Source organism: Bidens hawaiensis, unplaced genomic scaffold (genome assembly GCF_021521415.1).
Source record: "Bidens hawaiensis isolate Kalapana, Puna unplaced genomic scaffold, B.hawaiensis_p1.1 tig00028991_1, whole genome shotgun sequence".
NCBI classification, from domain to species: Eukaryota; Viridiplantae; Streptophyta; class Magnoliopsida; order Asterales; family Asteraceae; genus Bidens; species Bidens hawaiensis.
The window spans coordinates 28,746-94,193 of NW_027494762.1; the positions used below are offsets into that span (position 1 = coordinate 28,746).

The 65,448-nt window shown below is 36.4% G+C and overlaps 2 protein-coding genes and 2 pseudogenes across 3 annotated transcripts; 1 reads left to right on the forward strand and 3 right to left on the reverse strand.

Annotated features, from left to right (window-relative positions):
- Positions 1-14,943: 14,943 nt before the first annotated feature.
- LOC143577994 (conserved oligomeric Golgi complex subunit 4-like) lies at positions 14,944-19,018 on the reverse strand. The gene is made up of 3 exons (XM_077061686.1): positions 18,362-19,018; positions 16,676-17,593; positions 14,944-15,649 (listed from the first exon to the last, which is right to left on the reverse strand). Exons 1-3 carry the CDS (start codon positions 19,016-19,018, stop codon positions 15,020-15,022), a joined length of 2,205 nt encoding a protein of 734 aa, XP_076917801.1. The 3' UTR covers positions 14,944-15,019.
- Positions 19,019-23,817: 4,799 nt separating this feature from the next.
- On the reverse strand, positions 23,818-25,385 carry LOC143577995 (transcription termination factor MTERF4, chloroplastic-like). Its single transcript, XM_077061687.1, has one exon. It carries the CDS (start codon positions 25,368-25,370, stop codon positions 23,847-23,849), a length of 1,524 nt encoding a protein of 507 aa, XP_076917802.1. The 5' UTR covers positions 25,371-25,385; the 3' UTR covers positions 23,818-23,846.
- Positions 25,386-28,046: 2,661 nt separating this feature from the next.
- LOC143577996 (ent-kaurenoic acid oxidase 2-like) lies at positions 28,047-31,748 on the reverse strand (annotated as a pseudogene).
- Positions 31,749-34,881: 3,133 nt separating this feature from the next.
- LOC143577997 (serine/threonine-protein kinase BSK2-like) lies at positions 34,882-57,296 on the forward strand (annotated as a pseudogene). Its single transcript, XR_013143198.1, has 11 exons — positions 34,882-34,998; positions 35,115-35,477; positions 52,757-52,814; positions 52,905-53,140; positions 54,031-54,166; positions 54,258-54,391; positions 54,485-54,766; positions 54,953-55,141; positions 55,694-55,852; positions 56,740-56,853; positions 56,928-57,296. The product of XR_013143198.1 is annotated as a serine/threonine-protein kinase BSK2-like (transcript).
- Positions 57,297-65,448: the final 8,152 nt, after the last annotated feature.

Genomic DNA, 65,448 nt, shown 5'->3' on the forward strand with positions numbered 1-65,448 from the left:
CAAAAGACAATTACCCTTGCGTAGCATCGTCTCTCCATTCATCGTCTCTCCATTAAAAAGTAATCAGGTTTAACAGTAGTCAGTAGACACTAAATGCTCAACTCTCTCACAAATCTTTGGACAAAATTTGAAATTTTTATAAAACATAAAAACCAAACTTGCAAAACGAGCAAACCACATGGACCATTTTTGCAATATTCTCTTTTATTAATTAAAGCATCTCTATATGAAGAATCTTTAGTTTTATTTCATTATAGCAATTGTTTTATTAACCAACACATCAACATAGTTTGTCTGTCATAACTTCAACTAGAGACACTCACGTATTGGTTTTCAGCATAATCAAACCACCCATCCCTACTTATGAGATAAGTTTATTGGCATTCTTCTGGTTTGTTTTTCGTATCGATACCAGTACTAAGTTAAGCACTAATATTTGCTTATAGTTTTTTAATGTTTCTTATTCCATTTTGTCCGGAAGTTGTCATTGTATCCTCCCGTGGGTCGGAAGGCGTCAGGAGAAGGACATGAAGACTAGACGAGATGAATTCTCCGTACAAATAGAGGCGCCTATCAAAAAGATACTCTGAAGACTTTAGGGTCAATGTCTCAAAACTTTTTCTGGCATGATTCTAGCTTTTAGTTTGTGTTTGACATATTTTATTTTATTGTAAAGTGTATTTTCCGAAAGAAGTAAGATAGGTTGATTTAAGAAAATAAAATGTAAAGTATAACAGGATGAGAAAAATAAAGTAAAGAACTATAGTGGGTTAAATGTAGAAAAAAGAAGTATAATGGAATTGTTTATAAAAAAATTAAAAAATGAGTTGATTGAAAAACATAAAATAAAAAATATCCATCATTCTTCATTATATATTTTTTGATTAATAGAATTTATATTTAAAATATATAATAAATTAAAATGCATGAATTAAAAAGTGGAAACGACTACATTAATTAAAAATATATACAAATCATAAACTAGATATTAGAAAAAAAAAACTAATAAAAAGTAAAACATAAATAACTAAAAAAAATCTAAAAAACTAGATAGTTATGCTATATTTTTGAGCGATTTTTCGTTTCAACACCAACGCCAAATTGAGCTCTTCTCCTTGTAGATGGCTAAGATCTCGCATTAAGAGATCGAAATCTTTCCGCTCGGCCCCCAATAAACGAATTTTTTCCCGTTCGATCTCAGCCACGTCTTCACTTGTTTTTTTGCCTCATTTTCATAATTTCAATTTGCAACTTCTTAAAACTTGCAAATTCATCCTTTATAAAACCAAGTTCGAGTTATCGGTTGAAGACGATCACATTCCCTTTCCCTTTGCCTTCGCCTTCGCCTTGTCCCTCCCAATTGGACATTCTGGTTCAACCGGATCCTCATTGCTAAACTCAAAATTAAGATCTTGGTTACAACGGGCATCTGAACCACCTGTGTTAAACTCTTCACTTTCAGAATTTTTTTCCGCTTCACCGACTCAACCTCATTCGGTACCGAATGCCACTTCGGACATAACCGAACAATTTCCCAAACTTGTGCGTAGAGAAACACATTCTTATGTTTGGCAGCATATCGTTTGTTTGCCAACTTGTAATGATCGACATCAATAGTACCACTCTTTGGATTACTCTTGACGTTGAGGTAAATAGTCTTATACCAACCTACCTTTCTGTTCATCTCCCTCCACTTTTCGTTTAACGAACCATGTGTTCGATACACCTGGACTTGTAAAATTTCATGATATTTTCGTGACGGCATTTCAAAAACTCGTTCCCGTTTGTGCGTTACCTAATAATATATTAATAAAATGTAAAATGTAAGCAAAATGTAAACTATTGAGATTGTTAAAAAGAATTATAAAAAGACAAATTGTAACATCTGCCCCGATCCGACCCGACCCAGGTACCCGTTTCTCTGACCCGATCTCTTTCTTTTATGATTTAGTATTTATTTATACTTATATTTTACTTTTAATAATAATAATATATTTTCCTTCCCGCCTCTTTCTCTCTCTTTCTTTCCGCCGTCCCGTCCCTCTTCTTCTCTCTTTCCGCCTTCTTTTCCCTCTTGTCGTCGTCCCGCCCTTACGCCTTGTTTCCCTCTTTTTCTTCTAACTCTTTGCTTGTCCTTTGTTCCTTCCCGCCTAAGGTTGTCTGCGCAGCTCCACGCGCCAGACTCCTTACACGGAAGCCTGCGTGAAGACCAGTTGTTCCTGCGATACGCGAGACGAACTGTCCCCGCAGCGCGCTAAGGATTTTAGTTCTTCCCGCGGCGCGTTATGGATATCGTTCTTCCCGCGACGCGCTAAGGAATATAGTTCTTCTCGCGACGCGCTTAGAATTGAAGTTCTTCCCGCGGCGCGCTTAGAATTGTAGTTCTTTCCGCGGCGCGCAAAGGTTGATTCTGTCTGCCTTCGCGCTCGCGCACTCTTGACCTTCTGTGTCTGCCTTCGCGCTCAAGCTTTCTCGCGCTATGTCTTGAGTCTTTTCTTCTGTTTAATCTAGCCGTTTGCTTTTGTGATGTCTTATCTTTTGAGCCGTTGACCTAATCTGCTTTATGTCTGAAAAGTTACTTTCGGCGCAGCATGCGCACCAACCCCATTGGTTGGCAGAAAAAGTGACTGACATTATCTTTGGAGATCTGCTTTTTCCATGCTTGACCAGTACCTTTATCTGATCCGCCCATGCTTTTTACTGTTCCCTGTCAGCTTTTTCTCTTTTCCCTGCTACCATAGCTTTTGATATCTTTTGCTTTTGGAATCTTTTACTTTTTGAGATCTTTTCCCCTTTTTCTAGGGATTGTGTTCCCTAGGGTTTCTCTATAAATAATAATAATATTTTCCTAACACTACACACACAAAACACTTAATCTCTCCTGTTCTCTCTTGCTCCTTGCTCTCTCTGCCGTCTTCCTCTCTGCCTCCGTCTTCCTCCCTGTTCTGCCCTGCTTTTCCGGTAATATATATTATATATAATAATTTACTTATTAATTATGCTAACTTATAATCAAGACTTAAAACAAATCATTAAAACAATAATCTTATTTATAGGTTAACTTGTGCTTGTTTAAAGTTGGTTCTTGCTTTATCTTACACCGCATCGTTTATCAAGTGAGTAATCTCGTACATAATCCCTTTTTATTTTTAATGTTTTGGGATGTTCATGTGTTCATACAAACTTGGAGTCTTAAACTTGTTTATGAACTTTAGTCGCGCAGTATCCCATGTGTTGAGGACGTAGACTTGGCTGTTTATTTGTATGTGTGGATCATTAACCGTCTTGTCGGTCTATTCCGCAGTTCTCATGGTACCATTAGATGAACACGGGAGAACTATCGTTTATGATTTTCTCTTTTGTTTACACTTGCACAGTCTTTCTTGTTTGTGAGCTCAATTGTGAGCACTGGCAGTCTATGAATCTTAGAGTTGGTCCCGATCAGATTACACCCTTGTTGAAAACCAGACATACACATGTTGCGCGCAGATTTATTATTATCTATGTATTGTATTAAACTTGATTTCTCACCAACACGCAAGTGTTTGACGTTTATTTTAACACATGTTCAGGTTTGCAGTAGCTGTTTTGGAGCTTGTGGACACGTAGGAAGTTTTCTTTATTTTGGACCTAGATTAAAATGTATCAAGACAAGTTTTTGCTGTTCGAATATTATGATTTATAATATATTGATTTATGATGATTTATGTTATCTTGTTTACTTTGCGCGTGCGCGAATGAATGTATTTATTAAATATTGACACCCAATAGTGTCACGAGTAATGAAACAATATGTGGCGTCCCGATGTATAATCCGCCTTTGGTCGGGGTGTTACAGATTGGTATCAGAGCTCGTTGACTTTAGGATAGGTGGTTAGACGTAACGGCCTAGAATACCTAAGAGTCCCCTCTCGCGCATGAGAGAAATCTCATGTTTGCGCGCTTATTGTTAATTACTCGTTATTTATGAATATGCTCGCGCCTGCGCAGTATATGATTTTGTTTTATTCCGCGATATTTCGATTTTTGTTGAATTTCGATTTTTATTGATTTTACTTACATATTCGTTTGTTGGATTTGAAAATCCGAAAAGTCATGGTGATACATGAATAGTTGATTTTCAATTTCCATTTACGATTATGTTCTGAGGTTGGAGACTTGAAAAGTCATGGTGATACATGAATTGTCAACCTCCAATACTCATTTTCTTGTATATTTTATATTGAAGATTGAAAAGTCATGGTGATACATGAATCGTCAATCTCCAATACTCGTTTGCTCGTATATTTTAAATTGGGAATTCGGAAAGTCATGGTGATACATGAATTGTCGATTCTTGATTCGAATTTGTTACCTTTATTAAGTCTGCATTTAGGGTCATTTATTTTACTTTAACTTTTGACAGTAACTGACTCCGCGAAACCAAGCTTTATAAGGTTATACTTTGCGATAAAACCAAGATATTAACTAAAATTAAAATTTTTATAGAATGCCTCCGCTATCTCGTCGCCATCTCAAGAAGAAAGAAGCCGCGCGCAGACGTTCGCTGCAACGTTCCCAGGAAATGGCCGCCTCAATAGCCCAAGCCTTAAACCAAAACAATGCTAACACCTCTGGTTACAACATTAAGTCCTTTAATGCGGGTAACCCTCCAAAGTTCACAGGTCTTGAAGGAGCCACCGTGATGCTCCAGTGGCTTGAGAAAATAGAAAACACTTTCCTCCATACCCAATGCCCTCTAGGCAGACGAACCCTATATGCTTCCAGTGTCCTGGAATCTAGAGCGCTTACATGGTGGAATGGAGTAGCTCATGCGCGTGGCGCAGAAGCTGCTTCTAGCATGACATGGGAGGAATTCAAGGAAATTCTGACGCGAGAATTCTGCCCTCCCAACGAAGTTAAGCGCCTGGAGGAGGAATTCTGGAACTTGAAGCAATACAGCGGTGAAGCGCGCGAGTACGCGACGCGTTTCCATGAACTAAGCCTGCTTGTCCCTCACCTTGTTACCCCTTCCCGCCGAGCCATAGAGAAATTCCTTGGGGGTCTCCCCATGGAAATTCAAGATTCTGTATGGGCCAGAAACCCAGTAACCCTCTCTGACGCCATCGAGTTGGCCGCTGTGCTCAGCGACAACCATGTCAGTGCAGGAACCCTGTTCCTGCGGGGATCTGAGAAGACCAAACTCACCAAGACTGTCCCTGAACCAACAGAAACCAAACCTGAACCCTCACACCATAACAACCCGAAACGTAGGCGCAGACAAGCTTACGCGCTTACCAGCCCGCCCATAGTCCAGCAACCCGCCTACCAACCTCCAGTATACGCGCCTAACCCTCTGTCAGCCTACCCAACTCCCCCTATAGTCCACAACTATGCCTTAACCAACCCCGCACTCCCTGCCCCGCCACCTAAGAAACCTTACACAGGAAACCACCCCTTCTGCCCAACCTGTAGACTTCACCACCCACCTCAAGTCCCATGTCGACTTTGTAACCGATGTGGCCGCGCTGGTCACCTTACAGAAAACTGTAGAGTCCTTCCCGCCAATCCAATTGCGCCGACACCACCAGTCTACCCGCAGAACCCACAACCAACCTACCAAAACCCACGACCCAGATCGTGCTTTAACTGCGGTGATCCCAGTCATTTCCGGAACGCGTGCCCAAGGCTACAAGTTCAGATTACGCAAGCGAATCCGGTGAACCAGATTTCAAACCAAGTGACGCGTGGACGAGCTTTTAACATAACCGCGCACCAAGCGCAAGCGAATAATGACGTAGTTAATGGTACATTTTTGCTTAACGGATTTTATGCTTCTGTACTTTTTGATACTAGCGCCGATCGAAGTTTTATCTCTCGCGCCTTTGAGCAGAAGCTTGCGCGACCGCGCGATAACTTAAAAGAAGATTTTTCAGTTGAATTGGCTAATGGCGAAACTGTTTTAATTAACTCGGTGATTAAAGATTGCACGCTTAACCTTAACGAAAACGATTTTCTGATCGACCTCATCCCCATGCCTCTTGGAAGCTTTGATGTTATTATTGGTATGGACTGGCTTACGCATAATCGCGCCGAAGTTATTTGCGCCAAGAAGATGATTCGCATACCTCGAGAAAATGGTGATCTTCATATCTACGGCGAGAAACCCTCCAGTGGTCTTAAGCTTATGTCTTGCGCCGAAGCCCGAAGGCTCATGCGGAAAAGGTGTATTGCATTCTTAGCCCATGTGGTTAAACCTGCTGAAGAAAAGAAGAAGCTTCGCGATATCCCTGTTGTGCGTGATTTCCCTGAAGTTTTTCCTGATGATCTTCCTGGTATCCCTCCCGCTCGTGAAGTCGAGTTCCGTATTGATCTTGTCCCTGGTGCTTCCCCCGTAGCTAAATCTCCTTACCGTCTTGCGGCCGCTGAGATGCAAGAATTGGCAAGCCAACTTCAAGAGTTGACCGCTAAAGGATTCATCCGCCCTAGCTCTTCGCCCTGGGGTGCTCCGGTGTTGTTCGTTAAAAAGAAAGATGGATCGTTTCGCATGTGTATTGATTACCGCGAGTTGAACAAACTCACCATTAAGAACCGGTATCCCTTACCGCGTATTGACGACCTCTTTGATCAACTCCAAGGTGCCTCTTGTTTCTCGAAGATTGATCTCCGCTCTGGCTATCACCAGTTGCGCATCCGCGATGAAGATGTTCCCAAGACTGCTTTCCGAACTCGTTATGGCCATTTTGAATTCTTGGTCATGTCCTTCGGTTTAACCAACGCACCCGCCGTTTTCATGGATCTAATGAATCGGGTGTGTAGGCCTTTCTTGGATAAATTCGTGATTGTGTTTATCGATGACGTTCTGATTTATTCTAAGACCAAGGCCGAGCATGAGCAACATCTCCGATTGGTATTGCAAAAGCTTAGAGCCGAGCAGCTCTTTGCTAAGCTTTCCAAGTGTGAATTCTGGTCTGATGAAGTACAGTTTCTTGGTCATGTTGTAAACAAGATGGGTATTCATGTCGACCCATCCAAGATTGAAGCAATCAAGAACTGGATTACGCCGACCACTCCTTCTGAGATCCGCTCCTTTCTGGGCTTAGCTGGTTATTACCGGCGATTCATTTCGAACTTCTCAAAGATCGCATTGCCTTTAACAGCTTTAACGCACAAAGGCAAACCGTATATTTGGGGCTCGAAGCAAGAAGAAGCCTTTCTAACGCTCAAGCGTTTGTTGTGTGAAGCTCCTGTTCTTGCGCTACCTGAGGGTAATGAAGATTTTGTCGTGTATTGCGATGCATCCAACCAAGGTCTCGGTTGTGTTCTTATGCAACGAGGCAAGGTTATCGCTTACGCATCAAGGCAACTCAAGGTTCATGAAAAGAATTATACAACTCACGATCTCGAACTTGGTGCAGTTGTTTTTGCCTTGAAGATCTGGAGACACTACCTTTATGGTACTAAGTGTATCATTTACACTGACCATAAAAGCCTTCAGCATATCTTTGATCAAAAGGAACTCAACATGAGGCAACGCCGATGGAACGAACTCATCAGCGATTACGATTGTGAGATCCGGTATCATCCTGGTAAGGCTAATGTGGTAGCCGATGCGCTCAGCCGAAAACCCTGCCAGCTTAACTGTATTTTGCCGCGCACGAAGCTTCACTTTGCGCCGATCCAAAGCAACCTTGAATCGCGTATTCGTGACGCGCAGCGCGCATCCATCAGTAATGGTAACCTTCGCGCCGAGTTAGCGTGTGGCGCGGAAGCACATTTTGTGCCCAATCTGAGTGGAATTCTCTGCTATCTTAATCGCATCTGGATTCCCTTTGATGATAATCTTCGCGCTGATATCCTGAGTGAAGCGCACAAATCTCGGTATTCTATTCATCCCGGCGCTGATAAGATGTACAAGGATTTGCGCATTACTTATTGGTGGCCCGGTATGAAAAGGATATTGCTGTGTTCGTAGCTAAATGCCTGACCTGTTCTAAGGTAAAAGCTGAACACCAACGCCCATCTGGTTTGCTCGAACAACCAGAAATTCCTACGTGGAAATGGGAATGTGTAGCGATGGACTTCATTACCAAGTTACCTTTGACAGCAAGCAAACATGATAGCATTTGGGTAATAGTGGATCGTTTGACTAAGTCTGCTCACTTTCTGCCCATTCGTGAAAACTACCGTGTTGAGCATCTCGCGCAGCTTTATGTCAAGGAAATTGTCTGCCGCCATGGTACTCCTTTGAGCATCATATCCGATCGCGATGGCCGTTTTATATCCCGCTTTTGGAAATCTCTCCAATCTGCGTTAGGAACTCGCTTGGACATAAGTACGGCATATCATCCTCAGACTGACGGTCAGTCTGAGCGAACTATTCAAACTCTTGAGGATATGCTCCGATCTAGTGTTCTTGATTTTGGAGGTAATTGGGATTCGCACCTGCCTTTGATCGAGTTCTCTTATAATAACAGCTATCATTCCAGTATCGGTATGGCCCCATTTGAAGCACTTTACGGTCGTAAGTGCCGCTCCCCGATTTGTTGGAACGAAGTGGGTGAAGCTCAAATCACAGGACCCGAACTTGTTCAAGAGACAACCGATAAAATCGCCAAGATCCGTGATCATCTGCTGACTGCCAGAAGTCGACAGAAGAGTTACGCAGATCGTAGGCGGAAGCCTCTCGAATTTCAAGTTGGTGATCTTGTTCTCCTCAAAGTGTCGCCCTGGAAGGGTGTTGTCCGCTTTGGGAAGAAAGGTAAGCTTGCTCCTCGATATGTTGGACCATTTAAGATTCTCGCGCATGTAGGAAAAGTTGCCTACAGACTTGACCTGCCGCCCGCGCTCAGTAATGTGCATCCAACGTTCCATGTATCCAACCTCAAGAAGTGTTTAGCTGACGAGAACCTTCACATTCCACTCGATGAAGTTCAAGTGGATGAATCTATGCATTTCGTTGAGAAGCCAGTTGAGATTATGGATCGCGAGGTTAAGCAAACCAAGCGCAGTCGCATCCCTATCGTGAAAGTTCGCTGGGAGTCCAAGCGCGGAGCCGAGTTTACATGGGAAAGGGAAGATCTGATGAAGATCAAGTACCCGCACCTGTTCTCTGCGCAACCTACTTCGAGATAAATTTCGGGACGAAATTTCTTAAAGTAGGGGAGACTGTAACATCTGCCCCGATCCGACCCGACCCAGGTACCCGTTTCTCTGACCCGATCTCTTTCTTTTATGATTTAGTATTTATTTATACTTATATTTTACTTTTAATAATAATAATATATTTTCCTTCCCGCCTCTTTCTCTCTCTTTCTTTCCGCCGTCCCGTCCCTCTTCTTCTCTCTTTCCGCCTTCTTTTCCCTCTTGTCGCCGTCCCGCCCTTACGCCTTGTTTCCCTCTTTTTCTTCTAACTCTTTGCTTGTCCTTTGTTCCTTCCCGCCTAAGGTTGTCTGCGCAGCTTCACGCGCCAGACTCCTTACACGGAAGCCTGCGTGAAGACCAGTTGTTCCTGCGATACGCGAGACGAACTGTCCCCGCAGCGCGCTAAGGACTTTAGTTCTTCCCGCGACGCGCTAAGGAATATAGTTCTTCTCGCGACGCGCTTAGAATTGAAGTTCTTCCCGCGGCGCGCTTAGAATTGTAGTTCTTCCCGCGGCGCGCTTAGAATTGTAGTTCTTTCCGCGGCGCGCAAAGGTTGATTCTGTCTGCCTTCGCGCTCGCGCACTCTTGACCTTCTGTGTCTGCCTTCGCGCTCAAGCTTTCTCGCGCTATGTCTTGAGTCTTTTCTTCTGTTTAATCTAGCCGTTTGCTTTTGTGATGTCTTATCTTTTGAGCCGTTGACCTAATCTGCTTTATGTCTGAAAAGTTACTTTCGGCGCAGCATGCGCACCAACCCCATTGGTTGGCAGAAAAAGTGACTGACATTATCTTTGGAGATCTGCTTTTTCCATGCTTGACCAGTACCTTTATCTGATCCGCCCATGCTTTTTACTGTTCCCTGTCAGCTTTTTCTCTTTTCCCTGCTACCATATCTTTTGATATCTTTTGCTTTTGGAATCTTTTACTTTTTGAGATCTTTTCCCCTTTTTCTAGGGATTGTGTTCCCTAGGGTTTCTCTATAAATAATAATAATATTTTCCTAACACTACACACACAAAACACTTAATCTCTCCTGTTCTCTCTTGCTCCTTGCTCTCTCTGCCGTCTTCCTCTCTGCCTCCGTCTTCCTCCCTGTTCTGCCCTGCTTTTCCGGTAATATATATTATATATAATAATTTACTTATTAATTATGCTAACTTATAATCAAGACTTAAAACAAATCATTAAAACAATAATCTTATTTATAGGTTAACTTGTGCTTGTTTAAAGTTGGTTCTTGCTTTATCTTACACCGCATCGTTTATCAAGTGAGTAATCTCGTACATAATCCCTTTTTATTTTTAATGTTTTGGGATGTTCATGTGTTCATACAAACTTGGAGTCTTAAACTTGTTTATGAACTTTAGTCGCGCAGTATCCCATGTGTTGAGGACGTAGACTTGGCTGTTTATTTGTATGTGTGGATCATTAACCGTCTTGTCGGTCTATTCCGCAGTTCTCATGGTACCATTAGATGAACACGGGAGAACTATCGTTTATGATTTTCTCTTTTGTTTACACTTGCACAGTCTTTCTTGTTTGTGAGCTCAATTGTGAGCACTGGCAGTCTATGAATCTTAGAGTTGGTCCCGATCAGATTACACCCTTGTTGAAAACCAGACATACACATGTTGCGCGCAGATTTATTATTATCTATGTATTGTATTAAACTTGATTTCTCACCAACACGCAAGTGTTTGACGTTTATTTTAACACATGTTCAGGTTTGCAGTAGCTGTTTTGGAGCTTGTGGACACGTAGGAAGTTTTCTTTATTTTGGACCTAGATTAAAATGTATCAAGACAAGTTTTTGCTGTTCGAATATTATGATTTATAATATATTGATTTATGATGATTTATGTTATCTTGTTTACTTTGCGCGTGCACGAATGAATGTATTTATTAAATATTGACACCCAATAGTGTCACGAGTAATGAAACAATATGTGGCGCCCCGATGTATAATCCGCCTTTGGTCGGGGTGTTACACAAATAATACCCTTTGACGCATTCTCGCTTTCGCTGGCCCAAGCTCTTGCTAAAGCGACCTCTTTGGTTGCGTTCCACATGAGAACCGTTTCTCGGTGTGACGGTTCAACGAGTTGGGGTTGGGTTACATTAGTGGCACGCTTTTTCGCCGTTTTCTTCTTCGCGGGTTTAGGTTCGGTTTGGATTTCCAGCACCACCTCTTGAACATCATCGTCAGTTTGAAGGGTTTCACTTGAAATGCCTTGCTGTTGGAGGTATGCGTTATACTTGAGCCACTCGTTGTAAGCTTGAACCGAACCTTGCGTTATCTCTGGGAGCGCCTTATAGTTTGGGTCCATTTTGAGTTGTGTAGAAATTTTGTAGTTGGTTAAAATTTATAGATGAGAATGGTTGAAATTGGTTTGTTTTTGGTTAAAATGGTTAGTATATATATTATTTAAAGAGATAAAATAAATTAATTTTTTTAAATAGACCGTTCCCAGCAGTCATATGGACTAAATGACGCGACTGATGGTCATCATTGGCCTCACATCACGCGTGAACCAGTAGGGGGCGGGGCGGTGTTCACAGGTCTCACACGAGTGAGCTGGCATCCACGTCGGACCAGTGGGGGTTGCCCACTGGTGTATACCGGCCGGCCTAATTATGTGAGGGGAATGTAAATTATAGGGTGAGGTTGTGAGTGGTTGTGAGTGTAAATTATAGGGTGGAAAGAGAAAAGGTAGTGATTTTTTGTAAATTTGGGAAAACTTTGTTTGTTCCTATTTATTTTTTAATATTTGTTGAATTGGTTGTAAGTAGATGAGAGAAAAAACGGTATGATAAAAGTATAAAAAAATATTTTTTTTAATTGAATAAGAGAGAGAAATGTAATGTTTTTAGTGTAATTATAGAGATGTGGATGGAGGGTGGGCTAGGATAGAGGTGCACAAATCGGGTTCAAATGGAAAACCTGAACCGGTTCCAAACCGGTTTTTTCACACCGGGTTGTAAAATGGCACCGGTTCCAATCAAGAACCGGTTCAGTTCCCGACCCGAACCGATGCCCAGATATGCGAACTTTTAAGAACCGGGTAGGGTATGAACCGGAACCGGTTTTTACGTAAAAACCGGTTCCACCGGTTTTTTTTGAAATTTAAATATTAGAGCCGTTTGGAACCGGTTCCAACGGCTATATAGCCGTTTTTGACCGTTGGAACCGGTTTTTTAACTATAAATAGGTTATTTTCTTACTATAAATAGCAAGGTTTGTTTGTTTACTTGTTAAACCACTTCCAAACTATAAAACACACTCCAAACCACAATTAACCTTAAACCGACAACAAATGACAACCAATGATGACGTTGTTATGGTGATCGAAACAACAAGATGCCCCGATGTTTGGGTTCATTACGATTTGTGTCTCATGACCGACTCACATGAGTTGGCACGTTGCAAATATTGCTCGAAGTTTCTTAAAGCAGGGTCCAACTCGACATTACGAAAACATACGAATAAGTATTGTCGAGAGAAAAGAAGATTGGAAGCTAAAAAAACGGAAGTGGGAGAGTCGTCCGGCTCTACAACCCAAAAATAAGTATTCCCGGATTAAAACGACGGACTTTGTTTTTTATGTTTTAGTTGTTATGTTTAGTATCGTTTATGTTTTAATAATGTTTGTAATAGTTAGTTTTTAAATAAATAAAATGTTCGTCGTTATTAAAAAAGTAACAAAAATTAATCGTGAGTAACAAAAGTAATTATAATAAAACAAATCAAAACTAAATATTAGTTGAACAAGTTACAAATAATTCAAACAATTTTTCGGCGGTATGTGGGAATGGGAAGTTTTCAAAAGCGATTGTGCGTTTCATCAATTGCCATGTCACCGGATCAACCCAATGAGCGGTGACACATATGTATGATTCGGGCAACCCGTGTGGTGCCGACCAAACATCGGTAGTTAAACTAACCATGGCTTCTAAAGAATGAAAAGACTCGATTAACTCTTTTTTAGCACACTCCCACAACCTGATACAATGACGTCTTAAGGTAGTACGACTTACATGTGTGTATCTCGGTTGTAGAGTTTCGCGAATCAACGACGTCAACTCCGGGTCATCAAAGTGGTTAAACGGCAAACCTCGTTGAATAACGAACTTTGCCATTCTATTTTGAACTTGAGTCGTGTTGTAACGAAATAGTGTACCATCTTTACCCAAGTCAATTTGATCGGTCGCGCCAATCCCTTTCAACGCCTTGCAATATGGCTTCTCGATGTGCTTTCTCAAAGAAGAGTTGGAATCGTGCTTTAATATTGAACCACATAGTTTGCAACGAGCCTTTTGATAACCTTCGTCATCCACAATCAAATCCCAATTCTTCCATATGTCTTGGTTGCGGTTATGGTTGACTACCGTAACAACCCTTGGGTCCTCCGTAACAGGAACGGGGGCAACAAAAACACTCTTCTTAGCCTTGTTGTTAGTTTTTTTGATGGGTGCCATAATAATATTTAGTTGGATGGTCGGGTAAAGGAACGGGTTTGCTAAAGGAGTAGTATTTTAGTTTGTTTTTGAGTTTGGTGGTGAAACAAGTAATGGAAACAAGTTATATATAGGTTTGGGCATCAAAAACCGGTTCCAACGGCTATATTACCGTTGGAACCGGTTCCAACGGATCTATTGTCTCAAAAACCGGTTCCAACGGCTATATTACCGTTGGAACTAGTTCCAACGGCTAATTGGTGTCTAAAAAACCGGTTCCAACGGCTATATTACCGTTGGAACCGGTTCCAACGGCTAGTTTGACTTTTGTTTGACCCTTCAAAAAAAACCCGTGGGAACCGGTTTTTCCGGGTACGAACCGAACCGGTTCCAATTAAGAACCGGGTAGGAACCGGGTTGGAACTGGTACTGACATACAAATAGGAGAACCGGGTACGATTTTCGGGTACAAAAATACCCAAACCGGGTATTGTTCCAACCGGTTTGGAACTGGAACCGGTTCCGGTTCTGTTCCACCAGTTAGGTTCCGGAACCGGTTTTTTTGTGCACGTCTAGGCTAGGATGCTCGAAGTGGAGTAAAGAGCATTTCCAATCATTATTTATCTCCATATCTAAAATTATAATAAAATCACTACATTTTCTCTCCTTTCTAATTAAATAATACTTTTTATATCTTTATCATTATCTTTTTTCTTTCCTACACTCACAACCACTTTAAAAAATATTAAAATATTTTAGAGTATGAACAGCGTTTCTCCAAAATTAACCATGAACAGTAAATTTTCTTTATCTACTCACAATCATACTCTAAAAAATGAAGAATACACGTGTGTTTAAAATAAAAACTTAGTATGAAAAATAATTTCATGAATAGATTAATGTCATTTTCGACTACACAAAATTTGGCTAAAACCTCATCTTTGTCTTTGAAGAGTACTTTGATCAACAAACCAAACATATGTACCCAAAGCTTACACACTTAATATTATGAGCTAGAGTTTCTTTTTACTACAGTTTATAGGAATTCAAGACGTGCTCAAAGTGAACATGTATCAATACATAAAAGTAATTTATATATGAAATGAGACTTAAAAAAAGATACGTAAAAGCAGTTTCACATGTGAACCATCCGTGTGCACGGTTTAAATTTCGGCCACAATTTACTGACTTGGTTTAATCGAAACAGGAAAATTAATAAACGAACGTTTTGAAAGCGGGCTAACTGCTTAGGCTGTCGGCATGGATATCTGTCGGGGTTTCAAAACATTTAAATGTAGCCAAGGAGATGTGAACCAGCCACACGCGTAAGGTATAAACCAAAGTAAGGTTTATCATAGTAAAACGTACTACAGGCATAGATAATGGCATATGAACAATGTACTTGTTACAAATTGAATAGAATCTCTCTTTAAGAAACCGAAAATCACAACTTAAGAGCAGCTATGGCCTCGGGTTTGAAATCAACCCGCATACCTAAAACCCGCCTCACCTCTGCTGGAGTCAGTCTCCAAGTCATGGGCCCCGCATTCTCACCCCAGAAGTCCAAAATCTCAGACACCTTCTCCAAGTTTAGAATCGTTGCCATTTGGGTTAACCGAGCAAACTTATCTCTAACGGTCCGTTGAGTCATGCTAGAGAAATGGCTAACCAGCGCCCTCACGTCTCGGTCCAGTTGCAGACCACCAAGCTGGCTGAACCGTTTTTGCATCATGATAACTTCGAGCCGTTTTACAATGAAGTCGATAACCAAATGAACAAATGAGTCGTAGTTGTTGGCGGTCATTAACGGTTGGAGCCAGCCTGTGTTGGTTTCAACAGTGTGAAGAAGCCTCTGGACCCAGGGGTCGTTTACCTCGTTTTCTGCGTATTCGGTTTCTGAAAGCTCGTAGCTGACGGTTGCAACGCTGTCTAAAACAGGTCGGATTCGGTGCGTGACGGTTCCTACGAGTTGTTCTAACCCGGAAGCTAACGCTTTCTTGAACGTGTTGCTCATTTCTCCTAACTCAGATAGACATGACTTGATTCTTTCTCTGTCGGCTGGAGTGGGAAATACCTGATAAAAAGTAATTTTGTTGAAATTAAAAAAAATTATTAATTGTGTAATTTAAACATGGTAATAACATCTAGTAGGTTATTAAGCATCATGATGATTGAATGGGCCAGTAAACGAACAAAACGACAGAAAAGGTGCAAGTTTATATTTGACCGTTTAACTTTAACCGTTCAAACGATCGAACACAGAAAAATAAACTAACAGGTTTCTTGTCTGTGTTCGTTCCTTAAGAAAATGCACGTGTTCGTGTTAGTTTTTGTTCTTGTTCGTTCATTAAAGTATTAAACGAACGGTTCATGAACATAAACAAATGAACATGAGTAAACCTCATGATGATTCAATGGGCCTGTAAACGAACCAAACGAACACAAAAAGCACATGTTTATGTTCAACCGTTAAACTTTAACCAAACAAACGATCAAACACGAACAAATAAACTAAAGGTTGTTCGTGTTTGTTCGCTAAAAAAATGCACGTCTTCGCGTCAATTTATGTTTGTTCATTAACAGTATAAACGAACGATTCATGAACGTAAAACCAATAAAAAGTAAAAGTGAGTGTGTTAGGCCTAAAAAGTTATTAAAACTATGCTAAATTGTAATGGGCCTAAAAAGTTTAAATGAATATATTAACGAACTTAAACAAACGTAAAGTAACGAACAAAATGAGCGTAAACGCACGAACTTGAATGAACAAAGTAAATGAACGAACGAGACATGTGGTCATGTTGGTTTGTTTAACTAAATGCACAAATTTTTTAATTCATGCTCGTTCATTTATTATATAAGCAAACATAAACGACTTTCCCACCGAACAGTTCAATGAACACTCGTTTCGTTTACAGGCCTATAATTCAACATTGGATTGCAACATGTCAACTTTAACTAACAGACAAATGAAAGATTCATTAGCTAATCTTTTAACTATTTTCAGTAACTGAAAGGGTATTCTAATAATGAATGAAGGCCTAAATTTCTTAAACAATATTATATAAAACACAAAATAATAATGGATGAAAGTACTAACCTCAACACACTGTTCTTCAATTTCATGTCTCAGTTTAAGTGCATACTCACTACTAACATCCATATTATTCAAAGCAGTAGCAATATCAACGCCTGTTTTCTGCACAACGCCACCCAAAAACAGCTTTCCCGCAAGATTCGGCTCCCTCATTTTCTGCTGCAAAGCATCGTTATACTCACCACCAAGCAAACTTACAGCACTGCTCAACGCTGCAATGACCGAATTAATATTGGATGTCGATATCGACCTGCGACAACAACTCTGTAACACATAAAACACATCATCAACCATGGACGTTGTAAGGCTGTCCATCACATGCTCATCAATCTTTATCGCCTTCCTGACATTTTCAACCATGAAGAATCCCTCCAAGATCACATAATAACTAGTAATATCTTGAATAACTTTGCTGAAATTACCACTTCTGAAAGCTTTAGTGGCTCGGGGAGTCAACTCCGGGTCAACATGACTCAGCCCCTTAATCTTCGAAACCATGTAACCGGTATAATCCTCACCTAACTGCGTAAGTGACAATATTTCTTCAAGAAACAACTCGATTTCCCGAGGGTCCGGTCCTTCTTCTTCACCGGAAGAAAGCAAATCATTCTTGTAAGAATTGATTTCCGACGTCAGTTTCGACAATTTCCTAAACTCCATATACTTTTTCAATATCAACGAGCCTCGAGAATCACACTCCTCTTGAAGCTCACAAATTGCATACACAATTCCGTCTTCTCCGCATAAACTTTTCAAAATCTCCTCATTCTCTTCAATTGCTAACACGATATCTTTGAATAAATTGGTCAAACACGCAACAAAATTAACCTGACTCTGATTCTGTTCCATAAACTCCACTAACTGCTCGAATTCAAGCTTGGACCTAACAGATATCACCTTCTTTAAATAACTAACATATGCCTGCAAACAGGGTGAACAATAATCAAACCGTTAACCAAACCAAATTGGAAACACAAAACCGAAAACCAAATTAACCACAAATCGGTTATTTTTTGTACTCATGATTAACCAAATTAACCAAACCGTACCATTCGTATTTTCATATATATATATATATCTCCATTTCATGTATTTATATATTCATTTCATGTATTTAGACCTTAATTTAATGTATTTATATATGCATCCATTTGACCGAACAGAACCGAAAACCGAAAAATCAACTGAAAACCAAATTAACCACGAATCGATTATCGGTTATTTTTTGGACCCTCGATTCACCAAACCAATAACCGACGAAACCGAAGTGAAATTAACAGAAAACCAAATTAACCAAAAATCGGTTTTCGGTTATTTTTTGTACCCTTGATTAACCAAACTAACCGAAACTGAACCGTTCGCATTTTCATATATTTATATCTCCATTTCATGTATATACGCATCCATTTGCCCGAACTGAACCGAAAACCAAGTTAACCACAAATCGGTTATCGTTTAGTTTTTGTACCCTCGATTTACCGACCTGAAAACGACGAAACCAAATTGAAACTAAATGAAACCACATTAACCAAAAATCGGTTTTTGGTTACTTTTTGTACCCTTGATCAACCAAATTAACCAAACCATTCGTATTTTCATATATTTACATCTCCATTTCATGTAATTAAACCTTAATTCTATGCATTTACGCATCCATTTAAACGAAATGAATTAACCGAATAACCTCACCTGCAATCCTTCTTCCTCCAGACCCAGCGGCGAGTAAATCCGAATAAACCTTATAACCGCCCCATGATCCCGCTGATCCACGGCAGCCGCCAACCGCCTCCTAACGATCGCTTCCAGCTGCCTCTTGGCCGCAAACAGCATCTCCCGCTGATCAGACCCCGAATCCTTATACTTGGCATCAATCTGCAGAAACCTCTGCACACAGTCCGCAGCCGACTCAAAATCCTCACTCTCCAGCGCCTTCTGCACACCCGAGATACAATCGGACCGCTCGACAATGGCATCGATGCGGTTCAAGGTCTCGTGGACTCTGGACTGGGCGAGATCGAGTTCCCGGACCTTGCCGGAGACCTGGTCGGCGAGGAGGCAGGTGGAATTGACGTTGGAGAGCATGAGATGGGATTCGGATTGGACGAGGTCGAGGACGTCGGAGGATTTCTGGAGGGAGGAGAGGTGCCTGTCGAGATCTGGTCGGAGAAGGAGGATGTTTTCGAGTTGGAGGTCGAGGTTGCGTTGGTAGGCAATGCATTCGTGGAGGAGGCGGCTCATGGTGCTCACGTCCGTCAGGGTTTGGACCAGGGTTAGGGATTCGGGTGACCCGAATTTGATGGGTTCTGGGTGTTGGTCGTCTGCTGGTGCTGGCGGTGATGACGTCATGGTGGTGGTGGTGGTGGAAGTGGAGATCGGAAGGGTGAAATGGTAATTTTGGTAGTAATCGGTTGGGGGTAGCGGCAGAGACAGCCTTTTGAGGGTGGTGGTGGTGGTGGTGGAGGTGGAGATCTGAAAGTTTGTAGCTTAATTTTAAATTATTATTATTATTATTATTATTATTATTATTATTATTATTATAAGGAACTAACGGAATTATCTTTTTGTTAACGAAATTATATACATTTGCTACAACGAGTAGTATATTGTCTGGTTAGTCAGCATCTAGCATTTATAAACTGATCCAAGCCGACCAAGCGTATATCCGAGTTACAACACGTCAACTGTAAATATCGTTAGAAGTGATTCGAGACTAAACACTCTCTAACGATCAAGAAATGCCGGTAAGAAAAAAAATGAAAAAATAAGCTCTCATCCTACGTTACTAAAGTGGTCAGAATCAGGGATGGGATGGTTCGGTCTGGCTCTGTCATATTTTGATTCGGTCAAGGATATATTGGAATACCCATGTAAACATAAGAGTAATAAGAATGGGATCAGGCGATCTCGTTAGTTACTTGTTGGTTAATTTGGGGAGCTTAAAATGACTAGATTTTGTGGAACAAACTAGTATCGGCAAACAAGTTGGTGAGCGACAACAAAACTACTACCTTCTTATTTGACTTTGTTCGGTTCGTTCAATCTATATTTCTTTCCTCATATGTTTGGGGCTCTTGTGACTTGCTTGTCCTTTTTTTTTTTTTAGTATTTAAAAAAAGAAGAAAAAAACAGTGGTAAAAAGTAAAAATGTAGTTAAAACAAAAGTTGTAAATTTTTGCTCAAAATTCGTACGGACCATAATACGAATATTCCGTTTGATTTGATGAACCAAAAGGGGACAAGAAGATTCACAAAGGGTTAGATTAGATACTACTGAAACAAGCTAAGATTCGAGTTATATCTCCAAGTAGACGATGCAAACTCCGGTATCATAACTGTAAACTTTCTTCAACTGTTCAATTCACTGTTCGCCCACCAACTGTTTGTTAATATGTCTGATAATAAACTTCGATTATTGAGGTTTGAATTCATACCAAAGTTTGATAATTAGCTCACTTGTTGAGTTATTGACTTATTGGTGTTAATTTCAAGAAACAAGAAATGGGTTTGACCTAATTAATAGCATTTATGAAACAAAAAAGGGATTTGGGGATTATCTTTTCAGAATTTAAAAACAGAATCAACATTAAGTTTTCTTGAAACTAAAGATCTATTTTACATGTTCCATTTGCCAAGAATTAGTAGGGGCATAAACGAGCCAAGCCACTCGTGAGCTACTTGAAATCGACTCGCCAAAAGCTCGAATCGATCGAGCTCGAGCTTAAAAATAAATGAGCCTGAGCCTGCTTATCGAGATCGAGCCGGCTCACGGGCCTAAACGAGCCTATTATTTTTGTAAATTTTATTTAAAGTATTTAGTGTATATTTATTTAATCATTATTATTATATATTATTGTTATATATAACTAGTTGATTACCCGGCACGTTGCGCCGGGCTAGTTAAGATACAGACGATTAAGTAGGGTTTTACAAGCAACAAAGTAGAGGTGGAGCAACAGTGTACTGTACGGTTTTACATAAGTTTTCCCAACATATAGATTAGTAAGATGCGTTGTTGCATAAGACAGTCTTCATGTTCTGTATCTGTGTTGCTGTTAGTGGTCATCCGCTGTTGATGACTTGATGTTGACAAAAGATTTTTGTGGACAAAACTGCAGCTTTTGGTTGGGTTATCGTTCAGATGTTGCGAGGCTCCCCGGAAACTGATGACTGCTGTAGAATATAATACTTAATTAAATAACATAAACAAATCATGCATTGTTTAAAACCCATGGTTGCCTTCAATTTTTGCAGCCCGTTTCTTTTGACCTGCTAACCAGTTTATGACCCGCTAACTAATTTTGGCCCGAATCCATGACCCGTAAACGAACCCGAACCATCAAGATTATCCTACAATGACTCTTTTCTAATAACATCAAATTATTGACATCACAGATGTTAATTCTATTCTAATAGCGACCAGTTCTTTTCTGTTATATGTTATAAAACGATCAAACTAAGTTGTAGAATTGTAGCTTTGTTTTTGTATATTGCATCACGGATATTTATGGTTTAAAAGTGTATTCTTTTTTAATAATTTATGGTGCTACATTTCCAAGAACGGATCATGTCGGGCTATTTTTTGTGATGTTGACACAAGATGGTCAAACGGGCCAGATCATAGGTCAGTATCCTTCATGACCAGAATTGAGGCATGTTAAGTTCTTTCATTTTTTTAGGACATCAAATAAGTGATTTTTATAGAGCATGTTCAATTATTTAAAATTAGGGTTGCTGCCTGATGATAATGATGATAACTGATACACAGTACAAAAACATAATTATACACCCGACAGCAACAGTAGTGAATTTGTTTAGTTATTAGATGCAGGTGAAATTTAAACCAATTAACAAATTTGGTTTCGGTTTAAGAGTGAGACAAATTCGAGTTTAATCAAAGTTGTTCGGTACCTGTTAAGAGGTCTTAGTTGTTATTAGGGTGTTCAGCAGCTCCTATGGCAGGAAGTTAAACTGATATAGAGGGATGCCATCTTTCTGAATTGGAGCCGCTTGTGTGTACCTTCCCAGCCTAATAGAAGCTTCGTGATTGATGGTTCGTATTGTATAGCGTTTCGAAGTGCATATATTGAGTAGCGGCGGTTAACGTGAAGTGCGTCGATCAGGTGCTGCATGTTCTCCGCAGCAGAGACAAAAACCTCTGGCCTAGTTAAGGGCTCGAACTCGGGAACTGATCGATTCACAACATTTCAACCTCCGATGTACAACTTAACCACTCTACCACAACTACAATTGTGCTAAATCTCCGAAGCTTATACTATATAACAAAAAAGATTTGTCAAGAAAACCTGCGGCACTAAACTTTGTGTTTATACTAATTAGATAATTAGAAAATTATATTAAAATAATTATAAATATATAATTTAATTTATAAATAATAAACAAGCCGAGCTCGAGCTTTATAAATAGAGCCTAGCCCAAACCTACTTGAGCTCAGGCTCGTCTCGGCTCGGCTCATTAGCACCACTTGCCAAGATCAATTAAGTTATGAAATGTGTCAAATTTCCAGTTTGTTCATCTTAAGTGGGCAGATGAGGAATCATTGGTTGGTGCTTCAGTTTCATTATATGATGACTCAGACACCTGCATTATCAGCGATCATCGACATCAAGCACTCAGGTTTAAAATGACAGTTTTCACTTTTTATTTTGAGCTCCATAAACATGAGTAATGATTTACGGCTGCTATTTAACTTATTGGAATATATGTTTGTAAACAGCATAATAAGCATAGAGCAGAAGGATCTATCAGCAAATGACATAAACCAAGCGGGACGTTTACAGGGTCTAACAAACGAGGACTACATGGAGAAGATAATGGAGGTCACCGATAAACTTGATATGGTATAAACATGAACCATCATGTAATTTAATTCCTGACAGATTAAACTTATTTTATATGTTGTTATTTGCAGGTGAAGAATATAGTTAGGCCAGGTTGTTCTTATGAGGTATTGAACATCGCCTTACGCCACATGTCAATGCTTGCCACGATTCTCTCCAAAACGCCACAAAAACTTCATGCATCGCTTTGATGGCGCGTTCTGATTGTTGTTATTTCATATGTAAATGCATAATTATGGTCGGTTATTGTACCATGTGTAACTTGAAAGTTGAGGTAGCTGTTTAGTCCTTTGAATGATCAATATAGCGTTTGACTTTGACTGATTGTTCATAGTTTGTTGACATTTTCTAATTAATTTATGACCCGACGTTTCTTCATGTTTAGTCTGCTAGAAAGTCGGATCAAGTGTACAAAATTTTCATTAATAGTTCATACCAGTATACCAATACAATGAGGATGTTTTCGAGTTGGAGGTCGAGGTTGCGTTGGTAGGCAATGCATTCGTGGAGGAGGCGGCTCATGTGCTCACGTCGGTCAGGGTTTGGACGAGAGTCAGGGATTCGGGTGACCCGAATTTGATGGGTTGTTGGTGTTGGTAGTTTGGTGGTGGTGATGGTGGTTACGCCACCGGGAAGTGGAGATCGGAAATAATAATAGGAGTTGGAGAAGAGAAGATATGGTAGCCACAGGGGGGATTATTATATTGGTATCAAGTCTGGAGATAAGCATAGTATAAGTTTAGAATTGAAACTATGTTGTTACCCGGCGCGCCCGGGGTTGTTTTATGTTTGGTAACATAATGCGTTGCTTTCGTGAATTGGCGCGAATTCGATGGGTATCGACTATATCCAAGCTACAAAACATAGATAATTCGTTAGAGAGGACCGAGGCCGAAGCATGAGGAACGCTCTATGACAGTCAAGTTAATAATCTGTAACAATATAAATAAACGGAATATGTATAATGCAATGACATGTAAGTAAATAAGTATATGGTTTGAGATTGCTAACGTGCAAGTCGAAAGTAGGTTATGTTCAGTTCAACGGAGTTAACAATGTATTATCAGGTCTGGGTATTAATATCATCGATGATCTTAAAAATGTAAAATAAATTAGTTCACAACAAAATTTGTGTCAGATGCAAGTTTACAACTACCATCAAACCTGCATATTATTTTAAGTTCGCATCATTGCACAAAAATCACATCCATGTATCCATAAGCAACGGAACGAACAAATCGCATATCAAAATTGACAACTTTAAATAAAAACTAACCGAATCTCAAGACATTGGTATATCAAAAATGCACATACAACTAAAGCGAAACCGTACGCCTATAAAGTATTTCATCATCACTTTCATCTTCATCATCCGACACCATTTGACCACCTAGTAAATCCAATTTCCCGCCCATAACAAACCTCGGCCCGTCAACCTCACTTTCAACATACTCCGCATACAATCTTTCTTCAAATCTTTGATCACTACAATTAAGAAACCAAGATAAAGAGCATCTAATCCCCTTGTGCTGCAATCTTTGATACCGCGGTTTAATTCTTGATTCAAGCCCGTAAGTAAAATACTCAGGAAACTCAACCAATTCCTTCAATGGTCTTCCCATTTCGCTTTTGAAAAAATAAAAACTATTTTTCATCAAACTAACTTGCAAAGCAAGTAACTGCGGGCACTTAACTACCATCTTAGCAACATCTTCACCCGACAAACCTCGTGCAACAAGAAAGTCAATGGGCTTCATTATCACATTTTGACCAAGAGAAACCACTTGAGGCATTCTTTCGATCACACGCGCGAACCCTTCGGGGTCAATCTTTAACTTCAAGTTAAAAAAATATTGTTGTGTCGATAACTTGGCTTTCAACGGAAGCCCTAGCATTTGTGGATATTGAGAGATAACCGAACCTAACACTTCCTTTCGCACACCAAAACTAACTAAACAGTTAACATTCGGTTTGACCAAATCTTCAAGATCAAAACCAATAACATACGCGCGTTTTTCAAACATTCTAGCCAACACCTTTTTTGGTAAACCTAACGAAACTAAATACTCAACCAACGGTTTTATCATCGTCCCAACACGCATCCCCAAAAAGTACGGATATTGTGTAACCATGGGCCCGATATCTCTCGGGTTAACACCAATGCTAACCAAATACGCAACCGAAGTACTCATCGTTCCTTCCAACTTAAACCCTAACAACTCGGGATACTTCATTAACACATATCCAATATCTTGTCTCTCAACATCTAACCCGCGAAGGAACCTAATAACCGGCACGAGCTCAACGACCACACTAGCATGAAGCACTTGCGGATACTTTTTCACAAACTCACCCATTTTCGACCGTTGAATTCCAACCTTTTCCAAGTATCCCAATACCGGAATAATATTCTTCCTCACACTGCACCCGAGCATTAACGGGTACTCATTAATATCGTCAATCGTCAACCCGATTTTCTGCAAAAACTCTACGCGCTCACGCATCACATCGATAGTCGACGGTAACTCAACCTCCTCTAACTCATCCGGAATAATGCCTATGGATTTCAAGTAATCGGAAATGATTACCCGCGAAACGAGCTTTTCTTTTCGGCCGTGGACGACGCCCCAAGTGACCGTTGGCATTTCATATTCTGGGAATTTTGAAGTGGAATAGGGTTTAACTGATAAAACCCTAAGAAGGCTAAATTGGGGGTTTTGATAGGGTTTAAGGGGATGAAAAGGAATAAAGTTTACACCTTTGGATTGATTGGATAAAAACTGAAGTGGGTTTATGATAAAAGATCTAATTGGGTGTTTTCTTCTACAAAGAAAGATCATTTTGAATGAAAATGAAATTAGGGCTTGCAATTAGAGATTTGGGGGTGATTGAATTAGAATTAGAGTGTGTAATTGGTGTAATTAGAGATGTGAGAAGAGGATTACCGGTGTGAAGAGGATTCACTTCCGTCAATGGCCGCTAATGAAGAAGAAGAAGAAGAAGAGGGCTCTGTAAAGAGAATCGGAGATTGTGTTTGTGACTACATTGGGAAGAAAACTATAATTATTTTTCTTTTTTATTTTTATTAAAGTAGAATTCTTTAAACACATAAGTTACGATATGATTTTTTTCAATGAACATAGGAATAAGTTAATAATTGGTTCTAGAAAGCAAAAAGTATACATAAACGATCAGGTGCAAAGTGTAAAAATGTTCCGCTTTTCAAACACGAGACGTAATATGACTCAATAATTTTCCGATCATTTTTACCCGAAACTCGAAATTCAACCCGAGAAAACCTGTATTCGAAACCAAACTAACCTGACCTAAGAAACTTGAACCCGAGAAAAGGCTAGCCCGAACCCGAACCGAAGTAATTCGGGTTGGTTCTTGGGTCGGAATTCTAGGTTTTGGGTCAACCCGAATAAACTTTTAGCTTTAAAACCATGTGTATTTTTAGGTATTTTAGGATAAGCCTTAACCGCTGACGTTATTAGAATTTACTCCAAATCGATTGTTCTCATTCCACCTATTATGAATCAATTGTTTATTATTTATTAATGTTTCAATTTACAACTAAAAAAACTATAACTAATCATGGCATACTGAGACGATTACGTTGATTTTGTTTATTATGGTAGAACTTTGTTATATTTTCCTCTTTTCAAGGTGTTTTATCTGTTTATTTTTGTTTTTGTTATTGGTTTTTGCATTACCAGTATAGAAGAATATGCTACATATAAATTTAGTAATGTAGTTTTTTTTCCTATGATACTCAAAACCCGATTAACCTAACCCGAAAAAACTTATACCCGAATTACGCGAACCCGAAGAAAATGTGAGAGATTTGGGTTGGGATTTATGTCTAGATTTAAAACTTTGAAACCCGAAGAACCTGACCCGAAAAACCCGAAACCCAAAAAACTAATCCGATGAGCACCCCTATCTGTATGTATCTTTAGCGTATCATACCCAAATAGGTATAAACAAGCTTTATATGTTATTTAATAATTAAGTTACCTAACTGGCTAAGTATGCAACCTAAAAAACTGTATATAATATACAAGGGAAAATCTCATATATACAACCTAAAATTAAGTGGCTAAGTATGAAACCTAAAAAGCTGTATATTGCATACGACTTCAATAGGGAAAAAATTCACCATGTAAAAAAAGTGTGTGCCTTAGGGCGCATTTTTGTGAACCACGCCTAAACCAGCAGTTCTTAGACAAAACTCATCGTATTTAGCCTGAAGCATGAGCCTTTGCGCCAACGCCTCATGTCTAGGTTTGCTTTTTCTAAAACCAATGATGATTTACATGTTGACATGTTGTGGTCTTCGACTTAAAAAAGCTAATGATGAGCCAGATAGAAATAAATCTATAATAGAGAAAACTATTGAAAGAAATTTGATTATTTATTTTCTAAACTATTACACAAAGCCTGATTTATAAGAAAAATCTAAAATTTTATGTGTAGTCAAATTTGAAAATTAAAATTGCTTGCATAATAATCAAATTTACTATCCAAGTAAACATATGAATAACTCGAAATAAAGACGGCAATGGTGGTGGAAGGCTTTTGTGTTGGTGGATGGTTGATTTGGACCTGGTGGGCAGGTGTGATGTTGGATAATCGATTGGTGGTTCGACCCCTAAATACTTGAATATGAAATAACAACGATTCAGAAAGATACCAAGAACATTCTTGAAATATGAAAGCTACATCCACCAAATGCATTAGGAGTGTCCATAGGTTGGTTTTGGCTTAAACCAAAACAAAAACCTTTTTTTTTGGTTTTTAAAAATGAAAATCATTAATTTTGATTTTTCGGTTTTTGACTTTAGGTTTCACAGCAGGTCTGATTTAGTTATGTTTTCTCAAATTTGCCATTTGTGCTTGAAACTTTTGAGGAAAAAATGACCCAAAATAATGTATTTGGGTCTAAAACTTTTATTCTACTTTTTTTTTGTTAAATAATGATTAATTAATTATCACACATTTTGGGTCTAAAAAGTTTGGGCTACACCATCTATATATCACAAATTCAATAACAAAAGTCGGCTTTTCTGGTTTCAATAGGTTCTGTTCGATTCGGTTTTGGGTACGCACAAAACCCAAACCAATAACAAAATTCGGTATTCGGAAGACATTACCAAACCATCAGTTTTTATTTTGTTCAGTCTGTCAATTTGATCATGTCGATCATTTTGGTTTCCGGTTGGTTTTTTCGATTTCATGCACAGACGTGATATGCATCACGATTCGAAACATTAACACGCCATGTTTCATCTTATTACCAATAATTTCGATAAAGATTTTATGGTACTAAAATAGAATGTAAAAACAATCATGCATGATGACACTCAAGACACTTGGTTAACAAATAGCAGAACTTGCACACGATCGCAAATGAAGCGGAAGCAAAGCATGTTGTACACACGACATTATCCAAGTCCGTATACATACAACGTTATTTATACACATAGTTTCCAAACCTAGTAACCTACGCTCCTTCAGTTGGATACTTTAACAACCCTTCCCACGCAGTTGTCTTTTGGCCTTGGATGAGGCAGGTACCTAACAGGACAGCTTGGATTCTCCATTTCAAGTCTACAATATAAAATCAAATATTACGTATTTTTTTCTTATTATTATAGTATCTTAACATAATGAATAATTATGTATACTATAAATATAAAATACTATAAAAGTGGTGGACAAACAAAAGAGGAGGGAAAAATTGATTGAGTAAATAGAACTTATTCAATGAACTTATAAAAAAAATCTTATAATTATTAAGAACTCAACGGGACCTTCTCTCTCAAATCAGACAAACAAAGATCATATTTGATCAACATTTCATCATACATATATATAAATATATTGATAACACGAATATATATAACTAAAGAGACGTTCATTTATGAACCAATAGTATGTTATGAAATAAGAGCACGACATAACGAATTTGTATACATATGTCTTTGAATGTGACTCATAAGGTAGTTGTGTAACCACATCCGTTTCCCTCTCACACACTAATGTACCCATGTAATAATCCACATCATTGATGAACGCTATATATATTTAAAAATCAAGCTGAATATGTACATATAAGTTATTTATATTTCACTCTTAAGAATTTTATATTATAAGAAAATCATTTAAATACAATGCTTACTCATTTCTTTTTTTAAATTTAAAAAATTATACATATGCATAAACAAATCTCCTTTATGTATGGAACTTATACATGTGCAGATAAACGGTTAAAAATTGAAAAACATATAAACAAATTAGTTTTCTTTTTTTTACATACATAACGTACATATTTATATGCAAAACTGAATATTTATAAGAAAAATTAAATGACTTAGATTTAATTTAATTATTATATATATATATATATATATATATATATATATTATCTTATTATAGTTTAGTGTTACACAATAAGCTTACTTGTAATTTAGGAGAAAATGATGAAGGAAGATGGAAATCTCTAGCTTGGCAAGGCTGTATCCAGGGCAAAGTCTACTTCCTCCCCCAAATGGAACAAAAGTTCCTGGTTTGGGTACATACCCCTAGTCAACAATATGCATGCTCATATTAGTGCACAACTCACAAAGTCATTAGTATATACAAGCAAGACATTATAGACTTACATCCCATCTTGAAGGATCAAACTCTTTGGGTTGGGGGTAATATTCAGGATTATGGTGAACACTCCTATACCAAAGCAAAATCTTCCATCCCTTAGGAATCACATAACCTAAAACCAAATAATTAACAAATTCATATCTAAGTAGAGGTGTTTTATATATTTATTTAGATCGAGTTTATGACCGAACCTTTGAACTCGACATCTTCTTTGGCTTCTCGAAAAGTCATGAACGAAAATGACACCACGCGAAGCGTTTCATCAATCACCTTAGATAGATATTCCATTTGCATATACTCGTTTAGGGTCAACCCCTTTTGGTCCGACCACATATTATTCGCAATCCTCTCTTGTTCTTCCTTGGCGGCTCGGAAAACATCAGGGTGTGCTTGGAGAAAGATAGTGGCCCACATTGTGATGTGGCCTGATGATTCATGGCCTGCGTTTAAGTATGCAATTAACGTATCGATGATCTCTTCGTTGTCTAGTTTTCTTCCGTTGTCGTTTTCACACTCTAGGAGAAGATCGAGCATATCCTTTCGAGTAATCCCTTGAGGTGTTTCTCGTTTCTTCCTGCGTTCGTTTATTATTCCATCCATAATGGTTGCGAGTTTCCTTCTTGCCTATAAACGTGTAGTAATTCAATTGACTCAATTTCTAACATGACATGGAATTCATAAGTTTGGGTTCAGCTGACTCAATTCACGTTTCGCTAATGGGTCATGTTCGAGTTAACCTGATGGGTTCGAGTCAGTTTCAAGTCAAGCCCATAAATGTGTTTACTATAACTTGAATTGATAGGATATTTTATTGCAAAATTTAAAAGAAAATAGTAAAACTAAAATCAAGTTTTGTAATTATTTTAAGTATATTCGTATTTATTTTATTCATATTTGGAATTTTGAAGTATTAAATATTAAAAAAAAGAGTTAAACTAAATTCCATGGGTCGGGTTCATATCTATTCGTGAAAACTCATGACGTGTTCATGTCTATGTCTGTGTTTGACATGATTTTCGAGTTCGTATTGTATTTATGTGCATGCCAAATTTTTGGGTTCGTGTTGGGTCAATCCATCAACCCGTAAACATGAACCATTTAAGAAAATCATCTTAAAAAACAATCATGTTACATCTACAATTGTATTTTGTAGTAAACAAAACAGTGAAACACCATGAGAACGAACCTTAAGTGCTTCATAGTATGCAAAACCAGGAATATTGATGGCCATGGCCCTAAGGCCACAATTAAGCGTTGTGCACTCTTTCTCCAAGACCTCCATCAAGTGTTCAATCTCTGAGCTTAGAAAAATATGCATAATTATCTTAAACGTTAACCTTCGGAGTTCGGTTAGGAACTCGATTCGGCCCATTTTTGACCATTTATCCAATGACGAGACTACATTGGTCTCGATGTAGGGGATGTACATAGACAAGGCTTCATGGCCATTGATCGGTGTTTTGGTCAACTTACGAAGCCTTTTGTGTTCTTCATATGATATTCCAATAAACGATTTCCTTCCCGTGATTTCAACTGCGGAGTTAGGCCACCCTTGCATGAATCTGTTGTCATCCAACAGCACCTGTCTAACTACTTCGGGTACAGTCACGATGATGCCAGGACTACCGAACATTGTAAATACCGCTGGACCCGCATCTAAATTAAAAAAAACATATTGTTTTGTGAAATGATAAATAAAAAGATTTTGCTACATCAAATTTATCAAAGATCATAACATTTGAGAAATTAAAAATACATAGGCCAGTAGGCCACCAAATATTTGTACACTAGCCCCAAATAATCAGATATAATTGGCAATCAATACGACTTGCATGTATTACACAACATAGGTCATATTGATCTCAGTAGTGTTAGTTTGTGTCCAGTGACAAATAAATTATTTTGATAGATATTTTTAAGACATATGGATCCCCCAACAAAACATCATGAAATATGAAAGTTTTATTTTTGTTTTCTTCTTCTTTTTTTTTATAATTATTTTGGTTGGTTTGTCTGTTTCTTATATAATATTAAATACTTTTTAATGTTATATATAATTTGTTTTTATAGAAATATTATATAATCTTACATTAATGCTAATTTAATTAAATTATATTAAATAACATCATATAATTAATTTATATTTTTATATAACACAAATTATGACTGATAATTTAATATAACTAAATATTCTATATAATATAACTACTCTATTATATAATACAATATAAATATTAAATAATTTATAATTAATATAATATTTTTAACAAATGTTAGGGAGAAAATAGTTATAATAGTTGGATGACCATGAGTACATGACACAAGTTTTCACAGTTGACACCAAAATGAGTCGTTAAATACTCTAAAATTCCAATTAATTACAAAAAATAAAATAAAAAATACAAATTTATATAAACTTTCATTTAATCAATAAATTAAATATATACCTGATTAATTTAAGTTACGACGTAAATCCATATATTCACACTCTTTAATCCCCATTTCAAAACCACCATTAACCCCAACAAAATTCCCATATAATAACCAAATTCCATTTTCAAATTCGCAATCAAACTATACGTGTATTGATAGATATATATACTTGTATAGAGAGTGAAAGATAAGGATGAGGTTGGAGTGTCATGATTTATATAAGAAGATATGCACGTGTTTTTGTCACATTTGTTTTATGTTAATTAATCGAGAATTATATTATATCATAAGATATGTAAATTGTTGAAATTGTATCTGTGTTTGTTTGATAAGTATTTTAGGAAAATTATCAACCACACCTTACTAAGATAATGATCAAGTAATAAATAATAATATTAAGAAGGCGCCGTAATTACGCAGTTAGCCTCTAACGTTTCTCTAAAATAACATGATTGAGTATTAAGGGCTTAAAAGTTACATGTTTAGGTATTAAGGTTTTCATTTTGTAGCAATGTTAAGTACTTAAGTTTAACTTTCGTTAAATATTAACAAAAATGATAGACATGTGCAAAAAAGATGAGGACATTATTGTCATTACACATTCTCACTCAAAATGTCACATTAGTCAGAACGTGAAATTGTCATACTATATATATTTATGATCGATGTGTCATACAACTTAAATGAGAACGTATTATTGCAAAGTACGAATGATTTTTATCCATTTATCTTATAAATATGATATTCAAGATCCGTCACTCGTCCCAATACAATTTAGAAAGAAATAGACTAAACGTATCATTTTCATTCGTAGCTTTATTTAAGATGGGATTAGGCTACTTTTGTTATGCATGTGCTGCCTTTTGATTTCGTTGAAATATTTTGATTTTTATAGTTTACACGTTATGATTCAAAGCAGTACGTACAACTTGTTTGATTTTTTTTTCAAAATTGAAATTTTGATGTTTTGGAAGTGGTTTTCAGGAGAGAGTAAAAGTGATAATGCTTTCTAGGTGATCCGTCATTTGAAATGGCGGATCTCTAATTAAATATAGGGGCTGCCAGTTTTTGTCGGGTGAGTTAGACAAGTAGTTGGTGTTCCAAAATTTGAAATGACGGATGTAGTACATTTTTGGTGTGATCCGCCATTTAAAATGACAAGTGTCGTCTGGACATCCGTCATTCTAAATAACAAGTATGAACAGTTGCTGCTAGATTTGATAACTCCTAATTTTTCAATTTTCTTTTTATATTTATTGTATTGATATGTTTTTACTTTAACTTTATTTTTTAAAAGACTAATAATTAGTATTATTTATAAAATAATATAATTAACTATTAAAAATTAATTAATATTATTAAAAAGACTGTTATACTTTTATTTATTTTTCTTTATTAATAATTAATTAGTATTATTAAAAAGACAAATAATTAGTATTATTAAAAAGACAAATAATTAGTATTATTAATTAACATAATGATACTTTCAATTAATAAATATAATATTAATTGAGTTCGGCCATATCTTTTTCGGCCAAAGTCAATTATTATTATACTTATTAATTAAAAGTAATATTAATATACTAATTAATGTTAATTAATAATATTAACAAGTTTTTGACATCATGCGTTGCGACTGGATGAGCGTCTGTATACAGGTAGTCATTAATCAAAAATAGTTTCAATAATAGAAGACAATGAAGTAAACGTGTGTGTGTGGTTGATAATCATATTATATATTGCGTGGCTATTATTGAAAGTTAGATAAATAGTGAAATTAGTGAGAGAAAGAAATGTTGGTTTTTAATATATAATAATGATTAGTTATTTAATTATACTAATTAAATATTAAATATTAATAAAAGTAAAATAAATAAAAGTAAAAACGGATTAGTCATTTTAATAATACTAATATATTTTTACTAGTTAATTATATTATTTTATAAATAATACTAATTCTTAGTCTTTTTAAAAAATATAATAAAAGTAAAAACATATAATACAATAAATATAAAATGAAAAATTAGGAGTTGTCAAATCTGGCAGGTACTGTTTATACTTGTCATTTGAAATGACGGATGTCCAGACGACACTTGTCATTTCAAATGACGGATCACGCAAAAAATGCATCACATCCGTCATTTCAAATGGCAGAACACCAGCTACTTGTCCAACCCACTCGACAAAAACTAACAGCCCCTATATTTAATCATAGATCCGCCATTTCAAATGACGGATCACCTAGAAACCATTATCACTCTTTCTCTCTCCTAAAAACCATTTTCACCGCATCAAATTTCCTATTTTTAAAATAAATTCATTTGATTAATGGTTTTTGCTTTTATGTATGTAATTGATATCGTCTATGAATGATTTCTTGAGATTGTTCAAAACGTACGGTTTAGGATTTATAGTTTTATAGTAATTGAAAGAATTGTGTATGGTACATTGATTGTTCTTTGTTTCCTATGTTGCGTCTTTTATGTTGTTGGTTTTTAAATTCTTTGGTAATCGTTTGGTCGGTTTGGTCGGTATATGGAGCGTGGAGCTTTTCATAAAAATCCGTTTGGTAAGCTTAAGATATCGCGTTCTTTCAATAGTATTCGTGAACGTTCAATAATGTGTTCATTTATGTCTGTCCAATTACGTCCGTTTATGTGGGTCCAGTTAGTTAGTTTATGTCCTTTCGCTTAGGTTCATGCATCAATATTTTTATTCTTTTGTTTTTCTACCCGCATACATAAACCATTGTAAGGTTAAAAGTTTAAACCCTAGATCAGTTCTAACCTTACGCCGCCGCCACTATACTGCTACCACTTACGTCCGTTTGTGTCTAATGGTGTCCGTTAGTGTTCGTTTATAGTTTTAACAAACAGACATGAACAAACTCAATTCCTTAATGAACGTCAGTCCAACAAAAGCTTAACCGACGAACACGAAAAAAGTCACGCCCGGTTTAGTTTGGTTCGTTTGCAGCCCTAGTTTTTGTTATGTTATGCTATGCTAGTGATTGTTATTTGTATGCAAGTTTATACTGTTTATGAAAACTATTACCACCATCACATTTTTTAGTATAAAAGTTCTGGTTGAATACAAACAGATATTATACAAACTGCTACTAGCATCAACTATATACATATAAACCAATCATAGGTACCCCAATGGAAGATTGAAGAACATGGGAACAACTCCAACAAGTACAACATCCTAATAAAAAAAGATATCGCATACTAAAAAATATTGGTACCAGCTATAATGGAACAAACGACCCTCGACCGTATCGCATCCACGGTCGAACAGATCTCCAAATCAATGCAGCGTTTGGTGGAGATTATGGATAATGAAAAGATCCCGTTGAGCAACAGGAGGAGGGTACGTAAGCGTTTATTCTAAGTGCTAGCTATTGTTTGTTAATTAGCTAAAATGAAAACTGGCCCAAAGTTGATCTTATACACAACATTTGAAATTATATTTGTCTAAAGCTTTAGCTCATTTTTATTACTATTATTATTACTACCTGCAGCACGTTGACGATTCATACATGTGTGATGAGCCTTACGTCCGTGGTTAAGGGTGAATCCGTACCCGTATCCCTACTCGACAAGGGACAATCTCAAGGCGACCCGAAAGACCAGTTGAAGTTGTTTTATGAAGATATGTTGGAGCGTTACAAGAAGTTACCTAAGGGCCTTTTCTCTCTGGGAGATATCTTACTCTTTGATGCTAAAGAGAGACCAGTGGTGCCATCGCTTGAGTTAGAAGGTGTTATGTCAAGGTATGAAAAGTTCAAGAAGTTGGATACTGTGTTCGACCATTCGAGTCATCTCTTTTCAGCATACGTGGTGAAGCAGGTGAGTGTATGTGCTCACATTTTTACCTTGCATCATGTAAGACCAATATTTATTGAGACTGAGCGCACCCAAATCACGTTAGATCCAAAAACGCTAGTTAGATTCAAGTTCGTCTTAGGACCGGGCTTACACGTCAGTCTCATAAAAATACATACGCCACTACAAAAAAGATTAGTATCTAGGGCTGAAAAATTAGTCTCTAATACTTCTAAATTAGTATCTAATGGTTATCAAAAACTGATATGCCAGTCCCCAGTGGGGGTGTTCATCGGATCGGATAACGGGTTATTAGGTTTATTCGGTTCGGATCGTTCGGATTTGAAAATTTTGGAACCCTATCCGAAATCCGATCTGATCCGAATTAGGGACATTCCTATCCGATCCGAATTGAATTCGGATGGATTCAGATCGGATCGGATTCGGATAATCCGAAATTATCCGAATAATCCGTATAACATATATACAAACTTAAGTTCTATTAAATAAACATAAAAAACTAGAAAATAAAAATAATACACTACAAGAACAAGTAGGTTAAGTAGTGTTAGGGAGTATAAGACCACATTTTTGTCTATAGTGTGTTAGGTTGATTGAACGAATAATGAAGTTATGGTTATAAAGTTATGGTAAATGTTAATGAACTTGGCTATATGCACTAATAACATGTTATATATTCGGATTATTCGGATATCCGAATAATCCGAACTATCCGGAATTTTTTGAAATCCAAATCCGAATCCGATCCGAATCCGAATTAGTTATTCGGATATTCGAAACGATCCGATCCGAATATCCGAATAAGAATTCGGATCGGATTATTCGGGTTTTGGTTTCGGTTCGGGTTTCGGTTTTTTTTCGGATTTCTTGAACACCCCTAGTCCCTGGCCAGTAACAGATGCCTAGTTCTAAATAGTGGTTTTAGTAACTAAAAATCAGTCCCCATTGTATGACACCAAAAAGGACTAACAGCCAGTCTTCGACACATAAATATTCAGTCCTAAATCTGTCACACGATGCCACGCCATTTCAGTCCTCAAAGCATTTCTTCAGTGACTATAAATCAGTCTTGGATACTGTGATATTTCAATCCCTATTAATACCTTTAGGGGCTGAATGTCAGTCCTTTAAAAACAGTGTAATTCCCTAATACATTTTGTTAGCTTTGTAACTCTATCAAATCAGTCTCTAATAAGATGATTTAAAGACCAGAAAGCAGTCTCTGATACGATATAATTTTAGTCCTTAATATATTTCTTCAAGGACGGGAAAATAATCTTCAATACCATGTTAAAAATTAGAAGTCAGTATCTAATAACATTCTCTTTTAGTATCCAATAAAATATCTATCCCAAATTCACTTAATTTTTAGAATCACAAAATATCCAAATCATGCAGCATAAGATTATTTGTTAATAAAAAATTATGAAATATTAATATACAATGTAAGCACATCAAATATTCTTTATAAACTAAATAGACAAAAGATACATAAAAAAACTATAATATTTTTATAATAAGCCCAATTCGAAGAAAGTTGTACGATTGGAGGTTCGCTGCCAAAACAACCCGTGCGAAGTTGGGGTATCATCCTCACCAATATCACAATAATTCCTTTCACAAGTTAAACTCTCATTTAATGATAAGAGTGGTAGTTTCCACGAACAAATAGAAGTATATCCTATAAGATGATAACAAATAAGACAAATTAGCAGTTATAAATATAACAAAAACATAACATATATACACATGATGATTGATGAAACTTTCCAGTAACCCAAGAATCATTAGTAATATTGTTCAATATCCAGATCACTACTAACCTGGTCAACACAAGAAATGGGACAATTAATCATGCAGTCATACCAGGCAACAAAAACATAATTTTTGATGAACTCTATTTTAAAGAATTTCATTACTATTTATTGAACAAATAAAAAAGTATTAAGTTTGCAAAGAAACATTTACATATTTTTGAAGATCATTTTGTATAATGTTCATGTACGTTTCTTGAAAACCTAATAAGTTTGCAAAGAAACTTTACAAGTTAAATAAATCTGTTTCTATGACCAAAAGACTTTGCACTAGGGAGATCCCTTTTCTATAAACAAATAAAAGCATGCAGTTTATCAAAACATTATATACTTAGTAGTAAAGAAAACTTACAGTGGTTAGTAGCAGCAGAAATAACAGCAGTTAACGAAGCAACCATACACACAGGGCTGCCAGAAATGTACACAAGTGAAATTGCACATGCATTTATTAAGTAATACAACTATTTGAGACACTTAAACTTGGGCCATGCATTCATAGGCATTTTTAACTAATTTGTGGAAAGGGAGTGTGCATTATAGGATTCAAAAACTTTGCCACTGACTTTTGGTGAACTAAAACTAAGAATAAAAGCATACTTGGTATTCCTCTCTAATCTTTGTAATCGAGAGTGTTGAACCTCCAGTGCTTGCCAAACTACCTGTAAAATAAAAATATTTACATGATAATGATGATTATAATTATGAATTTTAGAGTCAGGTGATAATGAATTGCATTATTAATGAAAATTGAGAAACCTCATCAAGATTTTTCCCACGCTAGCTGCTTGCTCCTTAGCACGTTTCAATGCCTTAAGCCAAACGCTCGTTCATTGCCACCTGCTTTAGCCATATTAGAAATTCTAACATATTTGGATGCAAATTACCAAACATTATATGTCACACCCCGACCATGACGAAAACGTCGGGGCGCAACCGATTGTTCATCGCACACGACACTATTAAGTGACAATATTTAATCAACTCATTTAAATTCATAAAAACACAAAGAGTCACATAACTTGTTCATACAATAACCAAATTCAAATCATAGTAAATAATATATTGTTCGTTTTGCTAATATCCTAATAGTCTCGATAACGTTTTTTTTTCTTCAAGTCCTCGAGTCAACCTAAAGTCAAACCTGTAACATTGCATAAATAGATTTTGTCAACACAAAGGTTGGTGAGCAACTTCATAGTTTTTGAACAATAGATATATAATATGAAATTCCACAACTTGTATACAAAACAATAAATAATAACAACAATTTAGATAAATGAAATCGTTAATAAGAATACATTAATGACACCTTTCTATAAGGGGATGCCAAATATATTCGGATTTTATATGAAATCGTTAATAAGTATACATTAACGACACCTTTCTATAAGGGGATGCCAGATATACTCGGATTTATGAATCAACCATCCAAAAGCGGTAAACGCATTAGCACTTAAACATATAAGCATATAATCACCAAATCGAGCATTTATTTAAGTGAAGTATACAATAAAGTTTGTGGTTTAAGACTCAAGTATAAATCATTTGGATTTGAATAAGTTTGCAATGTCACCCCGAAAATATAAAAGAGTGAAAACGGGGGATGAAAGTACTCACATTCAAGTAATAAACTTGAAAGATTTGATGATTTGGAGATTAACCGGAACGATGAGTTTAACTAACGAAGCCTAAAGGAGAAGAAGTCTTGTATTAGAAAAGTTGTCTTGGAAGTCTTTAAATGAAAATAAATGATAAGAAATATAAACAATTTAAAGTTTAAGGTTTAAAATGTAAATATTTAAGAAATTATAATAATAGTCCTTTAAAAATGTAAGTTTGCTCGAAACCGGGTTAAAGTATCTAGCCCTTAATTTTACTCAACCTATGTTAAGTAATAAGGTGGGTAAAAATGCAAGAAAACAAGTCCCTTTATAATATAGATACTAAAACGGGTTTTAACGAGTGTTCGGGTGGTCGGTTCGGGTCTTGGTGACTTTACCAAACCCAAAGTCAACTTTCCCAAAATAATAAATGTATGAGATAACTCAATAAATCTTAAAGAGACTTAACCAAGTATGTAGTTCTATTGTTTTAGAACTAACAACGTCCGTTAATCGAGTGTTCGGTTTAGTCGGTCCAAACTTTGTTATAAGATCAAGTTGGATTCGCCATTCCGAGTACTTTGTGAAAATAATTAAAATCAGTTTATAAAGTATTTTTAAAGAAATATATAAGCTTTAATGGTTAAAAACACACTTGTGTGTCTTAAGCGAGTAAACTTGGTTTAGTTCGGTTTGGTTCGGTTTTTTTTTATCTTGGAATAAGGCCAAGAATGGTTACCACATGTCCAAACATCATAGAACTTGTAAAATAATTTATAAATAATAATACCAAAGTTTTACATACAAAAAGTCAACAACAAAGTCTTTAAACGAAAGTTCGGTTTTCGGTTCGGATCTTGTTTCGGGATAAGACTGAGGTTAGATTCTACAAACCCATAACCATGGAACTAATTAAAATGATTTTAGAAACTCAAATCTTACATAAAACATGTTTATACAACTATTTAAACAAACTAGTAAACAAGAGTTCGGCTTCCGGTTTGGAGCTATTTACGGAATAACCGAGGCTAGTCTCTACAAACCCATAACCATGGAACTCAAAATGTAAAATAAAACTAAGATGAGCAGAAGTTAAACAAGTATAACTAGTTTGATAGTTAGATGCGGAAAATATATATAATCAAGGACTACTACGAGTCCTCCATGTAGCTTTGTCTTATGGGCCAGACACTTAACCGATCGAGACCGGAGAAATGCCCACCGAAGGTACAAAGGGTGCTATTATATATATGTTGTATAACAATCTTCAAGTATAAATAAGTGTTAACAAGTTGATTATAATGTAAGACTATGGTCAGTTTGACTTTAGCCAAAAAAAATATGAAGAACACCTTTGAATGCTTGAGAATTGGAAGAGAAAGAGATGAATGAGCAAGGATTAATGAAGGGGATAGGGGTGTATATATAGAGTAGGTTGAAAGGGTCAAGCATGGGGTGTGATATCAAGGTTTGCATGCAAGAGGGGTCAAGACAAGTCACAAAAAAATAAAAAATAAAAAAATGGGCTGCTGGTCTGCTGCTGATCTGCTGCTGGTCAGCACGTCGGTTCGCGTCCGGAAGTTCGTTTTTGATGTATCTTGAGCGTTTTAAGTCCGTTTTCGAATCCGTAAAAGGGGTTTTTCAAATTAGACAAGCGGGAATGTTTTAGTAACATAAAATCCAATATTTTATATATTTGAAATGTTCGGGATATAAACCGGGTCGGTTTACAACATAAAAACAAATACAAAATAAATACAATTTAACCCGAAATCGAGGATTGTCACATTATAAAATCAAGTCATCCAATGAAGAGCAGATGTGCAACAATTATACAACACCCAGCCCTTGACCTGTTTGGAAAACAAAATCAATTGAAAGTGAAACATTGGTTGGCCAAAGAACAAAATTCATGGTGAATATACTAAAGTGATGAAATATTAAACTGATATCTCTCTCATTTTTATTGCTTAACAAAGGTAATTAGTCAAAGTAACAACAAATTAGTGAACATCAAACCTTTCAAGGGATGCTAACTCAACAACATAAGCAAAAACAACCAAAGATTTTAACAATTAATAAAAGATAGAAAAAGAATCAACCTGCTAACCAAAGATTTCGTCCCGCCTATCCCCAAATTAGCTACCGTGTACCACACACTGTCGTCGCCGAGTCTCCTTGTTCCCGCCACATAAACCCTCTCCGATGAGTCTCTCTATTCCCATTGTATTTTGACAGCAAATTCAAACTCGGTTGTGGATAACTGGGATGCTATTGGGTAGAACGGTTTGAGGTGTGTAGATTTTAGGATACATAGGTTAAAAGAGGGGGATCAAATTGAGTGGTGGCTAGCCTCCGGTGGGAAACAATTTTTTTCAAAAATATATGTAACTGTAGGTTTTTTTTTAAGGATTAAGATAATATAATTTAATTTTAATGAAAAACATAATGTGTGTGTGGTGAGAAATAATACATATAGAAAATTAAAACAAGTAAATTAAAATTATTTTTTAACTACCAACAAAGCCCGGCTGTCGAGGTATAGCGACTGGCAAAGGGACACTCACACCCATGATCACATATAGCACTGGTGACCGGCTCACCACCAATTCAAAAGAAAACCTACCGCCTGAAGACCATACCAGAACTTAATGTATTGGATTTGGTTTTGATGAGTTATATAATATCTCAATGAGTTATAATGCTTCACGGATATATTTTAATGAACCATATTGGACATAAAGAGTTATTATAACCTTCTAGCAGTTATCAGTGGCCTAATAAGACTTGATATGATCATGTTAAGGCTTAAAGTGATCATCAATGTTGCAATAAGTCACGTTAGGTCGTAATAAGCAATATTGGCTCATACATGTCATAATTTCATAATGCATGTATTATGTTACAAGAGTCGCAATATAACGACTCTTGAGATTAGGTAGGCCCTTATAGGCTTCATATTTGGTTATCCTTTTACGGTACGTGTTATGGTATTTATAGTTTAACCGAGAAACAGAAGTCAACATGAACGCATACATGATCACATAAGTCACGGGTTTACATGAACATGACTTGTTAACATGAAATTAAAATATTGAACTTTTTTTAATATTAGTACTTTAAAAATTAGAACTTGACAGTGAGGGCTGATTTTGAGTCTATAATATATTTCGTTATAATGGTTGAATGGTAGAACATATTTCAGCTATTGGAGACTGAATATCAATCTGTGGTTCTTTCATTTTGTAAAACACTTTGTAGACTAAATATTACTTCCGAATAAGGTTGCAAATAAGATATTTGAGACTGATTTCCAGCCTTTGATACTTCTCATCAACGAGTAGATTTTCATTAACATAAATAGAGACTGAAAATAAGTCACTGATCATTTTATATACCAAAAAACAATGAATACTAACTATTAGTCCCTAATTTGACATGCTTATATCAAAGGCTAAAATTTATTCCCTAATATATTTCCTCTAAATTAGAGATTAAAGATTAGTCTCCAACACATTAACACCATTATTTATTAAAGAGAGGTGATATTAAAGGCTAAAAATTAGTAGCCAATAACTTCCCTATAAAAATCTATATGACACACATGTCTTTGATACTTTATTTCCTATTGGTCACTTTGATACTCCACTAACAAATATTGTTCCTCATTGAAAAATATTGAGTATATAAACCATTGTTGATCAAAAACTAACTATAGTCGATACCATTGATCAATTTCAACAGGACTTAACCATCATTGATCAGGATTGGCTCTAAATGCCCCAAATGGACCCCAATTTTCTCTAATTGATACAAATTAATATTAACAAGCATTAACACTAATTTCTCGTATTAACCATCATCATTATTAATACTCAAACAATCATTATTCAGCATACAAAACATTTCATATAATGATTATCAATCCTTAATTCAATCTTTTTTAGAAATATTAAGAAATAATTTTCACGCTCCAATATGTTCCTTTTTAAATATAGACTCAACATCAGTCATTAACATACCTCACGTAATAATTAGTTCCATGTGCCCATTGCAACTAATACACAAGTCCCATATACTATATAATTGAAACTACTAAAGTGGTCACAGATATGGAGTTTTACAAAACTATTAAATCTATTTTTCAGTCTCTAATATATTTCATTAAAATGGTAAAATTATCTGCGACTGAATATCAGTCCCTACTTATTTCATATACAAAACTCTTAGGAGATAAAATATCGCTTTCGAAATAGGTTATTTAACGATTGAAAAATAGTAGAGCTTGTGTAAAATATTTAGAGACTAAAAATTAGTCATTGATCCTTTCATATGCAAAAGGCGTTCAGAACTGAATATCAGTCCCCAATTTAACCCGTTTTGATAATATTAAGAATTAATTTTCAGTCCCTAATACATTATTCTGTGTTAGAGACTGATTATCAGTCGCCATGCATCTGCCCCATTTTTCATGACGTACTAGAGAGTGAAATTCAGTCGTCAATAAGCTGCCCTACAAAACTTTATATTGCCTAGACATATTTGTAACTGAAATTCAGTCTCAAATAAGTAGCTACAATATTAGCGACTGATTATTAGTCACCAATGTTTAACATAAAAAAATCAGTCCCCAATAATATCAGTGACTGATAAATCAGTCTGCGATATTGTGTATCTGAGACTGATATATCAGTCATTGAAAGTTTATTCTTTAATGATCACTTTTTTTTGTAGTGCGTGTGATATCTGATATCAGCATGATGTTTCAGGGACCAGAAGGCTGGGATGCAAAGATGAAAGAAAGAATTGGATGATGTGAAGAAACAATTGCCTAGTATGTTAGAAAGGGGAAGGAATATAGATGTTGCCCATTTTTTTTTTGTTTATATTTTATCTTGTCTTATTTAATTGGGTTATAGAAAAGATAGTTGTGAGGACTTATGAAGGAGAGTGGATCTTATAACAGTTAGTGATAATTGGACTGAAGGAGACGCTGTATCATGATGGCCTGTTTTTCTTTGATGTCTGTTTCCAAAGCGCCTACCGTAATACCCCGCCCGTATGTCAATCTTCTTTTTTGCCTTTTATCTACTTGACTTGACTATGTATGAGTGTGCATATATGTATATATATATATATGTGTGTGTGTGTTATGTGCATGTGCGGGTTAACTTATTCAGTGACCATTTTACATCTTTTTCAGTGTGTGCTCTATCATAGCGTGGGCCTTAAGATAAATCCTATTTTGGGTGTCGATGCATCAGTGTGCTTGCGCCTTCCGAAGAGAAACAACGGCGTGCTAGTCGATGAGGTCCATGGCTGCCGGGAAAATCAACCATGCTGGATTTTATGGTTTTTTTTTAAATAGTCTATTTAATGCTAATCACTTATTAAACGAGGTTGAATATTGTGACCCTAGCATGTTTGATGGTATTCATCTGCTGCTTTACAATGAGAACGTTTTTGTAAAGTCAGTGAGAACAATGGTGGCTGTCATGAACAAACCACCCAAGACAAGTTTTTTGAATTTTTCGCCTTTTTGTTTTTTTTTCCTACTTGTTTAGTAAACGATGCGTCCTTGCAGAACTTTGAAGATTTTGCGGTTGGTCATTTCGCATTCGTGCTGCTGATATCATGAAGGCATGTGAAGCTTATGCAAAAGGTGTGCAAGTCGGATGCTTTGTCAACATTTACCAAAGGAGGGTCACAAGGGGACTGCATCAAAGACGTTCAAGGAGGACCTGTATTCGTCTATCAAGCTCCTCGCTGATGTGTTTAAGAAAATTGGAGCAGAGATAGATGAAGGCTTGCTGCTGCAGCAATTTTAAATATTTGGTTTGTCATTTTTGAATTCACGGTTTTGCTATTGTTTTGGTGACCTTGTTTTGGTTGATGTGTTCATTGGATTTTTAATGAGACCTAGTAGTTACTTCTAAGATGAACGTTAAAAGTGTTGTTGTTTACAATGCCTGGATGAGGATGAAGTAGGCGTGTTAGGAAAATGTTGATGACAATTAATGCTAGTTTTCTGAATTCGTGTATTCCAAAATGTTGATTTGCTTTTTATGATAGACCAAGATAGTGTTTGGTATAAATGAATGATGGTTGGAATTAAATAGATCATTCTAAATGAATGGAATTAAACATGTTTGGTTATCATATATCAATAAAATGAATCATTTCAAGAGAATGCAATTCCTTTTATATATAGTTTTTTCATTCCTTTAGAGAATGTGTTATTTTTTCATTCCTTTAAGGAATGAAATGAAAAAAAGTCATCAATAATAATAATAATAAATATTATATTTATTATGCTATTATCAATATTATTTTGTCTATTACAATATCACTATTATCATTATTATAATTATTATTTTGTTATCGATGTTATTTTTCTATTATAATATAAGTACATAACTATTATTATTATTATTATTATAATTATTATATTATAATTATAATTTTATTTATATTATTATATCATTGTTATGTTATTTCTCATCTATTAATATTAATTGATGAAAATAGTATGTATGTGTACTTTACTATTTAAACAAAATAATATAAAGTAATAATTAATTTTATTCCTATATGGTAACCAAACAAGTTAACAAGATAATGGAATGATAATGATAAATTTCATTCCTTTGTCTATTCCATTAACGCGTTCATTCAATTCTCTTATTCATTCCATTATCTTATACCAAGCAGGCTCCAAATCTTTAGAAGTTTGTTTTTACATCAGATCCTCATACTAAAATTTACAAGGTTTTGATCATTAATTATTTGAATAATCAAACTTCACAATTTGAATGTGTCGGTTCAAGGACGACATTTACGCACCAGAAAGTAAAGAAATACTCGTTATGTTTTGATAAACCACATTTTGTGTTATGAAAACTTCATAGCATCTACATTAAGTCTAGTATAGACCCAAGTTGCTAGAAAATAAGAATCTTGAATATAAGGTTTTTGTCTCTTAAAAGGGTATCTATTCTGATCTGATTCTTACGAAATTTGGTTGATAAGTTTCTCAGAATAAATAAGAGTTTCTAATAAGCTGAATACTTTTTTTTGAACGACCAACAAAAAACTTAAAATTAAAACACTAGCAAGGTGTTAGAACCGCCATATACAAACACCAACAATCGACACACAGCTGGATAGGCCCAAGCCGAACCAAAAACCACCAAAACACGAATACAAAACGCCTATTACAACCAAAAACTACACCAATCTTCCCCAAGTCAACCCAAACTTCTTGGACCGATTTTTAATCTAGAAGTAGCCAAGCGATTTTATCTTCCACCAAACTTTGGAGCTGCACTGGAGAGCCTCTGTGGACTAGAGCGTTGCATTTCTTCCAAATACACCATATCCTGATCAAACAAATCACATGGAAAGCTTTTGCTTTGTCTTTCGGAAGCCCCACGTACTTGTGTAAGCCAACCAAGTCCTTGACTCTAAAAGCGTAAATTGAGGGAACCTTGCACCATTGAGAAATCAAACACCACACAACCCACACGAGATAAAAATATGGTCAACCAATTCATCCTCCCTTTCGCAATTCGGACAAACGATTGATCTTACCAGAATGTTTCTCCTCGCTACAGCGTCAGACGTCGGCAGCCTATTAATTACCGCTCTCCAAGCTAAAACCCACCTTAATTGGAGTCCAACTATTCCATTCAAAAGCCTTTTAGGCTTCGAACCGTGAAAACATTTGAAGGATCAACTTCATCATCCTAATATATTATATGAATATGAGCAAACAAGAGCATAACGAGACTAACACACATTTGTTAAGAGCATCAAAGTCCATAGGGCGGCTTCACACAATTTTAGTTAGAGGTGGTAAAATAAACAGGCTGGGTCACGAGTCAAAATGAATTCGAATCCATCAAGGATAATTTTACGGTCAAAATTGACCAATTTGAGTTTAAGATTGTGACTAACATGCTCGATATGATTACAAAAAAATTGTATCACTAGAAAAATGATTTAACTTTCTTTAACAAAGCACTCATTAAGTGTAATGCATTTCATTACAGTTTAAAGAACTTCCTTTTTGTGTTATAGATCAAACACAACCCAAATGACTCATGTATCCACCCTAACTACAAAATTACAGACAATAAACCTAAATTGATCTCATACAATGCCAATTAATCAAAAACAGTTCAGTAGGAAAAGTAATAGGTGGTACCTTTTGTGTGCTGCTACTTTTTGTGGAAAGTGGAAACTTGTAACTTGTACAAAAATAATGTTGGTTAAGAGTTACACGTATAGCATGTGTGTAAATAAATAGAAGATATTTATTTGATAATTAATATAATATTATTAGTGTGGACGGTGTGGAGAAAAGGATAGTCGGGATAGGTGGCGTGGTCATTTGGTTACCAATGGGAATATTGTCCAACCCTTTTTGGTACCTAGTGAGTTGATACCAATCAGAATATTTGTCTAGTGGCTTAAATAAAAATCTAAGTTCTTTTAAGCAATAAAAAAACTACACATGTTTGGTCCGTACAAACAAAACCGGTAAATGCACCAACTTAATTTAGCAGTTTCAGGTCAGTATAGTCAAAAAAAATAATAATAATAAAATTGTTTTAAGTGTTAGTAGGGGTGTAATTGAGTCCAACTAAGTTCGGGCTTGTCTAAGCTTGAGCATGATCCGGGTAAATTAACAAAGCTGGACATTGTGACAGGTTCGTTATGCTGACTAACACAATATTTGAGTTTTATTTGATCTTGTTTGCCTTTTCAAGAAGTCAAGGTCTTAAAGAAAAAATATCAAAACCTGAAGGCGAGTTCCTGGTTCGTACCACTCTCAAACACCAATATTACGTGATATTAATCGTATAAGATCTTATTTGGTAAGACTTGAAACTTGAAAGAACGTAGTATTCTTTGTGTAGGGTAATTTGCATGGTGTTAACATAATAGATTGGTGAAACATGTCTTGTTTTGACTTAGATGACATGTTCTCACCTTGTAAGCAGAGGTGACAATATGAGTGGTTGGGTTGGATTTGGAGTTAAGTGTCATTTTAGTACTGGTGGTTTGTCCAATTCAGCAATTTTAGTACCGTCTTTAAATTTATTGCAAATGGCTACCTCACTTTTCTAAACTTGCAATTTTAGTACTTTTTTCTAACCCCGTCTATTTTTTTAGTTAAGGCAAGGGTAAATTAGTAATTTTGATTATTATATTTATTTTCTCATTTGAGCTAAGTGTCGTTTTTATACTTGTGGTTTGTTCAATTATGTAACTTTAATACATTTTTTTTGAATTTATTACAACTTGATACTTTGATTAGTTTTGGATAGATAGACAAACCAAAAGAGACATTACATATTACATATTATAATTAAAAGATAACTAAATACATGATAGAGGATGAAAAACAGCCATGAAATGTATAACATATTTTTTAATCTTTTGTTCTTGATTGCCTATTTACTTCTAGTAGCTCAAGATCCAAGTTCATCTTAGCCATTTTTCTTGCATTTTCTTTATTTGCATTGATTTTTTTTTCTAAAAGTTGGGGTATGATAATAGTAGCTCTTTAACACATCAGAGGATCAAACCAAATAACAATCACACAACTTTGCACCTCTTAGTATAACATCAATTGAACTTGTAGATGAATGATGGTTGACGAACCACATAGACAAAACAACATATCGTAATTCATTGAACTTGAAGATGAACAATGGTTAGGGTTTAAAGGATCAATGAGCGCAGTGAGGGGGGTTGATCTGTTCATTTTAGGGTTAGAAATGATCTTTTAATTGTAAAATGTAATGCCTCTCTTAGTTTGTCTGTCTGTCAAAAACTAATCAAAGTATCTAGTTGCAATAAATTCAAAAAAAAGTACTAAAATTGCGTAATTGAACAAACAACATGTATGAAAATGACACTTAGCTAAAAGATAAAATAAATAAAATATTCGGAATTACTAATTTGCACCTCACTTAACGGACAAAATAAACGGGGGTTAGAAAAAAGTACTACAATTGTAAGTTTTAGAAAAGTGAGGTGACCGTTTGCAATAAATTCAAAGACAGTACTAAAGTTGTGTAATTGAATAAACCACAGTTACTAAAATGACACTTAGCTCGTTGGATTTGTGTGATGTGTTATAATGGGTTTGGGTCAGGATGGGTATGGGCCAGGATGAGTTTTTAAAATAGAGGGTTAGGATGGGTATGGGTCAAGACGGGTAACGTGAGGTCGAAGGCTCACGCAAACTTAAACCAAATACAACTAAATTAGATAGCAGTAAGTGGGTATCGAACACGAAGAGTTTATGGAAAATGTGTTAACCAAGTAGCTTAACGATTAAACTAAGATAAATGTAAATGACACAAAGTAATTTCCAAGTTGGTTTTGATTTGATTTTTAATACTAAATTAAACTAAATGAAAGTTGTAAACGAATAATTAAACAAGTATTCCTCTCGGGGTTCGGGTTATTATTCAACACTTTTGTTAACGCTTAATAGATAAACCGTAATATCTCGGTTTTGTGTGTATGCAATTGTTGTGATTAATCAAGCACTAAGTACTCGAATTTCTAGAATGCGAGGTTACTACTTAATCAATCAATCAATACTATTCTCCGTAGTTCTTTCCACTCAATCTCGATTGCCAACGACACCAAGAACAAATGGCTAAAAGCTAGATGGAAACAATATGGACAAGCTACAAACAATCACACAAGCACAAGATTATACTAACATAGCATTTAGATAATCAATCCAAGTTCAAGAACAAGAACAAAAGTGTTTTGCAAATAACCTTACATCCCGAGAGAAATATCGAAGTAACTAGCCACTCATGGTTCGGGAGATCATCTTTGCATCAAGTAACTTGTTTACCACCATCCAAGACATAAAACAAATCAATACAAGACCCAAAATAATGTTTTTGTTCTCCAAAATCGCCTCTAGGCCGGCCAAGGTGAAAAGGTAGTCCAAAAGACACTCTCAAACGGCCTATTAAAAGACATGCAACTTTGTCTCCGCCCAGGACCGTGGGACACAGTGTAGACCATGGGCTACGGTTGACCAAAAGTCAGCAGGTCTACCAGCACGACCGTGGGCCACGGTCGCCTCCACGGTTGCCTTCTTCTCCACGGTACGGTGGACTCTGAAGTTTTTGCACCAGGTGGACCGTGGTCCACGGTTCAGACCGTGGCCCACAGTGGAGCTCATTTCCGCGACTTGATTTCTTCGTATCTCTCGCGTTCCAGCTCTGTTCCCTTCACCGTTTTCGCCCGTGTTCTCGTAACACCGCTCTCTAGCTCCTTAAACCTGCAAACACACGAGCAACCGTAGTCAACTAATTCCATGGAATTAACTTAATCCCGTAAGCGTAATTATATCTTTTATATCACTTAGTTGCTTTCCTACGGGTCGCCCGTCAACGGGTAAAGTTAATCCATCTTGGCCCAAGTAAATGTTAAAATGTAAAGGGTTTCAAAAACCCCTCAAAAAATATTTAAAAAATTTAATAAAAATATAATAACTCAAAAAAAAAAAAAAAAAAACTAAAATGTCTCCCCCATCGTCCTCGTTCATTAAAAAAAACTCGGTTTTATCTCGGTTCAGATTCGGTTTTTTCTGTTCATTTTTGCTTTTTTTTCGTTTCAGTATCTATTCGGTTTCAATGTTTTTAGGTTTTGTTCGGTTTTGATTTCTCGGTTTTATTCGGTTTATGATGGATATGGGTCAAGATGGGTAAAGTTACCCTATCTTGAACTAAGTAAAGGTTAAAAGACAAAGTGTTTCAAAAACCCCTCAAAAAAATATTCAATAAATTAATAAAAAAAATAATAACTCAAAATATAAATCGAAAATGCAAAAAGTAAAATAACTAAAATGTTTCCTCTGTCTTTCTCGTTCATTAAAAAAACGGTTGTCTCGGTTCAGGTTCGGTTTTTTCAGTTTTTCGCTTCGGTTTTGCTTTTTTTTTTTTTTCATTTTGGTCAGTTTCGGTATATGTTCGGTTTCGATTTCTTGGTTTCTATTCAGTTCAGTGGCTTTGTTTGAAATAAAATTGGATAAAGCTTGTCTTAGTCTATTCTAACTCATAAACAAACCCATTCTAACCTTAAACCAAAAGTCACTAGCATTTTCTCAACCCATCTTGACCTTCTTGCAAAATTCTTTTGATCCATCCTGACCCATTTTAATTTTAAAAGTTATCCAAATTGACCCAAAACAACCCATTTGGGTTTGTTTTTGCCATCCTTACTTGTGAGGCATGTATATGGTGTAAATTGGCGTTGTCGTGGGTGAAACATGGTGGGTGTTAATCAAGGAGTGTTCTTGATGTAAGAAGAATACTACTTGAAACCTAACCTTCAATTGAAATCGATAAAATTTAAAAGCGTGCTTAAGATAAAGAACGAGTGAAACATAGCAGGTGTTAAGCATAAGGTGGTTAATACGGTGTATAAACATTCAATTTGAATGTAAAGGACTAAAGGTATACGTGTAAGCATTTGCATTTGATGATGAAATATGATAGTATGAACGATTATTTAACATTATATGCTTTGTATACTTACGGGGTTATGATGCAAAAGTATGTCACGATAGAAGTTGAAAACGAGTCAAAACCACACGAGAAAGTATAAAAAATGTTAGTGTTTTGACTTTAGAGGCTGCCGAAAGTACCAAAAACACTTGATTCTATTATATCACCAAGCTTGAGGAGGCCGACTAGAAACTCAAGATTTTAGTGGTAATATAGATAGCCGAGGGATGATCACGAAAGAACACCGTATTAAGATTCTTATTTTAAACAATTACGAACCCAAGACTTTTAGTCTAAGATATGAAACACATTTATCAAAGTCGTTAAAAAATAAGATGTCAATATTAATTCCATACCCAAAATTTGGCCGTTAGTGGAGGGGCCCAATTTTCTTGTATGTTGCAGCGCTGCATAGATAGACCTGCATCTTTTCAATTGCCTCCACGTCGGTGTGTTTGCTGCATCATCCGTCCGTCCCTTACCACATGTATTCAGACATTGGGCTTTGGAGTCTGACATAAGTGTTCTTAGCTAGAGGTCTACAAACCGGTTTCTACATAATTGATTTCAAACCAGTTCAACTTCGGTTTGACTTTCGAATCGTATCAATTAACTGTTTTTTTTCTCACCTATACTCTTAGATCATCCTCTATGGAGGGGCTTTGTCGTCCCTTCACGTCATCGCCACGTAAGAAACGAAGCATCGAAACCCCTCTCCATAACTCCTCATTGTGGTTTAAAGCTCATTTACCGTGCCTACCATGTATGTATGTGTGTGTATGAGAGAGAGAGAGAGAGAGAGAGAGAGAGTGTGTGTGTGTGTAAAAAGTAGGGTGGTCCACCTCCATCCTCCATGTCACCCCTTCTTCCTCCCACCGTCCCAACCCAAATCGCCCCTCCAAGACGTCCATCCGATATGTTCCATCCCCAAATCGCCCCTTTACGGGCCACAACAGAACATTGACCTTTTAAGAAGTTAAATACACTCCAAGACCTAAAAACACCAAAAATGTCAATCATGATTTTCTTACACACTATAAGTCAACAAAAAGTTGACCCCGTGCGTGCTGGTCACGTGCTCAGATCATCAACTTATCATGTGATGTGCCTTCTCCTTCCATCTCCCCCAATCATACACATACCTCTCTCTCTCTCTCTCTCTCTCTCTCCACTTGTATAATTATTATTATTATTATTATTATTAAATACTCTCTCTCTCTCTCTCTCTCTCCAGGGTTTGGGTTTTCATTCATCATCATCATCACTTCAAATTCATGTAAAAGAAATAATAATTTAAATTTCCAATGGGCTGTCTCCAGTCCAAAACCGCCAATGTCCAATCCCCTGATCAACTCCCTCAATCCAAACCAGATCCGAGTAAGTCAGTTTACCATTTCCTATTAATTCATTCACTAATTAATATTATCAGTTAACATTATTAGTTGTTGAATATTTGTTATTATTAAGGCGATGGAGAACAGCAGGTGGATCATCAATCCACTCTCCCTGTCCCTGCATTTAAAGAGTTTGAGCTTAACGAGCTTCGCGCGGCCACCAACGGCTTTAGTACCGACCTCATTGTTTCCGAGAGCGGAGACAAAGCCCCAAATGTTGTCTTTAGAGGAAAGCTTCGCACTAGTAATAAAGTCGTTGCGATTAAACGCTTCTCCAAGCTCTCCTGGCCCGACCCGCAGCAATTCGTGGTAGTTCAACAAATCCGTTTTTTCGGTTTTGTGCGGTTTCTAATTCAGTTTGTTTTTTTCCTTTTCGTGCACACCCCCTAGTGTATTGTATAAGAGCATGTTTGGGATTGGGCTTGAAAAATGCTTATTGGCTTATTAGCTTTTTCAAAAAGACATTTTGAGGGGCCCGGATTTGAATGCTTTTTAACGCTTTCAAAAAAGCTAAAATAAAAAAGATTGTTGTGATTGCCAAACACATTATAACTTATTGGCTTTTTGAAAACACCAATAAGCCAATAAGCATTTTTCAAACTCAATCCCAAACATGCTCTAAATATATAATTAATCAACGAATTGTATATGAATTTATACATATTGTTGTGTATGCAAATTAGAGATTGTTTTTTTGTGTTTGTTTTTTTTTAAATAAAAATTGTATGAATTTACATAGGAAAAGATGTTTGAGGAAAGTGATGTGATGATTTATTTGAAAAGAGTAAGTTAGATTCACTTGGAAAGTTGCTACTTTAGGGATATTAGGTGGCTTTAGGTTAGGACAACCCTTTCTAACTATGCTTATTTTAACCGTAATTAAGCTAATGAAAGAGGTTTAATTAACTATAATTGAATATTTTTACTTTAAATTTGACCTAAGAACTTGCTATTTTGACTTTTGAAGTGTCTTGACATCTTGAGTATGTTAAGGATTATTTTGACTGATAGGCACATTCCACCTACCTGTAGGTTTGTTAAATTAATATTTGTTATTGATTATTTTAGAGATTGCTAAGTTAGCTGTCTTTCTTTCTTCCATGTTATATATTGAGTTGATTTACTTACTTAAAGGTTTTTTGATTTCATGGTCTATATTTTTTATATGCTATGTGAATTATTATTATGCTGTCTTTTAGGCAGAAGCTGCTGGAGTTGGAAAGGTTCGGCATAATAGATTAGTTAATTTAATCGGCTGTTGTGCTGAGGGAGACGAGCGTCTTTTAGTGGCTGAATATATGCCCAATGACACGCTCTCGAAGCATCTATTTCATTGTATGATTTCAAGTCGCTTGTTTCTTGTATTTGCATATAATTATGCATGATTTATGCGATTTTTGTTTAATAAGTTGTGACTTTTGTACAGGGGATAAACAGCCGTTACCTTGGGAAATGCGTGTTCGAGTTGCATACCATATTGCACAAGCACTCGAGTATTGCAATGCTGAAAATCGGAAAATATATCATGATTTGAATGCCTACAGGGTTCTCTTTGACGAGGTACATGTTAGTAGTAAGTCTAATATAAAGAATTGTAATATTCATACTGTGTTTCTTTAAATATACTTTTTTCTCATTAATTTTGTGCATTAGGATGGTGACCCGCGATTATCTAGTTTTGGTTTGATGAAAAATAGTCGAGACGGGAAAAGTTATAGCACTAATCTTGCTTACACTCCTCCCGAGTTTTTGCGCACGGGTATACTCTAGTCAATTTAAAATCACAAATAACTTACATTTTTTTATATTACTATATATATTTTGTGCTCACATGCTAAACCTATTGCAGGTAGAGTAATTCCCGAGAGTGTGGTTTATAGTTATGGGACTGTCCTGCTTGATCTTTTGAGCGGGAAGCATATCCCTCCGAGCCATGTAATATACATTTTTCTTATATTCCTAATCTTTAATTTGTGTATATTTTTCTTTAGTGACTTTTGGCTGTTGATATTCCTGCTATTTGATGTAAAACGCGAATGTTATAGTTTGCAGTTATAATACGTGTCTGTGCTTTCTTTGGTACAAAATATATGCTGAGGTGTTTTTACTGTTTCTTTTCAGGCATTGGATTTAATACGAGGAAAAAACGTTTTGTTGCTGATGGATTCATCCTTGGAAGGACAATATGCTGATGAGGATGCAACCGTGATGATTGAACTAGCTTCAAAGTGTCTTCAATACGAGGGCCGAGATCGTCCAGATGTCAAGTCTCTTCTTACAGCAGTCGCACCCCTTCAAAAGCAGAAAGAGGTGAAAACATTTCTCTTTTTTCTTTTAAAAAACAGGCCGTGTTTGGGTTGACCTGTTTAACCCCAGGTTGACCTACTAACCCATTTGACCCATTTTTTTACAATACACTAGCTCGATTAACACGTTTAGATAAATGAGATTTGTTCGTGTTACATAATTTTTAAGTGTGCGTCGGTTAGGGTTAGTGTTTTCACACAAATAAACATGTGGGTCGTATTCGGGTAGAACAACTCAACCCACAACCTGTCAACTAACCAACCCGTCGCGATTGACATCCCTAGTTACATCATCATCATCATCATCGTACTCAGTATATCCCACCAATAGCAATGCAATGGTAGGGTCTGAGGAGGGTAAGATGTAGACAGTCTTACCTCTATCCCATAGGGATAGAGAGGCTGCTTCCGGTGAGACCCCCGGCTCGAGTTGTTTCAATCCTAACCTGTTGACTTTTTTAATCTAACCGGTTTGACATTTTGCAACTTTTGTGTATGTATGTTTAGCATATGTTACCCTAATTGAAGTTGTTTTGGTGGTCATTTACATCAACAGGTTGCATCCCATGTGTTAATGGGCCTGACAAAAACCCCAGTGGCTGTCCCAACTTTGCTTTCTCCTCTTGGTAAAGCATGTGCACGAATGGACCTTACTGCAGTACACGACATTTTGTTAAAAACTGGATATAGAGACGAAGAGGGTGCTGAAAACGAGGTAATAGTTACACCTTTTTTTTCTGTATTCTACATAGGCCTGTAAACGAACTGAACAGACACGAATGGAGCATGTTCATTTTCATTTGTTTAATTTTAACCTAACAAATGATCGAACATGAACAAAATACTGAACATGATTTTCTTGTTCGTGTTTGTTCATTAAGAAAATGAGTGTGTCACGACTTCACGGTCGTTTATATTCGTTCATTAGTCGTATAAACGAATTGTTCACAAATGTAAACTGACGAACATACCTGAAGGAGCATGTTCGTGTTCATTCGTTTAACATTAACAGAACATGTGACCGAACACTATCAATTAACCAAATGGGGTTTTCTTGTACCTGTTCGTTCATTAAGAAAACGTGTGTCTTCGTCTTCGTTAATGCTCATTTGTTAAATAGTATAAACAAATGGTTCACGAACGTAAACGAACAAACATAGCTAAAGATAGAGGAAAGAACATAACTTAACGAACACCAATTAAAAGTAAACAAGAATCTGTTGGGCCTAAAAAATTAATTGCAATTACAATTATAAAACTAGACTAAATTGTAACGGTCCTAAATATTTTATGTGAATTTCTAAATGAAACATCAAACAAGTAAACAAAAATAAATGAATGAACTAAATGATTGTTCATGAACATAAATGAACGATCAAGACATGTGTTCATGTTCGTTCGTTTAACTAAATGAACAAAAATTTTGTTCATGTTCATTCATTTGATAGATAAACATAAATGAACTTCCCACCTAACGGACTAACGGTTCATGAAGAGTTCACTGAATGTTCGGTTCGTTTACGAGCCTAATTGCCTAAGTTTTCCACTTTTTTATTAATAATTGTTATGGTTGTTTGTTGCATTGGTTTTGACCTTATGAAGCTATCATTTCAAGAATGGACTCAGCAAGTGCAAGATATGCTAAACACAAAAAAGTTTGGAGATATCGCATTTAGAGACAAAGATTTCAATGGCGCGGTTGAATATTATTCAAAGGTAACTTTATTTGTTCACGTCTCATAAAGTTCATAGTATTTAGTTTTTACTCAAATCATTGTTTAAAACTGCAGTTGGTTTCAATGATGTCGGTCCCATCGGGTACTATCTTCGTGAGGCGGGCCCTGTCTTATTTAATGATCGAACAACCGGAACCGGCATTAAGGGATGCCATGCAAGCACAAGTATGTTTGCCAGAGTGGCCAACTGCTTTTTACATGCAGGCTTTAGCTCTCTCAAAACTTGGAATGGAAACCGATGCTCAAGATATGCTTAATGACGGGTCATCTTATGAGGCGAAGAGGCAAAACAGCTGGCGTAATATGTGATCAAGGGTTGATTATGAGGTAATGCTAATGAAATTACTGTTTTACCCTTGTGTTGTAAACTACAGTTTTCGATATTAGTGATGTATAAATCACTTCTAAGTTGCTGAAAAATCTACCATACGAGTTGAGGTAATATGCTTTAATCTTTTTCTTTTTGAGTATTTTTAAACTTTTTAGCAGTCACACTTATGATACTTTTCTTATAGGAAAATTTCACATATATTTTCATATAGGATTTAAATATATTAGTTATGATTTATTGTAGTTATATAGTTATGTTTCTTTTAGTAGTATATATTTATGGTTTTTAAAGAACCATCATAATAAAAGCATGCAAGCTTAAAACTTAAAAAAATTGGGACGGTGTTTGGTTGTAGGATTTGTTTTAGAGTATTTCATGAGATAGGGACGGGTAGAGTGTCAGACTGTCAGATGATACCTGACCCATTTGCCTGAACCTTGCATGTTGTTGGGTTCGTAGGCCTTTTGTTTAGGGCGGACGGGTGTAGGGTGGCCAGACCTAAGCCCGGCCCGGTTTTAGATTTCTTGATTACTAATTTACTAACCCTAGTTCAATCTCTATTGTCATGGTGGCTGGATGTGCCAGTGATAGGTGGTGTTTTGTGTTGGTGATAAGAGTTTGATTTTGTAGATTTTTTGGTGGAAGGATTTCGGGTTGTTATTTGTTAACTCCTAGCGGTAGGAGGTGGTTCATGGTGTTGGTAGTAGGTCCGAATCCGATTCGTATCCGAAATACGCGGAATTCCGAATTTTCGGATTCGGATAGTGATTTTGAAAATTTTCGGATAGTTCAGATATCTGAACTATCCGAAATATTATTTTTAATTATTAAATAATAAATATTGTTTATAATTTTTGAATAGTTTTTGGATCTTTCGGACAATTTTTTGGATATTTTGGATGATTTTCAAATATTTCGGACAATTTTTAAGATATTTCGGATAATTTTTGGATATTTCAAATAATTTTTCATATATTTCGGATATCCAAAATATTTTTGAAGGTAGTTTTTTAAACTTTTTTTATAATTATTTTTTTTCAGATTTTCGGATATCCGGTTCATTATTCGAATGTTCTGGAAATCCGAAGTTTGGACGTCCGAAAGTCTGAATATCCGATTTTGAACACCCCTAGTTAGTAGGGAGGTAACTGGTGGTTCGTTATGGTGGTGTAGATCTTCAGAAAAACCTTTATTATCAGTTTTTGTGTTTGCTTAATGATAAATACAAACCAAATTAGTTTATACTAAATTAGGCTTTATAAACAACAGTTTAAGAATCTGAAAAAAACTATAAGGTATATGAAAAGATTTAAAAGGTTATAGTTACCAAAAAGGTTATAGTTACCAAAAGGATTATAATTTTTTTTTACAAAAGTGAAACATGTACAAGAAAGTTTTTATAACTGAAATTATATTAAAAATTCCTTTCAAAGGTTAGGTTATATATAATAATTTTTACAGAAGCTTACAATTTACAGACGATTTTACGAGGTGGTTATCAGTTTTTGTGTTTGTCTATGAATTATGATAAGCAAAGATATGAGTTAGAGAGAAGGATAGAGGTGCCCAACAAACTTGTACCCGGAACCGGTTTTTTTTACTTGGGTATTTTATACCCGAAGGCCGAAACCGGAACCAACCCTACCTGTAGGGTATGGATAGGGCACACATTTTGAGCTCAATATTCATACCCAATTTGTACACGTAAATACCTGCAACCGGTCATACCTTATACCCGGGTATACCCTATACCCTGATACCAATAACTTTTATACCCGATAGCATTTTGTTTACTTTGCAATTTTTATATTTATGTTTTTGTTAAATGCATATTATAAAGTAAATAATTTATACTGGAGTGAACTTAAGGTTTTTGTAGTACATTTTTATTGTTTTTTAAAACAAAGCAAATTTAATTTTTAAACGAATTTAAATTTGTATAAAAATTGCAAATTCAAAACCGGGATATTAATACCCAGTCATGCCCAGTTATACCTGAATCCGATCATATTCTACCCGGGTACATAGGGTTGAGTTTTTCTCCTCAATACCCATACCTGAACCCTACCCGATTTCTCTGGATACCTGATCATACTCAAACTCGGTTCCATATCTAAACCCAGATATTAGATAACCCTAATTTGTGCAACTCTGAACAAGGGATATACTAATTGTCCACTTCTTGGTCTTTGGTAGACTTCTTTTTAAATGGGAAAATTACTTTGTCACAAACCTCAAACCCTAAACCCTAAATGACATTCAAAGGATCAAACCTAGGAGTGGCATTGGCATCAGTGATTATTATTAACTAGTTTTTCTACCCGGCGCGTTACGCCGGGCAGCTTGCAAAACCCCAGTGTTGAAACATGGGCGCTGGTAAAAACTGAGCGTTACGACGATGAGTCGATACGAATTCGATAAGTATCGGCTGCGTTAAAACCCAAAAAAATTAATTCGTTAAGTTAACATATAAGAAAACATAATATTTAATACGATGCTTATTTGGTTGTCAAACCCAGGCGGTGGTAAAACCCAAAGCGTTGTGGTCCCGAGCATTGAGGCAGTAACTTGACACGAATTCGGTCGGTTTTGATTACGTACATTACGATACCGGAACTAAAATACGAAAAAAAATATATACAAATTGAGGTAGACCAACGACCAATTTTTATTTATTTATTTTGAGGGGGGGGGGGGGGTTGGTCGGTAAACTTGAACATTGGTAAAACCCTAGTGTTATTTGGTCATGGAGTTTAAATAAGGTCGCGAGTCTGTGTAAACTTGGTCGGTTTCTTTCAGGCAGGGGTGCAGCTTTAGAGGGACCGGGAGTGGCCCCGGTCACTGCCGTTTTCTCCGTTAATAGGGTAAATTTCGCGATTTTTCACGAAAATTTTAATAAGTATTAAGCGCGGTCACTGCCAAATTAATTTTCCAAAGAGCTACCGGTCACCACCAAGTTTTTTTCTTTTAAATATAACCCTATCGTTTGATTTTTTTATAAAACCTCACGGTTTTTATAAACAAATGCTATAAAAATTGTAAAAAACTTAGTTTTTAATAGCACTCAAACTTGAAGGGGCTTGTTGTAAATTGTTAGATAATATAACTTTAAAGAAAAAACAAAAAACAAACGGGAATTTTAACAAAAGGATCGGCCTCACCTGCTACTCCCTTCTGCCTTCTGTTCTGTCTGAGTTCGCCAATCGCCACCGCCCACCGCCCCACCGCCTTCCCCGCTCATCCACCGCCGCCGCTCATCCCCGCTCATCCACCACCGCAAGGTAATACTTTATCTGCTCTTCCTTTGTGTTATTGTGTTGTTAAATCAATTATTATAAAATTAGGGTTTGTAATTGTCAATTGGGGATTTAGGGAAATTAGTCAATTAAACTTGTAATAGGTATTGTATGATGAGATTTTACTCTAACTTAACTTATTTGAATGAATGAAAAAAAAATTATATATGTGGATGTCATATTATTTGATCCGACCAGAACTGAACCACCGACACGAACCGAATCCCCGACCCAAAAATTTTTTGGTCCGTGACTTCAGTCACGCCATGGCGAAACCCAAGCTTCGCCACTGCTTTCATGTTTGTTATGGTACCAGAACTATAAAAAAAATACTAGCTAAGTTTAACTGTTTTAAGTGTAGGTTGCATTCAAATTTCAGCCATTACAAGGAGAGTCCCTACATTTGAAACTATGCATGCTTTATGTCCCCACGACCAAGTGAATTGACCAAAATGCCATCATTTTTTCACCCTCTTTGTTTCTTTTGGATTTTGAAGTTTTTAAATCTAAATTCGTAAGCTCAAGAACACCAGTATGTTTAAATATAAAGATTGAGATTTTGGGGGTTGGATTTGATTGTGAGTAATGAAAACGTTTGATTTCAACTATAATTACAAGTTTGATTTAAACTTTGTAAGTTAAGTTTGTGTTCTTGAGTTTTTGAATTGGGTATAAAAAATTCAAAATTTTAAAAGAAATAAAGACGTTGAGGACAGTGAGGGCATTTTGGTCATTTCAGTTGGATGAGGGACCAAAAGCATACCTGGTTTCAAAATAACCTGGTCTGTAATTTTTAATAAACCATAATGACTCAAAATGTTATTTACTATTATGATATTTTTTTCCTGAAAAACTGAAGAACTTGAGTTCTTTAATAATTAGTAAAAGGATTGACCTTTTCTTACTTTTTAAATAATTATGGACAGAAAATACTTCTTGTTATTGAATAGTTTTTTTTTGTTGTTCACTCAAAAAAGAAAAGAAAAGAAAATAGCACTATATATGATGCTACAAGCGCCCTACTAGACTTCCATCACTCGATTGCAGGGGCGGATTTACGTGCAAGTTACGGTGTTACGAGAACCCACTGAGTTTCGAAATTTATATAGAATATCTATATAAGTGAACCCATATATTTTTGAGAGTGAATCCATTTGCTTTATTCTTTTTTTTTACTAGTTAACTAAGCCAGGGTTTTTATTTTTTACCCACATCGCTAACAAGAACAGCTCCCATGGCCAACCCCTTCAAACCCTAACAGCAGCCACCGGTGACCGGCGTCGGCCCACCATCAAACTCTGTCTCTGTGACTCCGTCACCGTTTTCCCGCTCGCCGCTTGCGCCGCCCTCTGCCTCTGCTGGCTGTGCCGCGACCCTCCCTTCACACGTCAGTGCTTCACTTCAATCTTCAGGGTAACTGTAACTAATTATTTTCATGTTTTGCTTCAAGTATTTTCGTTATTTATTGAAATTAGAATTGCAAAGGATGGTTCTTTGAAATTTTTTAATTGAATTAGACAATTAGTGATGTTTAGATTTGATTTGTAGGCATTATGAATATTAAGATATGTGTAATGAACCTTACCCGACCCGAACCGTTAAATCGACCTGAAATTTTGTTAATTTATGTATGTTATCCTTTCTATGACGATGCTTGTTTTTTTGTTAATTTATCGTATTTATGTTATGCAATGAACCTTACCCGACCCGAACCGTTGAATCGACCCAAAATTTTTTATGACCGGTCATATAAAATTAGAGCGTTTAAAAATAGTGAACCATTGGAAAAAAATTCTGGATCCGCCACTGCTTGATTGGATTCTTGAAGGTATATATTCTTACTTCTATACTTAATAAGAAATAGGTTTATTGGATTATAATAATCCATGTTAACTGGTATTGGCCGATAATAATCCCTATTTATTTTATCGTCATTGGCGGTTCCAAATTTAAAAAAGTTGGCCCTCAGTGGCCCCCCGTTAGAAAGGACTTAACGGCGTTATACTTTTTTATGAATTTCAAACTAACGCTTTAGGGCTTTTGATCGGAAGGACGACACGAGTCGATTGATGTAAAATTTCGTTTGAAACGGTGCTCCAAAACGATGAAACAATGCTTCTATTCGGGTGTTTGAACTTACAATTAACAAAATCAAGTCATCTGCATCACCGTTTCGAGCTAGTTTTACATCAATCGCGTCGTATCTTCCTTCCGATCAAAAGACCTAAAACGTTAGTTTGAAATTCGGAAAAAAGTATAACGCCATTAAGTTATTTTAACGGAGGACCATTGGGGGCCAACTTTTTTAAATTTGGGATCGCCGGTGGTGATAAAATAAATAGGGATTATTATTGGCTACTACCAGTCAATAGGGATTATTAAAATCCAATAAACCTAAGAAATATTAATAAATTTGGTGGCAAATGTTACATGCTAGTGTTGGTACAGACCCTTAATCGAAGAACAATAACATAGTTGTTGATCAAACTTTTGATCGACCTTTTCTATTATAATGAATGAACTTGATTACAACAATAAAGCAAACAATACTTTCTAAACCCTATATTGATTATATAGGGCCATGCACACGCACTTGGACTTCTAAAAACTAGGAAAACAAATCCACTAACAAATAAACATTGGCCATTAACTAGACCCACTAACTATGACTTGTTAAACATACAAACATGTGAATAAATAAACAAAAACCATTGACTCAGCTGCTACCTGTTCTGAATAACCAACCTGGATTCATAACCCGTCAAGATTAACCTGTAAAGCAAAAAATGTGACTTACGATATTAAAAGAACGAAACCCGTTAAATATTTATGGTCAAGCAAATAATTAAAGTGGGCGAGAAATCCGGATACGAAATGAGAGCTTTGGTGCACGGGTTTAGCTTCAATGGGGAAAAGCTGCTAATTTTCTATGTTTAGCTATAAATAGGACATGTATTGTCTTTGTATGTGTTTGTTTTTATGGTGTAATCACCCACCCAAGGGGAGCTCACCTTGGGTGGGGTCGGTTCGTTATCATATGTTTAATCTTTTGTAACCGATAACGAGTTCGTTCTTATTATATTATCCGTTTATTAGTTACTTCATCGTTTGATTTATCGCACCCGTCTCGAACGCAGATACAAGAACAAAATCCGTTCATTTGTCGGATCCATTTTCGGGACCTACATAACCCAGCATTCACATGCCAATGTGGTGTTAGCCTGACGCACTTGATAGAGACGCATGCCTTCTAGAGGAAAGTCTGAGGTTCAAACATAGACAAAGGACGTATTATTAGTGTAGAGTAGAGTAACACTTTAAGGTTAAAAAGAGAAGGGGGGGGAGTGTTAGGAACAAAGCGGCGCAGCGAAACAACACACGAACAAGCACACACGATTATACACGCAGTAAATAGAAAATATAAACAATAAACACGACACAGAATTGTTTACGTGGTTCGATCCCAGCGTGGGACCTACATCCACGGGCTGCAACTAGGTTATTTCATTGATTATGTGCAAAGATTACAATTACATAGCAAGGTAATTTATAGATATGAACTAGGGTTAAAGGCTTAATTAACAAGAAACAATAACGGGCCAAGTCCTTGTTCTCCTGTCACCAATTGAGCCCAAGCCCAAAGCCTTCACAAACCCAACAATCTCCTACTTGAAGGCTTTGCACGAACCGTAATAACCACCAAAACAAAAAAACCCTGTACCTAGCAACTCTAGTAATCTTTAATAACATAAATCCACCAAGCTTCCATTTTCAAGAACAAGCTAAAACTTCAACAACAGAAGTTCTTCAAGCCTTCAGTTCCCAATGAACAAGATAAGATTTCAACAATCTAGTCCATCTAGTTGCAGCGGCCAGCATTTGCATCAGTTACCCGAAAGGCCCATTGAAGCGCCCCAGCTCCATACGTCATCACAGACCCAGTCATATCAAAACTTGCCATGACTAATCTTCAATCTCAACTGGCACCTACTTACTCACACAATCGGCTCCAAAGACTTTCAGAAGAAAGAAACTCTCCTAATAGAGCAAGCACCAGGAGAGAATTTCCATTTAGAATTCGCGGTCTCAAAACCCTAACGTCACTGTGTAACAGTACCTGAACACCCTCGTGCTCCCACTGTTACCAAATCCCCGTCAAAGTTTAAACCTCCGAATACGTTCAAGCTGACATCCTTATGGCTTTAGGATTCATGCTTGCAATATGAAGCCACTTAGCTCTACCCGATGTAGCGAGCCAAGACTTTTACAACTCCAAAAAAGTCTTCAATAATAGATTCACCGATGCTTCATTGAAATAGGTAACAAGAAAATGAAGCAATACAGAATCTCGAACCCAAGAGTCTTCACTGCCTTCCACTGAGTCCCAATGCATCACCACCGACACATTCTCAGAAGCAGAATTACCATTATGGACATCACTCTAAAGAATGTCCCACTGTCTCGTTATCCCAACCAATGCCAAAACAACACTGATGAGTTGAATCTCCACTCGTACTTCCCTAGCGAAAACCTTCACCCAGTACCAATACAAAAGATCCTCCTCAATGTCAAACCACTGTTCACCACCGAACAAGAGTAGCTTCACAGTTCCAGACAGCTAATAGGCAAACGGTTATAACAGCAGTCGAGCTTTCAACGAAAAGCAAGCGTTACCAAGGGTTCTATGACCGTATACATCACGATAAGTTAACGCAAACCCTAACCGAAGATCTTTCAAACGAGCAACAGAACACATTACTTGTCATAACCTTTTTTTTTTCACTTATGTTGTCACCAGCGCACCCACTGGTTCAATTTTATCCAGGTTTATCCATCATCAGTACCACATTCAAGTTCCCATGACAAACAAATCAACCAGAATCCAAACCGTCAAACATTCCGATCATATCCATCTCATATTTAGTTATAACATAACAAACAAACAAAG

Excerpts from the sequence above, each read along its gene's own strand:
- LOC143577994 (XM_077061686.1), bottom strand. The coding sequence starts at position 19,018 with ATGACGTCATCACCGCCAGCACCAGCAGACGACCAACACCCAGAACCC. Across the intron at positions 17,594-18,361 it reads TGGAGGAAGAAGGATTGCAG|GCATATGTTAGTTATTTAAA; the intron begins GTGAGGTTATTC and ends CCCTGTTTGCAG. Across the intron at positions 15,650-16,675 it reads TTGAAGAACAGTGTGTTGAG|GTATTTCCCACTCCAGCCGA; the intron begins GTTAGTACTTTC and ends ACTTTTTATCAG.
- LOC143577995 (XM_077061687.1), bottom strand. The coding sequence starts at position 25,370 with ATGATCTTTCTTTGTAGAAGAAAACACCCAATTAGATCTTTTATCATA.